General features: G+C 47.5%; 7 protein-coding genes; 3 read left to right on the plus strand and 4 right to left on the minus strand.

Moving 5' to 3' along the window:
- Positions 1-4,477: 4,477 nt before the first annotated feature.
- On the plus strand, positions 4,478-6,056 carry GSTUM_00006610001 (uncharacterized protein; the record flags this gene model as incomplete). Its single annotated transcript, XM_002838817.1, has 3 exons — positions 4,478-4,573; positions 4,666-4,822; positions 4,936-6,056. 3 exons carry the CDS (start codon positions 4,478-4,480, stop codon positions 6,054-6,056), a joined length of 1,374 nt encoding a protein of 457 aa, XP_002838863.1.
- A 2,426-nt stretch (positions 6,057-8,482) lies between these two features.
- On the plus strand, positions 8,483-9,787 carry GSTUM_00006611001 (uncharacterized protein). XM_002838818.2 has 5 exons: positions 8,483-9,126; positions 9,186-9,241; positions 9,312-9,478; positions 9,544-9,660; positions 9,748-9,787. Exons 1-5 carry the CDS (start codon positions 8,782-8,784, stop codon positions 9,762-9,764), a joined length of 702 nt encoding a protein of 233 aa, XP_002838864.1. The 5' UTR covers positions 8,483-8,781; the 3' UTR covers positions 9,765-9,787.
- Positions 9,788-10,915: 1,128 nt separating this feature from the next.
- Positions 10,916-13,738, minus strand: GSTUM_00006613001 (uncharacterized protein; the record flags this gene model as incomplete). The annotated part of the gene is made up of 1 exon (XM_002838819.1): positions 10,916-13,738. One exon carries the CDS (start codon positions 13,736-13,738, stop codon positions 10,916-10,918), a length of 2,823 nt encoding a protein of 940 aa, XP_002838865.1.
- Positions 13,739-16,465: 2,727 nt separating this feature from the next.
- Positions 16,466-17,245, plus strand: GSTUM_00006616001 (uncharacterized protein; the record flags this gene model as incomplete). XM_002838820.2 has 2 exons in its annotated part: positions 16,466-16,537; positions 16,659-17,245. The coding sequence occupies 2 exons, from the start codon at positions 16,466-16,468 to the stop codon at positions 16,827-16,829; spliced, it is 243 nt and encodes an 80-aa protein (XP_002838866.1). The 3' UTR covers positions 16,830-17,245.
- Positions 17,246-48,175: 30,930 nt separating this feature from the next.
- Positions 48,176-49,276, minus strand: GSTUM_00006618001 (uncharacterized protein; the record flags this gene model as incomplete). XM_002838821.2 has 4 exons in its annotated part: positions 48,176-48,543; positions 48,633-48,898; positions 48,983-49,086; positions 49,176-49,276. 2 exons carry the CDS (start codon positions 49,274-49,276, stop codon positions 48,984-48,986), a joined length of 204 nt encoding a protein of 67 aa, XP_002838867.1. The 3' UTR covers positions 48,176-48,543; positions 48,633-48,898; position 48,983.
- A 4,569-nt stretch (positions 49,277-53,845) lies between these two features.
- On the minus strand, positions 53,846-54,545 carry GSTUM_00006619001 (uncharacterized protein). XM_002838822.2 has 2 exons: positions 54,415-54,545; positions 53,846-54,351 (listed from the first exon to the last, which is right to left on the minus strand). Exons 1-2 carry the CDS (start codon positions 54,439-54,441, stop codon positions 54,082-54,084), a joined length of 297 nt encoding a protein of 98 aa, XP_002838868.1. The 5' UTR covers positions 54,442-54,545; the 3' UTR covers positions 53,846-54,081.
- Positions 54,546-59,154: 4,609 nt separating this feature from the next.
- Positions 59,155-59,968, minus strand: GSTUM_00006620001 (uncharacterized protein). XM_052355773.1 has 2 exons: positions 59,899-59,968; positions 59,155-59,821 (listed from the first exon to the last, which is right to left on the minus strand). Exon 2 carries the CDS (start codon positions 59,470-59,472, stop codon positions 59,236-59,238), a length of 237 nt encoding a protein of 78 aa, XP_052211740.1. The 5' UTR covers positions 59,473-59,821; positions 59,899-59,968; the 3' UTR covers positions 59,155-59,235.
- Positions 59,969-70,889: the final 10,921 nt, after the last annotated feature.

Genomic DNA, 70,889 nt, shown 5'->3' on the forward strand with positions numbered 1-70,889 from the left:
CACACGCCAGATAATATTTCGATGGCCGGAGCATTGTACATCACTGGTATATTCTGTCTACCCTCGATTGGCCGTACCACTCTGAATATCTTTGGGTCCTTGACCATGGCTAGCTGGCTCTTCAAGTGTCCATATCTTCTTTTTAACAATTCTGTCCGGTACACCTTCCTTGCCAGGTTCCAGTCTTCCCTTCTTTGGCCCTTCCTTCTTCCAAGGTCCCTCACATCCCTTGCCATTCTTGCTAGATTTTCTGTGTATCACTCGCATCACCTTTTCCCCCTTCTCTATCTCTTTTGCTCCCCCACTATGTTCTTCATCCCTTCCCAACCTCTTTCCACACTCCCTTTCATGATCTCATCAATCCTGTTCCCCAACTCTTCCCAATTTACTCTTTTCCATGCCACTCTAGCTTCTTCCATGTCATCAGGCATTCCCACTTTCACATCCATGATAAGAGCATCGCGTTCCACACCTGCCTTCCCATCCGGCCGGATTTTCAGCCCCACCCTTCTGTACGCTACCTTGTCAATAGTTGACTTCTCTCTGAACATATTTCTTGTTGGTTCCCACATCTCATAGCCATTCCTGTCGATCCACTGTCCGATGTGTTTCCTATAAGTATTCAACTTTCCATCCCCTGAACGGTTCCCCCACCTTGGGTTCCTAGCGTTCTAGTCCCCTCCTATCATGTCCATCCCTTCCAGACCCTCCATCAATCTTGTTACCTCCTCTATCCTCCTTCCTGGTCTCAAATAAACTCCTCCCACCGTTATCGTCTCCAGTCCCATCATCAATATACCCTATAGACACCCATCCTTCCCTGTGTCCTTTCAACACAAAACATCCAACTAACTCCCCTCGTATATACACCTCCATTCTGCTCCCTTTAACAAAAGAAAACAAACTATATACAGTCCCTTCAATCTCAATTCTTCTCACATCCTTCTCAACCGGTGGATCCACAAATATAAACACATCCACATAACTGTACGAGTCCATCACCATCATCCTATTCCCAAGCGACGCCCCCACGTTAATTATGCAGATTTTCACCCTCATAATAATCCAAGAGTGACACCCATCCCCTCTATTTCCTTGCCTTTCCCTTTGTATCGTGCTTTGATGTGTTCTTCCTTTCCACAGTCAAGACAATAAACCCTCTTCTTTCGGTCGTCTCCCACAATCTTCCTTTCTGCCTTGTTTTTGACATCTTCCAAAGTTTCTACGTCCTTGCCCTTGTTGATTGGTACCACCTCTTCACCCTTTACCTTTGCCTCCAACACCACATCAGCCACAGGTGTCCTCCTCACCCTCCGCTCGGCATTCTTCAGTCTGTTCCTCGACTTGTCGGTGATCCCGGTTACCGTGGTTTCATCTGCCACCACTTCTGTTAATGGTCCCATCAGTTCTTGGGTGGACATTCTTCTCAGTCCAACACAATCCGGGTGTCCCGCATAGTGCCTGGTGTCTCCATACAAGTAACATTTCCTCTTTGTGTGTTCATACGCCCTGTTCACTGCTGTGCATGCGACTACTCGGCATTCATGTGCTGCCGACGTATGTTCCCCATGGCACCACCGGCACTTTCTGGGTGCTCGGCAGAACGTTTCTCGGTGTCCGACTGTCAAGCATGCGTTGCATAGACTCGGGGTTCTCCCTTCCTCAAACAGTCTGATGTCCCGTGGTTCCCCTTTTACAATCAATCAGGGACGTCCAGATTTCAACAGTCGGTTCAACTCCTCCAATCTGTCCTAAACCATTACCAGTCCACCGGTCCGGGCCCCTCTCGTCTTCATTGCCTCCATCCTTCCCGCCCATGAAGGTCTAGCCGCCACTGCTATCCCCTCGTTACTCCTCTCGATGTCCCCTGCCACCCTTTCCAATCCTCCCTTACCGAACTCGTCTTCAAATGGTACCCTCAGTGCGATTATTTTCACCTTGGGGATGTCCAGTCTCATGTCCCATCCATTCATTCTGATCTTCCTCATCCTCTCCCGTAAGGCTGGGGAGTAAGGGATCATGTCCTTCGCCTTTGCAGTCGCCAACGTGAGGTCGATATCCCCGTACTTGGTTCCGACCGCCTTGGTGCAAAACAACTTCGGTGCGTTCATGTCCGACAGGGCGCCGTTAATGCAGTGTCGCACCTTTTCCCTCGTCAATCCTTCGGGTAGTTCGTATACCTCGTCTCTCTTCCTCGGGGCCAACAGTTTAACCCGTCGTTCTCTCTCCGGTATCATCCCACCTCCCGGACTTAGGGTCCCCTGCTTTCTCCTTCTATCCACCTTGATGAATCCGTCACCAGGTTTTACTTCGTTCGCTTTCTGTGTCACTTTTGCAAATGACAACCTTTCCTCCGCCTTCTTCTTATATGACGGTACCATTTCCGATACCGGCGTTATCTTCGGAATCGCCGGTTTCTGTTCCGGCTTGGTAATTTCCCTCCTAGGTTCCGTTTTTCCTTGGTCCCCCTTCGGTCCGGCCTTCTTCACCTGTACTACCTTGGGTGCTTCGGGACCATCCCCCTCGGGACTACCCCTCTACTCGGGACTACCGTCGTATTCCCTCGGCACTTCCCACATCCCTTTTCTTCGATATCCTCCGAATGATCCTTCATTTGGTCGTTTTCGTCCCGTAATCCTGAAATCAATCCCTCCAGTCTCAGTATTCGGTCGTGATCCGACAATACCGATTCCATCCGTTCCTCCTCTTCACCTATCTCCTCTACCACCACCCCCTCCATTCTCTCGTCCTCCACTGCCGGCACTATCTGTCCCGCCTCAAAATCGTTGAGGGCTTCCAGCATCATTTGGGTTGCCCCCTCCGAATACGGCACAGTGTGCGGGATCGAAACCTGTGTCTCCGGCACCGGCGTGTCCTCCACTCTCTCCGGCACCGTGTTTGTCTTCCTCCAAACTCCCAACTTTTCCCTTATATCCTTCATAGGCGTACGTGGCACCAGTGCCTGACAGTTGTTCGTGTTTTCCACGGCGTGTCGGCTATCCCCCAGTCCGTTCCCCTCACTCGTCTTGTTGCCTCCCAGGTCCATTGCTTCGTCCAGTACGTAATCCTCGTCCGACGTGCAGTCCTCCTTGAAATTCCGGTATAACTCCCGATGCCCTGATGATAGGCTCCCTATCACGTCAATATCAGACTGGGGCCACTCACTGCTCCCCACTGTCCCTCCGGTCATCTCCGTTTCCATCGTCTCCCCACTATTCATGGGGGTCATCGTCTCACTACTCGGTACGTATTCCGAGTCCTGCGAATGGTCAAACAACACACCCGCCGAGGTCCCCTTGTCGATGCCACAACTTGCCGCATCTCGCCATCCTCATCACCGCCCGTATAACCACCTTGAGTTCCGAAATGGATCTCGCTCCCGCCTCTTCGATATGGGCTCTTAGTCCCTTGTCACTCACCAGCCCCTCGCACAACTCCTCGTGCACGAATTCCAAATGTAACCCTCTCGGCGCCACATGCGCGGTGACCAGCATTCTCGTAATCAAATCCCCCCTCCCCTCCCCTCCACGTCTGTACCTCTTCTAAACATCCCCTTAGACTCCCGGTTCCAAAAATGAAGCCTCACGGAATCCCACGATAGTTAGCGTTAACCAATAAGAATTTTTCACTCACCAATCAAAATGTGCCACAACAGGACTCCGGTCCAAATCAAAAATTTTCAAAAGAGTCGCGAATTTGTTGTTTTTTGGCAATTTAGCGAGGTATGTCTAATCATAGGTGCAGTTACCTTGCATCTCCATACAAAATCCAGCCTATTAGCATGAGTTCGACCGATTTATGCTCACACCCTAAGTACGATGGTTTAAGGCTTTCATTATGGCCACTGCCTGGCATAGCACACTTGCATCCCCGAATTAATCCCCCTTTTCCCCTACTCGAGTATTTCCACCCCTCCCAAATACCGTATTATGTTAAATGACCGACCGTGTGATGCTCCCTAATAATCAACAGTAGGATCGCCACGGCTGGCCAGCGCGGTTGGAAGCAGACCAAAAATTTATCCTGGGGACATATTGGGTTAACCGGGCGTGCCTTATTTTATTAAGCGCCCAACTCTAGCGTACTTGTATTGTACGAGTACTGGGCACGGTGCCCCGCCGCATAGCCGGCGGCTTAGGTTACCGATAGCTACAGTAGAGTGGTTTCAGAGGAGGCAGGATACAACAATACGATAGGGCTCCCCTCCACCCACTTTAATTCAACATTCCTAAACCCTTGGCCATGCTAGGCCTAACATATCTTACTCTCCTCCTACTAGGTCATGTCGATGGCCAGCAATTTGACCAAGGGTTTCTCCTAAATCAATCGATAATGATATAAAGATGCGTTGATTTTCTTAGCAACCATTTCCATCCTTATCCTTCACGGTTCTGCCTATCTTGACGATTATCTGCAATTCCCTTACTTTCTCCATCCAGAACCAAAGGCGCTTGCTCATTCAGTCTCTTTCTGAATGATGGTTAAATTCTCTTCCTTGATCGGCTTTTTCGGGCTGGTTACTTTGGCGCTAGCCGCTGACAGCGAAGCCTGGAAAACGAGGTCTATATATTTTGTAAGTATTCCTCTTTTTGCAAATGCCACAGTTGCAGAAAATCGGGAGCTTTGCCGTATTTTTTAACCGGCTGGGCTGTGGGTGGCAACTAGGTTCTCACCGATCGATTCGCGAGGACAGATGACAGCACTAACGCCTGTCCAAACTTGGGCGATTACTGCGGCGGGACATGGAAGGGGATGCAAAACCAGCTGGACTATATCCAGGGACTCGGGTTCGATGCAATCTGGATCACCCCAATCGTGAGCAGTAAGCACCGGTTCCCTCCGTGGTGGAAATTAAATAAAAACCCAGACAAAATTGAATAATCTCGGAAATTCTGGTTGGGTATTCACAACTAATAACAACCCCTGTTATCGCAGACACCCCCGGCGGTTACCACGGTTATTGGGCAAAAGACATCTATTCCGTCAACTCCAATTACGGTTCCGCAGACGACCTCAAATCCCTCATCAATGCGGCCCATGCAAAGAGTATGTACGTAATGGTGGACATCGTTGTCAATCACATGGGTGCCGGGGACATCACAACCTTCAACCCCTTCAACTCAAGCTCGTACTATCACAGCAGCTGCAGCATCGACGACTACAACGACCAAAGGAAGGTCGAGCAATGCCAGATCGCTGGGCTCCCGGACCTCAAGACCGAGGACAACACAGTGCGCAGCCTGCTCCACGGCTGGATCAGGAACCTGGTGTCGGAGTACTCCATTGACGGACTGCGCCTAGACACGGTGAAGCACGTGGAGAAGGACTTCTGGCCCGGATTCACCAGTGCTGCGGGTGTGCACTCTATGGGAGAGGTGTTCAACGGCGACCCGGCTTACGTCGGGCCTTACCAGAATTACATGCCCGCGCTTGTCAACTTTCCCATGTACTACTCCATCAGCGACTGCTACGCGCGCAAATATGGATTCCCGAACCTCGTCAGTCAGCACGACAAGGTCAGCTCTGTGTTCTCCCGTCCGGAGCTCCTGGGAACATTTCTGGACAACCATGACGTTCAGCGCTTCCTGAGCATCAACAACGACTGGACTCTCCTCAAGAACGCTCTCTCATACACCATGCTCGCCCGTGGTATTCCCATCCTGTACGGTGGTACAGAGCAGGCGTACGGTGGCGGAAACGATCCCGCTAACAGAGAGGATCTCTGGAGGAGCGGGTATGATATCAGTGGCGACCTCTACACATTCATACAAAAGCTCATGAAGGTGAAGATGGCTTCCGGTGGACTGGGTGAAAATGATCATGTTCACTTGTACACCACCGATAACTGCTATGCTTTCAGCAGGGCTAGTGGCCGCGTTGTTGTCGTCACTACTAATGGGGGAAGTGGTAGCAGCGGAACTTACTGCTTTAACACGCCAAAGCCGCAGGGGACTGTGTACACCAGTGGTCTCGGGTCAGCTGCTTACACTGCTGGTCCTAATGGCAAGATCTGTGTGCCCATTTCGAATGGGCAGCCAGAGGTTCTTGTGTCTTAATGTTTGTCCTTCCCGCCATATATACTGTATAGCATCGCGTATAGGAATACTAACCGCCTCAGAACACGCTCAAAATGATCACCCGATAAATGGGCAAGATATCCTCCCTATCTCAACTCGTTTTTTATTTTATTTAAACGTACCAGTTATGGCATATGCTCGGATTTTCGCTACAAATGGAGCTTGAATTGTCCAGGGCGGAAAGGGATCAATTCGGGTATTTAAAAGTAGAAGCTTAGAATAACATACAAGAACTGGTATACAGTTAATATACCAAACTAGGCTCACCCCGTCCCCTTTTAGGCTTAAATGCGAGAACCGGCGGATTTAGGCTTGCGAAATAAAAATATACCGTAAACTACAGCTATAAGGGAGGGGCACGGAGGAAAGGGCCTCTCGCACTATAAAAGTTTTACGCCGGATCAAGGTATATTTTTCCCATAGGGATTCATCCCGCAGAAAGCGCCGATAAATTAAGATCGGCAATACCGAGGGCTTATCATGTAACTTAAAACCCCAAACTGGGTCCTCCTTTTCTCGTCTGGTGGGTTTCCGGCCGGATACAGTAGCCGAGTATTGTATTTATTGTATTGTACTGTGCCATAAACGATGTAAGTTCACAAGAGGAAACCAACGAGTGACAATACGTGACTACAGATCTGTGCGGGGCAGAAAGGTAACGAGAGACCAACAGGAGCGAGCCAAAACCGTAAGGGTATGATACCGGATGCAGCTATATTCGCGAGAGCTCACTCACCTCTCCTAGAATTAGCGCCCAGTGTTCCAACGGACATTGCTCACTTGGACCATCTTGCCCGTCACTCAAGAGTAAGGGTCTAGTTCTGTCACTCAACTTTAAGAGCTAGGCTGCGTGCACTGCTTGTAGCGAAATGTGGCCTTCCAGAGTTTGCATTCCGGCCCAGCAAAAACAAAAAAACCACGAAGAAATGGACGACGATCAACACGGGCGAAGGATGCACCATGATTGAGTGCTAGAACGGCGAATGGCGTACGCGAGGACTGGATGATGAAACGGTTACAGCGAAAGAGCGCGCATAGACCCAGGTAATAATGGCTTAATACCCGGAGGTGAGAGTCATCCGCGCAGGCTACCCTCAGCCAAGGGATATAGTCCGCCGAACTATCGGAAAATTGTCGGGAACGTCCAGGAGGTCATCCGTTATCCAGGGCCGCTACCGAAGTGACTGGTATAATATCTCCCATCCAAGGTTCAGCTTAACCTTCATCGTAGGTAGCAAAGTACAGTACCAGTTCACATCGTTCCGCGAAATACTGGATACTCTTTAACCACATTGAATTTATTCCCCGTACAGAGCGTAGCGAGCCTTTGCGAAGCCTCCTTCAGTTGCTATGATTTGGAGGATTCTTTCGGGTCATGGTAGGCTCCCCAAACTCGCAAAACTCTGGTTAAGAAGCCTTGGAGGTGGCAATTCTCTTCAGGCGCAAGTGGGAAGCAAAGCTTGCTTCTTGGGATTAGACAAACGGCTCAGTTTGAGCGGCCAGTGTAACCTCGGTAATAAAGTAGAGGGCAGGTTTCGGCAGGGACACATTGAATGTAAGGGTCCCGGAATTAGAAACCACTTGTATCATAACCTGGAACAACGGTTGGTCCCCCGAACGGGAGACTCGGGTCACTTTCGGATCTTTTTTTGCCGCACCATGGCGCAGGTTCACAAGTTATCAATTTACAGGATTTATACTTCGGGTGTAAAAAAAAGTGGTTGTTCTCACGGCTCCTACAGCTACCTGAATAATTCTTACCCTGGCAGTGTCGAGCTGCGTGTCTCTCCCAAAAACTGGATTGATGTGAAATAATCGAGTGCGCGAGTCTTCCGCCAGCCAACTGCAAGGTAGCGAAAAACATTTCTCTGGTATTTTTAAAGTGGTTACGACGATACCGGAGTATGGTCACTGCCCATTAGGGGGGCTTTATGGATAATCATTTAGAATGGCTGCCATCGCTGTAACCGCCTTTTTGGCTGTGATAAGAAGTGGATCGGAAGAAGTGGGATGCCGTAGATGTGGCGGTTTCCGTCTTCTTGTATGATACAGTACCGGTATTACTGGTACGATATGGCGTAATAATTCTTGGCATGCGGCTCCTCAAAAGTTATGATACTCAATCATGTCTACAAAAGCAAAGACGAGGCATCACCCCACTATCGGTATTCCACAAGTACGAGTACAGTACCGGTATTATATGATATGGCACTGTGCGGTACGCCACTCGCACCAGCGCTCCCAAAATGACATCGCGCTCCCTTCCCTCTCCCAGATGATGTGTTTCCCCGGTCCGCAAGTTACCCACGACAAACCAACCAACCGGAGGTGCCACAGTTAATCATCCGTTCCTGACAAAAGGTCTCATCCTCGCAATAGTCAGACCATGCCTTCTCACACCATCCCATCGTTCCACGCTTTGTCACAGAAATCCCGACCGCCTCTCCATCCCCGTGGAAAATTCTTCCGCACTGGGCGGGATGACTAATCTTCGCGGGCCAATTGGGTTTGTTCCGATTGTTCTGCGATGGCGGCGGGGAGCGACAGCCGGGTACCCGTATCGTGGGTGGTCGAGTAGGGATATAAAATGGGGGGAATCCGCGACATATTTTGCTGACAGCATGATATTGCTGGTATTTGATTTCCTCTTTTCATAAAAAACCTTTACCCCACACCACTTCACGATATACTGCAGCAAGCAGAGATGCAGTCCATAGATCCAAAATCCCTCTCAACCCTCCAAGCCCGCGTCGCCTACTTGAAATCCTTCATAGGCTTCACCCAAGCCGATGCCGCGGCCCTCCACGGTGCGAGACCCGTCGTGGAAGCGCTCATCCCCACAATCGTCGATGCGGTCTACAAGAAACTCCTGAGCTTCGACATCACCGCGAAAGCATTCGTGCCCAGACAGACCGGCTACGATGGCGTCGCGCCGACAAAGGTGGAGGAATTGAATCTGGAGCACCCGATGGTCAAGTTCCGGATGGGCTTTCTGAAGGGATATTTGAAGAAGTTGGTTGTGGTCGATTACGACGATTTGGGGACTTGGGTATGTGGTAATTTTTTTAAAGAGTATTATTTGGGGGAGGGGGCTAACTTGCTTCGCAGGAGTACTTTGATAAAGTCGGGATTATGCACACTGGTGTTGCGGGGTTCGCTCACAGGTACGATGATTCCATTCCGCGCTTTTATGATACCCTAATCTTTCACGCTAACCGGTACGGCACTTCACAGGGCAAAGAAACCCGGCCTCCGCGTCGAGTACATCCACATGGGGCTTCTCCTCGGCTACGTCGTCGACCTGGTGATTGCGGCGGTCCTGGCTCGCCCGGACCTGGATAACGAGACGAGGAGCGCCGTTTTGACGGCGTTGAATAAAGTGATTTGGATACAGAATGACCGTTTGTTGCCCTTCGAGATTTTATCTTTTTAGTTTTTAGCGGGATAGGAACTGATGAGGTTATAGTGTTTGCGAGACATTACGTTGTGGATCTGGATACCCCTAATTCAATCGCTTTTCCGAAGAACGGGCTGTTGCATGGGTGGGTGGGGCAGATTGTGGTCGGAGTCGTGATCACGGTTGGTGTGTTGGGGGTCCAGACAATCCTTCGGGGGTCGTCGTAAAGTATAAGCTAATGTCTTGAGGTTGACGATGTTAATGAGGATACAGTGTTTATTAAATTGTAAGATTTCCTATAGTATTTCCCTTACGGCGCATCATGTTTTGCCTCGTACTGTTGTACTCTTGTTCTCGGAATCTCTCTACTCTTGGGTATTAGCGGGCTTGTACAGGATGTTGGATTGAGATGATTCTCGGAAGAGGATATACTATATCACACCTCGAACCTGTTTTCAATAGTCACCTAGAGCTTGCGCTTATCGCGCAATATATTTTCACACAAATTCCCACATCTCAATCGATTCACGACAACGACCGTGTTGATAAAGAACTTATCATATCGCAATTCACCCACTCAATCCGCCCATCGGAGCATCCGAGAGGCAACAGTGCACGAAAAACACATAACCAACCCACACCCGACACCAAAACCATGAGTATAACACAGTAACCCACCAAGCACCGAGCAACCACCGGGGTCCAAAGTCTCTGGAGGAGGGCGACCGCGAATCCCCTCTCCATCCTCCATCCTCCACCCCCCACCCTCCATCCTCCTCTTGATACCTGCTGACTTGCGCGGTGACGCACGTCCAGCGAATACTACCCGCCCACTTGATGTCCGCCCTTGACGCCCCAGTTTTCCCGACGGCGGCGCTTTTCTTGCGATCTTTGTTATTGGGATGTCGACTGTGTTTCATCGTGATTTGACTATTCACGGTCAGCACAGTTCGTGGGCTGAATGGACTCCAAGGGTGGATAGGGGGAGGATTGTTCAAATTGGGTGTACCCACTTGTTGAAGGTATGATACTGTGTATCATTGCATGGATATTGGTACTGTACCGCACACATGGGCAATGCATTGCCTCGCGCCTCTATCCTCAATTTCCCGGTGTCTACCCGAGTACCTTCCCGTGATTTCCATGGATAGCAGATGTATTGGTAAGCACGCTAAAGATTCCTACTCCGGAATTCCCTGAAACCGAACATACCTTATCTCACTCAGAGGTTTCGCATAGACCAAAGGGAAGAAAAAATCCAACCAATTCATTATTATTAACTGGGGTAAAAGTACTATACCACAGCCCGCCCCTCAATTCTCCCGAGAGTAAAAGCACAGCTTCCCGCAATCTCATAAGTCCAATAATTCTATCCGGAATCTTACCAAATACTGACTCTACCCCACCACACCAAACAAAACCAAAGGCAAGGAAAGAAACTCTAAACCCTCCAGGGCCCAAAGTCCGTCTCCCTGACATCCCTGAGCGTAACCAGACTCTTTCCCCCACCACTGTTACCATTCCCATTCCCATTAGAGTTGGCAGAAAACCTCACCCGCCCGATACCCCCCCAACCGCCGGAACCATACTTCCTAACCTTCATGTCCCTCCAAATTTTCTGCGCCTCGTCCATGCCCTCCTCAGCCTCGCCCTCGCCATCCGCATCTGATTCCTCCAAGCCGAGCCTAACGAGCGGCGCTTCATCTGGGAGTGACAAGAATGGAGAAGAGAATGATTCACCGTCGCGCCAGTAGGTAATTTCATCTGTGGCGTCACTCGAGAAGCTCGAGAGTCTCTTACCGCTTCGGCCCGTTGGCACACGTTCCACACACCTATCGCTGGCAGAAGTGGTGGTGGACTGCGAAAACCTCTTTTCCATTCTCGCCCTGTACGACAATTCCCTGGAAATATCATGTAAATCAACCCTCGCCTCAGCTCTCCGCACGCTAGCACAAATGGCCTGAATTTCGGAAAGGGCGCGGTCGGAGTTGGAGTACATGCTCGCGGCCTTCTGGCAGCGGATCCTGTACACGTATTCCTCATTGGTGATCAACTGCTTCGGCGAATTCTCGGGGGAGGCAAAGAGCTGCGTTTTCAGCGCGGGGGAGGAGTGCCAGTGGGAGTGCTCGTTGTAGCGGTGCACTTTTGCCGTTTTGGCGATAGAGAGTGTGGTGTTTGGAGGGTGGTTGCTGTGCTGGTATGCGAGTTTTACGGTCAGGAGGGGAGTTTCATACACGCCGAGATCGGCTTGGATTGAGTTAATCCGTTGCTCAACAAAGGACCACTCATCGGTTGCGTTGCTGGCATCGCCGTGGGATGTAGTAAGGTTTATTGGGTCCCCTGGATCGACTTTGATGAGGAGGCTCCGTTTTTCTCCCGGGGCCAGGCGGGGGTATTCGGTGTCGCCGATCACCTCCAGGATTTGCGAATATCCTGCACATCGTAGATGAACGACAACGTTCTGCGCTTCGCCAGGGTCCACAGCAGTTCTCAGTGCCGATATAATCTCTTCTACAGTAACACACTTTTGCTCGCCGTGGCCATCTTTGCTACCAGGCCTTGGGCCCATAGTGCTCAATGGAACACACCACCCAGAGGATCCCATCTCGTTTCTGGGCCAGAAAACGGGTCCAATACCGAGTATGTGAATTTGCACCTGTCCCATGAACACCTCCGGGAGTAAGTCTATAGCTCCGTCATCTAGTTGCGAAGTCAACAAGAATAAATGAACGCTTCTATCTGCTCGTGAATATCTCGTCCCGTCCGAAGGCATTGCCTTCAATTTCCTAACCGCGGCCATTACCGCTTCCTGGACGTTGCGAGAGGACGGCGGGATGCTAGTCTGCGGGAGAGAAAGGGACATGATATCTTTCAGTAGTTGCTGCCTTGCTACACTCCCAGAGGCATTGAGAGTGTATACGCTATTTGGTGTGGCGCATGGAAAGGTCATTACCGCGACCCTATCCCTTGCACTCTCCATTGACTCCACGATTCGTTTCGCCTTCGATCTCATACTTGAAAAAGATGTGCGAGAGGTATACGGACTGCCTTCGTCAGCAATAGCATAACAAATGGAAAGTAGAACTGACGATAAATCCAGCAAAACACCAACATCCATACCAACACCTTGTGGCTGCCCGGAATATCCAGCGCTACTACTGACTTTGCCCTCAATCTCAACCGATATCCAAAACCCATTCGGCTCCCCGGACCGACCACTGTGCGTAGGAAGGGTATCCCGTTCGGGAGTAACCGCCAAGTCAACTACTAGCATTGGTGGCTTCCACTGTCCACACTTTTGTGGTCTAGTTCCATCTCCCCCACCGATCTTGCCATCAAGTATTGCCAGAACACTGGCATTGCGGACACCACCCCCCGGCAGAATGCTCCTCCCGTCGTGTGAAGAGTGTCCTGATCCATCCGGGCCGCCCAACTTCCGCATGCTGCCCGGTGCGGTATTCCCCGGGAGACTCCCACCGACTCGCTTTTCCACATCGCCAGTGGTGTCTGGTTCGATGGGAGAGACCTCAGGTGGTGTGGCGAATGTGAGAACGGATTTTGTGGAAGATATGCTATTGCTCCTATCACTTTTTCTGGAATCCGCCCGCTTGACGAGAGCTTGACTGGAATTGCCATTATTGCTTTGGAATAAATCCATGGCCATCTGTCTCCATCCCCTTGGTGGGGACTTGGGCCGGACAGTCTCCCCGAGGACCCGATTAACTGTCCCCGATCTTCTCTGCTCAAGTCTCTGCCTCGCCGTCTTATCATATTTCGCACCTGTACTTGATGCTCGTCGCAAGAATGCATTCTTCCTATGCTTGTCGTTCGCGAGTCGATCGCTAGAGTAAGGAAGGAGGCAGGCATACTCCCCAGCACGACTTAGAGGATCGTGCGACTCGCATCCTTCTGGATGATTGAGTTCCATCGAGGGGAAATTTTCACGATGATAGGAATCGGCTGCCTCGCCGTGGTTGGGGATACTCGCCATTTGTCTTGTGGTAGGTCGCTGCAGCCAGATTATCTTCGCCGCACTAGAGCTTGATCCCGGGCCTTTTCCCCCGGCGGGGTTATCGGCGTCGTTAAGATCTCCATCTCTGCCAGGTTTACCTTTACCCTTACCCAGACCCAACACACCAGCAGAAGAACTGCGAGCCCTAGGACTTGGTGGAAAGTTCATCCCAAGAAACCCTCTCTTCGATTCATATTCCTTTTCCTTTTCCTTTCCCTCTTGCCTGCCTCCGCCTTTCTTGCGGAAGGGCATTGGGGGCGATTTTTTAACCTTCCTGATGCGTAGGGGTCGGGGTGTGATGTCGCTGTCATCTTCGATAGGCTGGCGGCGCGTGGGGGTTGTCGTGTCCGAACGTCGGATGTCTGAGGGCGTGGGAATGATTGGGAGGGAGGTGAGGTGACGGAGGGGAGAGATCGGGGGCGTAGGGTCGTAGCTGTACATTTTTATAAAAGCTATGTAGAAAACTGGGGTAGGCAGTCCGGGATTCCGTGAGGGTTTTCGCCAGGTGAGTGGGATAATGGGCAGCACCTCGACGGATCATGGAAGCGCAAGAAAGAGGGTTACGAAGTTGAAAAAAGGGAACTTCACAAACGACGAGGCAATTGCGCAGAGCTGTGACGCTGCTTTCGCGGCCTCGCGCGACCCAACGGACTAGATGTTATCCTAAAAAAGTATCGCAGGAACGGGAACCCAGTGAAGGAATCCATCTCGCCCCTTAAGACAACCGTACCCCGATTATGGCGATAGGTTGAGAGAGTAAGGAGGGCAAAAAATAAATAAAAAGGAAAAACAGTATGGTAGTAGGATGGCACAAATGGGGACAGACGCCTAATTAGCCCTTAGCTCTCGAAACAACAAGGCCAGGAAGCCTGAATGAGCAAATGAGAGGAGGTAGAACGCGGTATCTCATAAGAAAGGAACTCGCTCTACATTCTTGAACGCTGGGCAAAGCTCTAGAAAACAATAATCCTCTCGATAGCTTCAGTCAAGGTAGTGTCGTGCCCTCCCCACTCATGAGACCCTTAACCCCTCTCTGTACAGGCTCGTCCAACACGACAAAACGAATCTAGAGCACACCCATTAGCACTCTTCGCAGTATTACCCTGACAAAAGGATCGGGACTCACCACCCCATCCCCCTTCTCGGCATGACTCGCCTGAACAACCCTCCTGACTCTCTCATCACAACCAGCCTTCCACCCCCCAACCTCCTTCACGACAACAGCCTCATCGTCAAAGCAGCTCTTGACAAACTCCAGCACCTCCACAGTGCCCCGTCCCTCCCGTCGCGTCCACCAACTCCCCCACTGGAACAGGCCGTGCTTGAGCATGGGGTGCCAGATATCCGACGTGAACTCGATCCGCGGCGGACCGTCGGGATACCGCTCGGGGAACTCGATTGTGAAGGGGAGAACGGCGGATGCGTAGGGTCCCCGGCGGGGGAAGAGTACGCAGTGCCAGGTAGTGTGCGATGTCGACGAGAGCGAGGCATATACACCCTGGGGAGATGTGTGTTTTAGGCTTGCACTGTGAAGGTTAGTGAGGTCGTATCGAGGGAGAGGGAGCGCAGGGGAGGGGAACAATTCTACGAGGAGGTTTTGCTTCCGCGCGGTGGAAACCTGGGAGAAGGTTTGGCGGGGCATCTTGGTGATAGGATGGATGAGTGGCCGCCTTGTTGCATTGAGGCTCGCTAGATAATACTAATAGTTGGTTGGGTTAAGCTTTGTGCACGGACGTTGTGGATGCTTGGCGAAAGGGATGGCGCAGGGATTATCCTGTCCCGGACCGGTATGCATGATTCCTGGTACGAGATTCCCCTGGCGCACGGCGATGAGAATCGATACTTGTAGATTTAGATTAAAGGTGGGATAAGTATAAGCATTTTGTGAGAGGATTCTGTAAGCTCTCGATTCCGCTCAGTACTGGTGCTTTACAAGTATGATACTAAACTGCGCAAGTACCGTACTGCAACAGCAGCCTATCATGCTCTAGGTTTGAAAATAATTGCGGGTGGGTGGAAGAATCGGGAATGTCGGCGGGACGGGATACCGTAGGGTATAGGCCAAAGGGAGAACCTATAATACTGTCACTGTCATTCGTGGAGCTGGGAATGGCTCCGGTCCGGGGGATGTGGGAAATCTCTGGGCTTCCGCTGACACTAGGACATTGGTGTCTCATTCCTCACTCCTCACCAGGCGAAACAATAAGCAACACGTTTCGGGTAGAGTGCTCGAACCCCCATCCCATCATCCCTCGACGTTTATTAAAGCCACCCATATGGGAAATAAACCACCTGCATGGGGAATAAATAAGTGATATCTCCTGCGCTGCTGGAACCCTGGAAAATTCTGTAACGCCCTTGCTAGTCTCCGGGGCATAGGTTAATAGAGGGATCCAGCAGCCAGAGTTAATCCTGGAGAGATATGTCAATAATGCATGTGAGGGGCAGGGGCAACGGGGAGAGAATTATGAGTTCCAGCAGCTAAGACTTAAGCCAAGGAAATGTAGTTCCAAAGTAGTTCATTTCTGTTAACACGGGAGTGTATATAGTACTGGGGCTAACCTCATAGTCATTAGTTACGAGTTGGAAAGACGTGACAAGCGGTGGCTTGGCACATACATGTATTTCGCCTTAGGTAGCAGTGGTGGCGTAGCTAGGAAATACAAGAAGCAAGTTCCTTCCTCTCCACACATCGGTGCCTACAGGTTATGAGCCTTCCGCGTTAACTACGCACAGAACTACGAAAAAGCATGTTGGATAAACGGCCGTCAGCGTCGTGCGGATTTCAAACCTTTTTCTCCTGTTTGTCACTGTCACCTATTCCTACAGAGATTGTTTGCTTCTCGATCCACACATACAAACCTTTTTTTTTGTTTCTCTTCTCTTCTTCCTTCTTTTACCTACATATCAGAATCTACGGGATTGACTGCCGTTGCCATCTGCACTGTGTTTTGTTTTGTAGGGGAAGGGAGGAGCATCATGATTTGTCACTCAGGATTGTTGGCTGTTTGCCCGTTGTGGAGGGGTAGGGAGTTGGGGGGTAGCGCTTTGGTGAGAATTTTCGTCGCACCATTCAGGATAACGTTGTCACGGTTTCCCGCGATTCGCTTGGGGAAGACAATGGACTATTCACTGTTCGCCAAATGACCTCTAACGCAAGGTGACCGAGCAGATTGGGCAGGGGTTTTCAATCACGTTTTCATGTCAAGCCTTCTCGCGGTTTCGCCATTCCATCCTAGGAAGCAGACATATTTCCTCTAACAATCGTCGTACGTATCATATTATTATAAGTTCGAATTACAACCTCTTGCCCTCCCGCCTCCCTCTCACGAAACCCGCCTAACCGCCCGATTTTCGGTGTGTATCATAGTACGATACGTGAATAGACAAGCAAGAAACAACTACCGCACTCCCTCTTACCGATTCGGAACACCGCCAACCCCACCCTAAGCTATTCCAATCCCTATGACTGTCGGATCAACCCCTAATCCCTGGACACCTGCCTAAACTGGCACCCCAAATCCCTTCTTCCGCAAGTCATACCGCAGACAAATTCCCTCTCGGTAACCGCCTCTACCGGCGGTGTGAAATCCGTCCACTCAATGGCAAAGCTCATGCAAGTGGGATGGGCAATGAAGGGCGAGTTCGTGGATTGGGGGCAGGTGTAATTGCGTATATAAGTTGCGTGATTGCAGGCGTAGACTATTGCGGTTAGCTTGCACATTTTGTTTTTTTTGTTTTGGCAGTGTTGGATGGATAGAGTATGTGTCAACTTTGTGGTTGGGTGGGTGTGGTGGGGTAGAGGGTTGATAGACGGGGGGTTACTGGGATTCTTGGTGGGGATTATATAGGGGAGTTGACGCCTTGGGTTTGTCGGACAAGTCCTTGAAAAAGACGCTGTATGCATATACTATTCAACGTCTTCGTTGGGGTATTACTTGAAAATGATGGGTTAACTTAGTGGAATTGTATGAGACATTGTCACGAGGCTATGAATAGTATGATAATTTTCAAGAAGGCACGGTATACATCACGAGGAGTTAGAATACGACATTAGCCCTAACTTCCCGAAGAATATGTTTCAATTTTGGGGGCTTTCATTGGTCTAAGCCTCCAGTTTCAAGCTGCACCAGTGGGAACGGACTCATCACTTGCAGTGCAAGGTTTGCCATAGTGATCTAAACTAAACCGGGGATTCAAAGCACAAGTCCTAGAGTAAACCCGGGTTTACGTATCTTTCTCTCTCACGATTACAGGCACCCAAGCTCTCAGCTCACTGGATACCAAACTTTCATCTCAGCTCAATTTTTGAATCTGTATTCTGGCAGTCTGGGCGACGCCATGGCCGATCATTCGGCTGCTCCTCCTGCTATCGCTCGAAACATTCTGTTTGGAACACAGGGGGCACGAAACTCGATACCTGGGAATCGGGGGGGATCCCGGACGAGCACACCCCCACAACCCGGTCGACTCACAATCAAGATTCAAGCCTGTCTTGGCGTATAAAAGCACCCTTTGTGAGCCACCCGCCGATCGGTTCCCTTAGGTTTTTTTTGATGCGACGACACCTTAAGCCGGGAGTAATAGTGCAAGCAACACTAAATGTCCGCCCCACAATGCCCCACAGATACTGGACCCTCCAGACCACCCAATACCCCAGCTCGTGCAACTAACGAGGATACCGAATCCCAGATCGCAAACATCCTCACTGTAGCCGGTTCGACAATGACCAAAATCCGCCGTAGGGCCGACCGCTGGTCCCAGAGCCCCCGCAATCCAGAGCACAACCTCGCTCGTGCTAGGGATTACGAAACGCAGGCTTTCGCACAATTCAATTACATGGCCTCGTGTATTCAAGATTACTGGTCTTCACATAACGAACTTGGCACCAAGGAGTTCATTCGGGATATTGGCGAGGCCAAGGATAATTTGCTGACGATCTTTGGAGATCTAGTTTTTGAGATTGGGAATACCGGCTGGACGAAGCTTGCAAGTATCCAGGAGGTGAGAGAGGAAGAGGAGAAAGAGCACTGTTCGAGCGTGGCGGGGGAGGTGGGGTCCCCGAGTTTTTATGAACCGGGGGTGGGACCTGATGAAGAAGACAACAGTTTGGAGATTGCGATGTCGGCAGTAGAAGAGTCTACTGCCAGGCTTGTTGACGCAATTCGGTTTCCAGAAGGTGTGAGTAGTTCTGGGCGTGCTAGAAAAACGCTTCGGGAAAGGATATCTCTCAGCGGATTAGATTTCAAACCTTCGCAAAACGGAGTACCGCGTGGGACAGCACCGGTTGTTGAGAATAGGCCGGAGAGAAAGAGGGACAAATTCAAAAGGGTACTGCAGCGGAGACTTAGTTTCAAAGGGAATAGTAGCCCAACATCTTTCTCTCCCAGGTGCCTTCCCTGAGCGAGGAATACTTTTTAGATTTTCGCCTAGTTGCGACCTGCGCTGCGGTTACGAACAGAAACGGAACGCCACCTGATGGTCGTATGAGATCTGGAGTTTGTAAAAGGAGTGATGAGCGCAGGATATAAGTAGGATTATCGGAATATAAGATTGTAAGATTTAAAGAGATATTCAGTAATGTGTGTATAAATTTAATAACCGGAATTTTGCCGTCTTGTCATTAGATCTCTCCGTAGGAGTGGAATTTCGTCGTTCGGTTTTATTATTGACAAGATGGGAAGGAAATAAGGAGTGTAACCGGTACGGGTACTCGGTTATTAGTTTTGTTTTATGTTTTGTTTTAAGTATCGCTTTGATACTTGGTTTGTTTTAAGTATCGTTTGATACTTAGTTTTGTTTTTATGTATTGTTTTAAGTATCATTTTGATACTTAGGTAGTTTTACCAAAGAGTATCACTTGATACCTTTGATTAGCTTCGTTCATGCTAGACATGAACAGGAATTGTGTATTTAAAAGACTGCCTGATTCCACGATGGAAAAGGCAGACTTCGACAGATAGTATTTCAATATACTTGGTTGAATGGTTACTTCTTTGCTTCCCAGTACACCCTCGAAGCCTCCTTTAGTTCTCAGCTCTCGCCTCCTCTCTGGAAGAGCAGGCCACCTGCCAACTATTGTATCTTTTACCGATAACGTGATTAGCACCTTGCGAACACGTTACAAGGAGGTTAAAGGGTGAAGTAGGTGAGAAATGGATGTCAAGACAAGTACTCTAGAACTGGCAAGGCCACTAGTAGAGTAGAGCCAAAGTGGCATGGTAGGATCGTCGTTTTTCCTCAGGTTCGGATGGTATCGGGGGGGAACAAGGCAGGTCCCAGGGGATTCTCTGGAATAGGGTGGAGGTGACAGATCAGATTGGGAAAACTAGTGCCCTGAAGAGTGCGGATGCCCCACGTGAGGCGATTGAGGGTTTCTATGAACCAGAAAAAGTCACTTGCCACTCCTCGTTCATCAGGGACGATAATATCTCTGGACAGCCGTCAAGAGCGATGAGGAGTAGGAGTGGGACGGCCGATTCTGGGAAGGGACCTTTAGGTAAGACAGGGAAACATGAAAGAAGGTATGATATGAGTGGTCTTTCGTGGGCTTTGTTCGGGCGAGGAACGAACAGGACACCACAAGTCAAATTTCCTCCATGATGCGTAAAATCTCTAGGGTTAATTGAGAATGAATACGCATCTTTCCCAGGTGCAACCCCGGATTCTGTATGCTGCATCATGAAATACCAGTACCGGTGTAACATGATGGACCTGTCACTGGTCTTGTCTTGGCTCCTTCACCGGAAAACTTGTTAATCGGTATCTAGAAGGTGGTTGGGGAAGAGGTGTTGATTACAGTCGAGGGGAAGTGTAGAAAAACACCAGCGATCACTCCTTAACTGGATTCACCCCCTGGGTGGTAGTGGCTTTCATTTCTTGTTATTCCTTAGCTACTAGTCTCCCTTGTCAGTAATGATCAAGCAAGGAGAAATGGGTATCCCTGGTGGATACTCTACGTGAGAATTTGTGTGAGAAAAGGGGACCGATAAGAGAGGAGGAAATTTTGTAATTTGATAAATAGAGTGAGATTCAGATTCTGGGCTATTCAAGAAGGCAGAAGATTGATTGTCCAGGTTCCCATATTTTTCTAACTACATGATCAGGTCCTTCTTAATAGGACCTGTTTCCTCCAGTATCAGGTCCATGTGGGTGAAAATTTTCACTCAAGAAAGGGAGAGAAATATTTTCTCCCGCTAAAAGAAAAGATTTTTTACCGGTAAGGGGCAGAGAGTTTCAAAGGAATGAAATGAAGCAATAGATTGGAGATAACCTGATCTCCTAACTTCGCAATAATGAAACAATCAAGGAGACTACTCAACTGTTTGAAAAGATAACTGAGGTGACGGGGACCAAGAATTCAACAATTTGCGTAGATAGCCGAAAGTAATCTGCTAAGAAGCGGAAGCGTGGACTAGAGAAGTACATGCAATGGAGCGCGAAACTCCTTTGTCGTAAGAAATCCCAGGCCCGATATCAAGCCTCGCAATTGGGCCGACCCGGGTCCTTAATCGGGTTGTTTGGGTTCTGCCGCTGGTGGCACGGAATCCACCCCATTGGATCAGTGAATATACCGAAGCAACTCGACGAAGTGGGTGGATTCCGTGCCACCAGCGGCAGAACCCAAACAACCCGATCAACAGCCCGGGCCTACCCAATTGCGAGGCTTGCCTGATACCCGTACTCTCCGATATTCAGAAGGTTCTTTATGCTTCCTATATAAACTCTTTGTTTTGTCGTAGATAGAACGATAAGCCCAAAAAGATACAGAGTTCTCGGTATCTAAACTATTTCCTTAACGTCTTTATTCCTCCTATTCCTTAGTCTGGGTCACTTCAAACCTCTGCTTATAGCAGTAGCCTTTGCATACATGGATAAGTAAACCTTTCGCTCAATCTCTCTTTGAGTGTGCCATGGCTTCCCTTAACTATCCCAAACATGCTCCTTCCACCTCTTTGCTTCTCATCCTTTCTGTTTCATTCCATCCCATGATATCTCTTCTCTTCCTATCACTATTGGTCTCATCGCTTCTCTCAGCCCGTGACATCGCTACTACTCACCCCTCAACTCCAAGGTCGCTTTTAACCTACTATACATCCTTCTACCAGAAGAGCTTTGATGCTCTTCCCCATCAAGCACAAGATAGAACAGCTAACATCCAGAAATAGGTTCGTTGCTCTTGATGTACTGGGGTGATGGCATCGCGTGCCATAACGCCCAGAAGGTGAGGCCCCTCCATTCCGGTATTGAAAATTACAGGCACTTAGTTGTATCAACTTATAATGGAGCCTATCGCCAGCCCTGGGCTTTCTGCCAAAAACCCGGGGAAACGTCAGCAGCTGTCCTCCACCCGATCTTGCACGGCTCTTCTTCAAGGGCCCCTGTTAATGCAAACGATCCCCTACAATCGGGAGGACCTCCTGCTAGTGTGCATAAATGTTGGTGTTTTCGGATATGGGGACAACACGGCTAGACTCCTGGGAGAGCCCAATCAACAAGCATAAATATAAGGGCAATATTTTGTATATGCGGTAGACTCTGTAGTAGGCCTTGACCAACTAAGTGTGGGAAGTAGGGGATGTTGGAAATTATGGATGCTGCTCGGCATGCACATGATTCTGTTCTCTTGTCGGCCGGCATATCCGTCCGTCGGCATCTCTACCCGTCCGTCGGCATCACTATCCGTTCGTCCACCCGCAATTGGTTCTTTTGTGTCCATCCGCCCGCCCCTCTGCATATTCGCAGTACGTTCCTGGGGCCGTCATTTTGTTCATTCCCGCCTGTTCGCTCCCCTTCCTCCACTTGTTTGTTGGCGCATTTGCTTTGTTGGAGCGGAGGTTCTCGTTGTTCGCTTTGGAAAAGCGCTCCCGACGGAGGGGGATATGAACGTAAATGGGAGCTCGGAAGGCAATTGGAGCACGGCAGGGAAATTGGAGAGTCTTTGAGGAGTCTATCGCTTGTACTCTCTTTTGTTAGCATGATTAATAGCATGGGAGCGCACGGTGGAAACGGGGATGTTGTGTGGGAGGGGTTAGAGATACCGGTATGCGGTGATGCCAGGAAGGATAGGATAGGTGACTTTTGTCGTTTATTTATACTCCTGTCTTTCCCTGTCAGTTAGTTTAGTTAGCCATGGCGTCCTAGAGCTGTGAAGTTGTGGAGCGAGAGAAAAAGTTGTTGAATTGAGCAAGTTGCGGAGCGACCTTGGTGAACTTCCACGCTTTTGGTTGTGCAGACGCATTTAGTCATTGCCGTTTCGTTTCACTATCATCGTTCGGTATTGTCCTGGCTCCGGTTAGCCCATTGATTTCTAACAGAGGTTACCATGAAGGAACTCAGGACAGCCATGTATTGTCCAATGTGAAGTAGACCTTTATGGAGCTTCCATCCAGATAGTCAGAATTCTATCATACCTATATTACCAGCTTTCTATTGGATGTCTATGGGCTGTCGGTGATCATTTGGTTCGTGGTATGAGAGATTTTCGCTGTCACAGTAATTGATATTCTTGAGCACCGAGTGATATACTATGACCACGGTTTTGACCCTGAATTCAAGGGTAATGAAGGAAGGTTTCTCAACTGCTTGAGATTGCCACTGCGAGACGATGGCGACTTTAGTGGATGCACCGCTATAACCCTTGAGCGATGAATAAGGGCATTTAACCGGATGAGAGCAGAATTCCTCAAAGTTGGGTCAAAAAGCAATAACTGATACTAAATCATATCTGTCACGGTCCGATTTTCGTCTAGCTTGCATTGGAGGCCGTATTATACGCCGGTGGGTACTACGGCCTGGTTGGCAATTGGCTTTCGACCAGAATAGAGTTCCGTGAATTTAGCCGTCGGAGGTGTGCGCACATGGTGGGGGTGCCTGGGCTGTATTGCATAAGGAGTAACGCGGACAAGGGGTGTAAGAGTTGCTGTCTTTTACTGTATTGTTAGCCCAGTAGGTTCGACACTCTATACAGTGCTCCCTTCTCTACATTTGCCTTTATATCGTCTCTGGACCTTTAGCGGCTCTGGTGGGGCCTATTCGACTTGCTAAGCTGGGAAATGACCGGCATTTATCGTGAAATCTCCACCACCTTTCTCTCCATATCCGTCACTTTCTCTCGACATTTGTAGTGCGTCTACTCGCATAACTACTGGTTTATCAGACCCGCTGCAATTCCACGGAAGATTATCAAGTCGCTCCCGGTGACTGCTAGCACAGTTACACAACTCTGGCAAAAAACACCCCCCCTCATCAGTTCCTGTGGGGTAACAACCAGGCTCTAACTTTCTAACCAAAAAAAAGGGCCCTCTTCTCACAAGGCTCACTATTTCTTGGTCTGGACCCCCCCTGACGAGGAAGGGTCGGGGAAACATATTCCAACCTAACCGGGGGTGGTAGGTTGGGATACTGCAAATGCTAAACAGCAAACCGTCCCATGCGATGATCCTTATTGGAGCGGCAGTACGACCAAGATAGAAGCCTAATGATTGTCTAATGGCTATGGGCCGCCCACTACAGTTGTTTCTCCCGCCCCATAATCCTTCTGCTCGCCGCCCTCCTTTATAAAGGAAAGGATTGGATGGAGAACGCATGTTACTTCCAGTAAATTTTCCCAAAGTTTAATCTACCAGAGCCAGCTTTGAATCTTGTTTTGATCTGGGAGGTCGAGGAGATGGACCATGCAATATTTGTACTGGTGCCATCCTGTCTGCTCGGCCTCGGGGATGAGCAACAGTTCCAGCCCTTCTGTACTGCTACACAGCTAACACCGAAAGCCAACACTTACATGTATGTAAGGTCTTTGGTAGTATAGTGGTTAGTATTTCCGCCTGTCAGTTAACTCTGAGCGCGGACGACCGGGGTTCAATTCCCCGCCAAAGAGTTCTTTTTTTTTTTTTTTTCATTGGTCTTCCAGCTGCGTTCGGATTACTTTCCGAGAGGGGCCTATCTTGCAGCACTTGTGAAGTCACACCACTAGGACAAACGCGTTTTCTCTAGACCTACATTCACATCGCGATTTCACAGGTGAACGGCAATAATGGCTATGGACGGCGCACACGGTGTTGCGGAGTACACATCCGTGGGGGACAAGTTGGGGTTATGCGCGCTGGGGTAGTCGATACAGTGAAGGCGGGGACTGGGGTACTGTACAGGGTTGTATAAGGCTTTGGAGGATCGGTGATACGGGCTAGATTGGATGGGGGATTTTTCGTTTTTTTCCCAGGATGTGGGAGGAGGGACACCGGGAGATTCTTTCAATATTATAGTCTACTCGAGTAATTTATTACCCTCGTTGCGCCAACCAGCACACAACTGATATCGGAAGGCCCTTGAGCCCACCGCTTGCGATCTCTCTCTTTTTCCTCTCTGCGGGTACTGGGGGGATAGCTAAATAAATTATCATATTGAAGTCAAAATATCGTGGATTGGAGGAAGTTTGATGACGCGCCGCCACACGGGAGTGAGGGGGTGGCGGTTTGGTGTGGCTACGGATATTGTGGCGTCGCCAGCTGTGACTCCTCTGTGTGGTTAAGTTACATTAAAGCCGCCGGAGTTCTCAGACGGGCTTGTAGTAGGCGGGGATGATCGCGAGGTAGTCTAACTTACCGTAAGAACTCGAATAATTGGACCCGGTCTCATGTCGTTGGGCTTTCCTCTCTCAGTAAGGTCAAGAAATATTTGTTTTTTTTTTTCTGTCTCGGAGGAGGGAAAGGGGCTACATTTTCGCAGTGTTTTTTACCCCCTTTCCTTACAAGGAAATTTCGGACGACATGAAACCGGGTCCAATTATTCGAGTTCCTACAGTAGTCCCTGCACGTCCTAAATTGTATTACAGAAATGGGAGCCGACTTGATAGCCCCTTGTCATACAAAATACAGTCACACCTTGGTATAGTGGATCTCTTTATATGGGAAACCTCGATATTACGAATTCGCACCCTGTTCCCACTTACTCGCATACAAATCGTTCTCTATAAGGAATTCCTGCCAAAACCTCGCGATAACGAACCAATTATCCGCAACCCTTGGCATTCATTATAACACAGCGCAGCTGTTAAACCAAGGGGTCAGACTATAAGGCCCTGTTCGGCACATCACAATAAAAATATATCACAATAAAAGTTGGAAATAGCATATATTCTAAAATAAATTTATAGTATATTTCGGAAATATAGGTGTTCGTTCGGACAAATTATATAAAATAAATATAGATGCCGAGACAATGCAAACCCTATTATTGTTGTAAAAGTAGGGTTAAAAACAGTATTTCTGTAATGATCCCTCCTTGGATAGTTAGTTCTTGGCGAAGGGGAACGATACTTCTCTTCTTCTTCAGTTTCTTTCCTTAGTCTTATGATACCACTAGGCCTCTGCCTATGTTACCGATAGTTCAAGACCTTTGTCTTCTATCAGGAATGCCTATCATAAGCTTTCTCTAACTCTTCTTTGTGAAGAGCTTTCCTCCGTCTAATGATAACTGTTGCAATAAAGATAAAATCGTAAAGGTTTTTTATATTTGTTAAAGTAATAAATAGAAAAAGTACTTAGAACAAAACATGAAGAGCCTATCCTCCTCGGCCGTACCGGCCTCCTTATATAGTACTCTTCCCGCTCTAACTTATGTGACCTAAAGTGGTCACATGCGCAAAACCCATGACCTCATAACGAGGTTATGTGCAAAACAAAAAATCATATGTGCAAGGCATACCTGCAAGGCACACTCACAAGGCACACTTGCTAGGTGCACGTCCTATGACTCATATTTGAGCCATTTGCGAAATATAATAAATCATAACATAATAAATCATATGACCTAAATGAGTCATTTGAAAACCTTTTCCGTGCCAAGCCATGTTCGTGACAATTTCAAAATAAAAACGCCTCATGTTACTATCTCAGTAGGACATTATACTTCATGAACAAGCAATATAAAGTAGTACAAACAACATAAATACCCTTCAGCAATTATGGACAATGTGTAACCGGTACGGGTACTCGGTTATTGGTTTTGTTTTATGTTTTGTTTTAAGTATCGCTTTGATACTTGGTTTGTTTTAAGTATCGTTTGATACTTGGTTTTGTTTTATGTTTTGTTTTAAGTATTGCTTTGATACTTGGTTTTGTTTTATGTTTTGTTTTAAGTATCGTTTTGATACTTAAGGAGTTTTACCAAAGAGTATCAATTGATACCTTTGATTAGTTTCATTCATGCTAGACATGAACAGATTTGTGTATTTAAAGACCGCCTGTTTCTACGATAGAAAAGGCAGACTTCGACAGACAGTATTTCAATATACTTGGTTGAACGGTTACTTCTTTGTTCCTCAGTACACCCTCGAAGCCTCCTTTAGTTCTCAGCTCTCGCCTCCACTCCGGAAGAGCAGGCCACCTGCCAACTATCGTATCAATTACTGATAACGTGAATAGCACCTTGCGAACACGTTACATTTTTTTAACCTCAGCAAGTGGTTAAGAATCTGTCCCCGGATTTAGGCCTGATCAACCTATCTATATCCATCTCAGAACGCTAGCGGAGAGAAGCGGCAGAATCACAGCACATTCGGCTTCATCTCAAACCCAAGATATAGTCTTTGATGACCAGGAGGGGGAAGCAAATCCCACGGCAAGACCTTACAAGAAAGAAACAACCCCGGTGCTCTGCTAAAGAGCGTGGGCGATCTTGCAAACACGGAATATACACAACCTCCAGGAGAATTCCCTTGTACTCCAGCAAAGAAGCCTTCCTTTGAACCTCCTATCGACCCCGAAGCCAGCAGCGAATCAGACATGGCTAGCACAGGAGGAGGGCCTTCTGGAAGAGGAAAATCTTGGGCTAGGCCTGAAGAAGAGGAGGTTCCCGCAGCATTTGAACCCCCTAAATTTAAACTCCACCTCCCAGCAAAGTTCACAGGAGAAGGAAAAGACCTCAAACCTGAAGCCTTTGAACGATGGGCGATGGAACTCTCACACTTCCTACTCTTACAGGGAAAAGATGTGGAAGATCCTACAACCGGACTTATCATTGGATCATTTTGTGAAGGAAAGGCAACCGACGCATACTACCAATGCTATAAGGATTTCGGCGGAAATGTAAGATTAAGAGGAACTACAGTTCTCGATTACCTGAAAGGACGATTCCAATCCTCTATAACCAATGACCTCCTATACAACAAATTCAACCAGCTCCAGCAAGTTAACGGAATGTACGTTAAGCGAATCACCGATGTGGCTACGGACCTGATGATGTACAAGGACTGAATGGAGAGAGGAGGTATCTCCAAATACATCCTGAAGCGACGATTCTACGACACTATGCACCCTACCCTCCGGCGAGAAGTAGAACCACTCGAGGAAGACGGCGATGATATTGCAGTAATAATTGCAAGAGCAGAACGAAATGACGCCATTCTCCATGAAACCAAGGCCTACAAAACACAGACGTCCTCTAGTAGGAATAGCCAGCCACGGCACAAAGCCTCCAGCAACTCTGAATACGATACCCCACCAGTTTTCAAGAAGAAAAAAAAAGTACTCCAAAGAATCAAGACGGCAGAAAGGAGAGTGTTTTGAATGTGGAAAAACAGGACACATGGCAAAGAACTGTCCAACGAAGAAAGGGAAAGGAAAGGCAATTAATCAAGAGGTATCGGCCAACAATATTGAAAGCGATAATACCCAATCCAGCAAATATGAAGAAATTCATATCGGATATATTGATGTAGAATGCAACAGTGTTGGACCCCTGGCTACATTCAAAGCACACACAGCTCTGAAAGGTAATATTCTGATCAATGGTAAAAAGGCTCGAGTCCTATTTGACACTGGCGCAATCGGAAGAGATATGATCAGTAATACCTTTGTCTCTGTCCATGGACTCCCAACTCGAGACCTTAACCAACCCATACAAGTCAATATGGCAGTAAAGGGATCACGATCCACAAGCCATAAAACCTGTAGTGCGACTATTCGACTTGGTTCTGCAGTCCTACCCCCCCAGGAAATGCTGGTTGGAAATTTAGCCAAATACGATGCCCTAATAGGTATGCCATTCCTGAACCTCCACAAAGCTATAATCAGGTCTGGGGAATCAACCATCGATTTCCCAGAGCAGAAGGTCAGAGTCTCATGCAAGCCAACAAGCGGAGAGTACCGAGCCGCAGTCTGTGAAACAACTGTCCAACGACTATTGGATGATTACTCTGATGTTTTCCCTGATCAAATACCCAAAGAACTACTGCCTATGAGAGAGGTGAACTACCACATTCGCCTCTGAGACCCTTCTAATCTCAAGAACCAACCCATCTACTCAATTTCTGACACATACAAAGGTCCACTGTGTGATTGGATCAACCAACAACAAAGAAGAGGAGTCATCTACTGGGCAGAAGCCCCAGGTGCCGCTCCTATGTTTCTTCAACCCAAAGCAGATGGCAAAAGAATCCGCCCCTTGGTTGACCTTAAGGTACGGAACGAAAATACAGTTATGGACAGCTCCGCTATCCCAAACCAAACCCAGATTCTAAATGCAGTTGGACGGGCTAGATTCCGAAGTAAGATTGACCTAAGCGATGCCTACTTCCAAACAAGGTTAGATCCAGAAAGCGAACGCTACAACAGTTTCAAAACACCCTTCGGAAGTTTCATTAGCTGAGTTATGTTACAAGGTAATATGAATGCGCCCGCCACCGTTATGCGAATTATGGAAAACCTCCTAAGCGAATACCTCCACCATTTTGTTTGGGTCTACATTGATGATATTCTCATCTTCTCGAATAGCGAAATAGAACATGCCTACCATATAGGTTTGGTTTGTACCAAACTACGGGAAGCTAAATTCTACACTAGCAGAAACAAATCAATCCTGTTTTCCGATAAACTCGATATACTATGACATGTTATAGATGATGAAGGAATACATGCAGCCCCTGGAAAAATAGCTTGTTTAACGGAATGGTCGACACCCCGGAATCAAAAGGAACTCATGCAATTCCTAGGACTAGTCAACTATATTGCCCAGTTCTTCCCATACCACGCCACTGTGACAGTGCTGCTTGCAGACCTTACTGGCAATGCAGAATTTGTCTGGACTCACACTCATGACCAAGCCTTTACCAACATCAAGGAGTTGATTAAAAACGCCAACATTATTCAACATATCGACTATAGTAAACCAGAACCGATATGGCTTATTACTGATGCATCGGATGTTGGAGTTGGAGCATGGGTTGGGCAAGGGGCCTCCCATGAAACGGCAAGACCGGCGGCATTACACAGCAGGAAGTTCATTAACTCACAGATGAACTATGCAACAACAGACAAGGAAGCCTTTGCTGTGATTGATGCTCTCACCACTTTCAACCACATCCTGATGGGCAATACCTTCACTATTGTTACCCACCACCAACCTCTCACTAATCTTAAAACAGAAAGAATACCTGGAAGAAGAAGAACAAGATGGATAGGTGAAATCAGCAAATACGATGCAAAAATCATCTATACCCCTGGACGAACAAACTATTTAGCTGATGCTCTCTCCCGCCTATATGAGAATCAAGACCTCACAGATCCTCCTCTTGTTTATGATCACACAAGACAAAGCGAAGACAGCCCTGACGACACCTCCTATGAACAAGAACCATCGATGGCTACCGCCAGCTCTGCCACTCCCTCCAATCCTTTCTCTTACACCATCTACGGCGCTCCTGGAACGGAACGTGGAAAGGACATTGACGAAGAATGGAAACACAATTGCACGCTCCGCAGCACACCTCCTCACCAACTTGAACAAAGCAGACTCCACTGGTCCTACTGTTACCACGACACCTGCCCTTTTCACCAGACTGAGATTAAGTTTAGAAACAGATACCAGCGACTGTACTATATGCCTGCTGATGATTCCAAAGACACCAACTTCGACACCGCAGAAGGAGCAGAAAAGATGATCGATGAAAATGAGTCAACCCAATCTCCTCATATCCTTAATCCTGCTCCAATACGATACCAAGGTCTTGAAGAACTCGAACAAGCAGCAGCCTACGTGGATGCAATATCCTATTTACACCCTCCACAGTCAGCCCCGCCATCCTCTCCTCCCATAATCGATTCACGACCACTATATAGTGGACCCTTATGAGTATACAACAATGAAACCATTGTCTCAGTCATACCTCCTACAATTCCCGAGCATCGTCGTCAACTCTATGAAATCTTTAAGGAAGAGGAAGGCCCTATCGAACCAACAAGAGGATCCCTAATCGAGGATGAACGAGATGTTAGATCAACCACAGAAGAATTAACCTCCTCTTTCTGAAGCCAAATGATAGCAGGATACCGCCATGACCCAATTTACTTCAAAGCCATGGATAGCTCCAGGCATGGAGACCTTGCCCCTTACAACATATCAAACGGAATGGTCTATACCAGCACCCGTTATGGTGAACATTGCCTATACATACCAAAAGGCCATATGTTCAATGGAATGACTATTAGAGAATATGTCATATCCGAGATTCACAACAAAGGACACCACAGTGCGGACAGCAACCTTTAATATGCTTCAGAATATGTTTACTAGCCTGAGATGCGCAAGGATTTCCGCGATTTCGTCAAACAATGTGAACTTTGCCAGGCAAACAAGGAGTGAACACAACTACCTGAAGGAAAAGCACAGACCCTCCAACTACCAAGTGAAATATTCGAATCATATGCCATTGATTTCGCAGGACCATTCAATAAATCCGCTGGATATGACACCATCTTGGTAGCTGTGGATTGATTCTCTGGATACACATGGCTCATACCAATGAAGCTTACCGATTCCTCCAAAGACACCTGAAATAACCTCCAACGATACCTGTTTACCCCCCATGGGTACCCCTTATCTATTGTCAGTGATGCTGATCCCCGCTTTACTGCCAGATTCTGGAAGCAAACTTTGACCTCTCTCGGAATAAACTACATATTGTGTAACGTGTTCGCAAGGTGCTAATCACGTTATCGGTAATAGATACGATAGTTGGCAGGTGGCCTGCTCTTCCCGAGAGGAGGTGAGAGCTGAGAACAAAAGGAGGCTTCGAGGGTGTCCTGAGGAACAAAGAAGTAACGGTTCAACCAAGTAAATTGAAATACTGTCAGTCGAACTCTGCCCTTTCTATCGTAGAAACAGGTGGTCTTTAAATACACAAATCTGTTCATGTCTCAACATGAACGAAACTAATCAAAGGTATCAATCGATACACTTTGGTAAAACTCCTTAAGTATCAAAGCGATACTTAAAATAAAACATAAAACAAAACCAAGTATCAAACGATACTTAAAACTAACCAAGTATCAAAGCGATACTTAAAACAAAACATAAAACAGAACCAAGTATCAAACAATACTTAAAACTAACCAAGTATCAAAGCGATACTTAAAACAAAACATAAAGCAAAACCAAGTATCAAAGCGATACTTAAAACAAAACATCAAACAAAACCAAGTATCAAACGATACTTAAAACTAACCAAGTATCAAAGCGATACTTAAAACAAAACATAAAACAAAACCAAGTATCAAACGATACTTAAAACTAACCAAGTATCAAAGCGATACTTAAAACAAAACATAAAACAAAACCAAGTATCAAAGCGATACTTAAAACAAAACATAAAACAAAACCAATAACCAAGTACCCGTACCGGTTACATTCCCCAAAACAAAACAACTGTTTAAACAAACAAAACCTAATAATCATCAAAAGCGGAGTCTGAGAAACTAAAGGCTTCAGGTTCTGCTAAAAACTCTTCATCGTAAGTGTCACACCAGGGACAAGAGGAAACTCTAAGGAAACACTTAGACTCGAAGAAATCTAAATCACAGTAGTCACGAATACCAGATTCGTGCTGTACATCAACCCAAGCATGATCGCAATCAGGACAGTAGTCTATCCAGAGGATTTCGAAGTAGTCTTCAAGTTGGATAACATCGCGGTTCAATAACAGTCCAACAATCTGTTGTCGCAGCCTCACATTGAGCTCCACATAGTTTGACATCATTATGGTATTCAGATGGTGATTGGTGACTAGATAAAGTCGTTGAGGGCCTGCTCCATAGCTTGATTCTCCTCATCGCTGCTCTCGAATTCCGACTCAAAGTATGGTGCCCAAAATCCATCTCTAGTTTAGCATTCTGTATGCCATCGCTCAGTTTCTGGCATCATGGGTGTCCAGCATATAGTGATGTAGTTTATAGTTGGGGGAAGGGATCCATTTGGCATATTGTCTTTCCACCATTCATTCACCATATCCATAGCGTACTCTAGTCCTTCCAGTGGTTCCCAACTGTTTTCGCTCGTGGGGTATCCTTTCCATTTGACTAAGAACTGATCATTTCCATGCCAAAGGCGGTGGTCTCGGATTTTTTCAACTTCCCATTCATCTTTCTTCTCAATGATGATAGGTGCGGGTCGAGAGTGGGTTCTTCCAGGGAACTTAGAGTCGTCATTTGGGTGGAATCGTTTGACAGCTGAGGCGTGGAATACTGCAGTATTGCGGCGGTACATGCATCCATCCATCTGGACAGTGTAGTTCTCTGTATGTTCGTCAAAGGATAAGACCTTGAAAGGTCCTCACCATCAGGGTTGCAGTTTCTTGCTGCGTCCAACATTGGTGATGAACATGTTTCCATGTACCATGAGCATATCACCTGGTAAAATAGGGACATGTTTGCGTCGTCGCTTCTGAGCAGTAGTGGTGCTTCGGAATCGAGCAGCCTTAACAGCTTGGAAAGCGTCATTCCGAATCGCTTGATGGTGGTTTAAGTGGTCATCGGAGGCAGGGACTGAGGAGTTCCTGAATAGAGTTGTAGGTAGGAGAGGGTATTGGCGGCCAAAGACTGCCTTGTATGGCGACATCCCCAAGGTTTCTGAAAATCCGGCATTGATATATGCAGCGAGTTCGACAAGGGCTGGTTCCCAGTTGGTTTGTCGTTCATTGATCATGTTTCTAATTCCGGTCTTAACTTCGCGGATTTTTCGTTCTTCTTGGCCATTAGTCTCATGGTGTCCTGGGGCAGCCATAATGTGGTTTATTCCGAGGGAGGTCAAGGTTTGCTTCCAGAATCTGGCGGTAAAGCGGGGATCAGCATCACTGACAATAGATAAGGGGTACCCGTGGGGGGTAAACAAGTATCGTTGGAGGTTATTCCAGGCGTCTTTGGAGGAATCGGTAACCTTCATTGGTATTAATCAGGTGTATCCGGAAAATCAATCCACAGCTACCAGGATGGTGTCATATCCGGCGGACTTGTTGAATGGTCCTGCGAAATCGATGGCATAGGATTCAAATATTTCACATGGTAGTTGGAGGGTCTGACCTTTTTCTTCAGGAAGTTGTGTTCGCTCCTTGTTTGCCTGACAGAGTTTGCATTGCTTGACAAAATCGCGGAAGTCCTTTCGCATTTCAGGCTAGTAAACATATTCTGAGGCATATTGGAGGTTGCGATCCGCACTATGGTGTCCTTTGTTGTGGATTTCGGTAATAACATATTCTCTAATAGTCATTCCATTGAACATATGGCCTTTCGGGATGTATAGGCAATGTTTACCATAATGGGTGCTAGTGTAGACCATACCATTGGATATGTTGTAGGGGGCGAGGTCTCCATGCCTGGAGCTAGCCATGGCTTTGAAGTAAATCGGGTCATGGCAGTATCCTGTTATCATTTGGCATCGGAAGGAGGAGGTTAATTCTTCTGCAGTTGATCTAACATCTGGTTCATCCTCGATTAGGGATCCTCTTGTCGGTTCGATAGGGGTTTCCTCTTCCTCAATGGTTTCATAGAGTTGTCGACGGTGTTCGGGAATAGTAGGGGGTATGACCGAGACAATGGTTTCATTGTTGTATACTCGTAAGGGTCCACTATACAGTGGTCGTGAATCAATTATGGGGGGAGAGGATGGCGGGGCTGACTGTGGGGGATATAGATAGGATATTGCATCCACGTAGGCTGCTGCTTGTTCGAGTTCTTCAAGACCTTGGTATCGTGTTGGAACAGGATTAAGGGTATGAGGAGGTTCGGTCGATTCATCTTCATCGATCATCTCTTCTACTCCTTCTACGGTGTCGAAGCTGGTGTTATTGGAATCGTCAACAGGCATATAGTAGAGTCGCTGGTATCTGTTGCCGAACTTGATCTCAGTCTGGTGAAAAGGACTGGTGTCATGATAACAGTGGGACCAGTGGAGTCTGCTTTGTTCAAGTTCGTGTAGAGGTGTGCTGCGGAGCGTGCAATTGTCTTTCCATTCTTCATCAATGTCCTTTCCTCATTCTGTTCCGGCAGCACTGTACATGGTGTAAGAGAAAGGGTTGGAGGCAGTGGCACAGCTGGTGGTAGCCATTGATGGTTCTTGTTCATAGGAGGTGTCGTCAGGGCTGTCCTCGCTTTGTCTTGTGGGTCGTGAACAAGAGGAGGGATTGCGAGGTCTTGATTCTCATATAGGCGGGAGAGCGCATCAGCTAAATAGTTTGTTCTTCCAGGGGTATAGATGATTTTTGCATCGCATTTGCTGATTTCACCTATCCATCTTGTTCTTCTTCTTCCAGGTATTCTTTCTGTTTTAAGATTAGTGAGAGGTTGGTGGTCGGTAACAATAGTGAAGGTATTGCCCATGAGGATGTGGTTGAAAGCGGCGAGGGCATCAATCACAGCAAGGGCTTCTTTGTCTGTTGTTCCATAGTTCATCTCTGAATTAGTGAACTTTCTGCTGTGTAAAGCGGCCGGTCTTGCCGTTTCATGGGAGGCTCCTTGTCCAACCCATGCTCCAACTCCCACATCCGATGCATCAGTAATCAGCCATATTGGTTCTGGTCTGCTGTAGTCGATAGGTTGTATAACGTTGGCGTTTTTTATCAATTCCTTGATGTTGGTAAAGGCTTGGTCATGGGTGTGGGTCCAGACAAATTCTGCATTGCCGGTAAGGTCTGTGAGTGGCGCTGTCACAGTGGCATGGTGTGGTAGGAACTGGGCAATATAGTTGACTAGTCCTAGGAATCGCATGAGTTCCTTTTGATTCCGGGGTGTCGACCATTCCGTTAAACAGGCTATTTTTCCTGGGGCTGCATGTATTCCTTCATCATCTATAACATGTCCTAGAATATCGAGTCTGTCGGCAAACAGGATTGATTTGTTTCTGCTAGCGTAGAATTTAGCTTCCCTAAGTTTGGTACAAACCAAACCTATGTGGTAGGCGTGTTCTGTTGCGGTATTCGAGAAGATGAGAATATCATCAATGTAGACCCAAACAAAATGGTGGAGGTATTCGCTCAGGAGATTTTCCATAATTTGCATAAAGGTGGCGGGCGCATTCATATTACCTTGTAACATAACTCGGCTAATGAAACTTCCGAAGGGTATTTTGAAACTGTTGTATCGTTCGCTTTCTGGATCTAACCTTGTTTGGAAGTATGCATCGCTTAGGTCAATCTTACTTCAGAATCTAGCCCGTCCAACTGCATTTAGAATCTGGGTTTGGTTTGGGATAGCGGAGCTGTCCATGACTTTGTTTTCGTTCCGTAGTTTAAGGTCAACCAAGGGGCGGATTCTTTTGCCATCTGCTTTGGGTTGAACAAATATGGGAGCGGCACCTGGGGCTTCTGCCTGGTAGATGACTCCTCTTCTTTGTTGTTGGTTTATCCAATCACAAAGTGGGCTTTTGTATGCGTCCGGAATAGAGTAAGTAGGTTGGTTCTTGAGATTGGAGGGGTCTCGGAGGCGAATGTGGTAGTTCACTTCTCTCATAGGCGGTAGTTCTTCGGGTATTTGATCAGGGAAAATATCAGAGTATTCATCCAATAGTTTTTGGGTAGTTGCTTCACAGACTGCGGCTCGGTATTCTCCGCTTGTTGGCTTGCATGAGACTCTGACCTTCTGATCTGGGAAATCGATGGTTGATTCCCCAAACCTGATTATAGCTTTGTGGCGGTTCAAGAATGCCATGCCTATTAGGGCATCGTATTTGGCTAAGTTTCCAACCAGCATTGCCTGGGGGGGTAGGACTGCAGAGCCAAGTCGAATGGTCGCACTACAGGTTTTATGGCTTGTGGATCGTGATCCTTTTACTGCATTATTGACTGGTATGGGTTGGTTAAGGTCTCGAGTTGGGACTCCATGGACAGAGACAAAGGCATTACTGATCATATCTCGTCCGATTGCGCCAGTGTCGAATAGGACTCGAGCCCTTTTGTCATTGATCAGGATAATACCTTCCAGGGCGGTGTGTGCTTTGAATGTAGCCGGAGGTCGAACACTGTTGCATTCCACATCGATATACCCGATATGGATCTCTTCATATTCCCTGGATTGGGTATTATCGCTTTCCACATTGTTGGTTGATGCCTCTTGCTTAATTTCCTTTCCTTTCCCTTTCTTCGTTGGACAGTTCTTTGCCATGTGTCCTGTTTTTCCACATTCAAAACACTCTCCTTTCTGCCGTCTTGATTCTTTGGAGTATTTTGTTTTCCTTTTGAAAACCTGTGGGGTATCTTCTTCAGAGTTGTTGTAGGCTTTGTGTCGTGGCTGGCTATTCCTACTAGAGGATGTCTGTGTTTTGTAGGCCTTGGTTTCATGGAGAACGGCGTCATTTCGTTCTGCTCTTGCAATTATTACTGCAATATCATCGCCATCTTCCTCGAGTGGTTCTACTTCTCTCCGGAGTGTAGGGTGCATAGCGTCGTAGAATCGTCGCTTCAGGATGTATTTGGAGATACTTCCTCTCTCCATTCGGTCCTTGTACATCATCAGGTCCGTAGCCACATCGGTGATTCGCTTAACGTGCATTCCGTTAACTTGCTGGAGCTGGTTGAATTTGTTGTAAAGGAGGTCGTTGGTTATAGAGGATTGGAATCGTCCTTTCAGGTAATCGAGAACTGTAGTTCCTCTTAATCTTACATTTCCGCCGAAATCCTTATAGCATTGGTAGTATGCGTCGGTTGCCTTTCCTTCGCAAAATGATCCAATGATAAGTCCGGTTGTAGCATCTTCCACATCTTTTCCTTGTAAGAGTAGGAAGTGTGAGAGTTCCATCGCCCATCGTTCAAAGGCTTCAGGTTTGAGGTCTTTTCCTTCTCCTGTGAACTTTGCTGGGAGGTGGAGTTTAAATTTAGGGGGTTCAAATGCTGCGGGAACCTCCTCTTCTGCAGGCCTAGCCCGAGATTTTCCTCCTCCAGAAGGCCCTCCTCCTGTGCTAGCCATGTCTGATTCGCTGCTGGCTTCGGGGTCGATTGGAGGTTCAAAGGAAGGCTTTGTTGCTGGAGTAGAAGGGAATTCTCCTGGAGGTTGTGTGTCTTCCGTGTTTGCAGGATTGCCGGGCTCTTTAGCAGAGCGCCGGGGTTGTTTCTGTTTTGTAAGGTCTTGCCGTGGGATTTGCTTCCCACTCCTGGTCGTCAAAGACTCTATCTTGGGTTTGAGACGAAGCCGAACGTGCCGTGATTCTGCCACTTCTCTCTGCTAGCGTTCTGGTGGATATCGATAGGTTGATCAGGCCTAAATCCGGGGACAGGTTCTTAACCACTTGCTGAGATTAAAGAAATGTTACGTGTTCGCAAGGTGCTAATCACATTATCGGTAATAGATACAATAGTTGGCAGGTGGCCTGCTCTTCCAGAGAGGAGGCGAGAGCTGAGAACAAAAGGAGGCTTCGAGGGTGTCCTGAGGAACAAAGAAGTAACCGTTCAACCAAGTATATTGAAATACTGTCGGTCGAAGTCTGCCCTTTCTATCGTAGAAACAGGCGGTCTTTAAATACACAAATCTGTTCATGTCTCAACATGAACGAAACTAATCAAAGGTATCAATCGATACACTTTGGTAAAACTCCTTAAGTATCAAAGCGATACTTAAAATAAAACATAAAACAAAACCAAGTATCAAACGATACTTAAAACTAACCAAGTATCAAAGCGATACTTAAAACAAAACATAAAACAAAACCAAGTATCAAACGATACTTAAAACTAACCAAGTATCAAAGCGATACTTAAAACAAAACATAAAACAAAACCAAGTATCAAACGATACTTAAAACTAACCAAGTATCAAAGCGATACTTAAAACAAAACATAAAACAAAACCAAGTATTAAATGATACTTAAAACTAACCAAGTATCAAAGCGATACTTAAAACAAAACATAAAACAAAACCAAGTATCAAAGCGATACTTAAAACAAAACATAAAACAAAACCAATAACCAAGTACCCGTACCGGTTACATATTGGCTGCCCCTGGACACCATGTGACTAATGGTCAAGCAGAACAAAAAATCCGCCAAGTTAATACCGGAATTAGGAACCTAATCAATGAACGACAAACCAACTGGGAACCAGCCCTTGTTGAACTGGCCGCATATATCAATGCCGGATTTTCAGATACCTTGGGAATGTCACCATACAAGTCAGTCTTTAGCCGTCAATACCCCCTCCTACCTACAACACTATTTAAGCACTCCTCAGTCTCTGCCTCTGATGACCATCTAAACCGCCACCAAGCAATTCGGAACGATGCCTTCCAAGCTGTTAAGGCTGCCCGATTCCGAAGCACCACTACTACCCAGAAACGACGACGCAAACATGTCTCCATCTCACCAGGAGACATGCTCATGGTACATGGTAACATGTTCATTACCAATGTCGGACGCAGCAAGAAATTGCAACCCCGGTGGCGAGGACCTGTCAAAGTCATATCCTTTAACGAGCATTCAGAAAACTACACTGTTCAGATGGATGGACGCATGTCCTGTTGCAATACTGCAGTTTTCCATGCCTCTGCTGTCAAACGATTCCACCCAAATGACGGGTCCAAGTTCCCTGGAAGAACCCACTCTCGACCCGCACCTATCATCATTGAGAAGAAAGATGAATGGGAAGTTGAAGAAATCCGAGACCACCGCCTTTGGCATGGAAATGATCAGTTCCTAGTCAAATGGAAAGGATATCCGACGAGTGAGAACAGCTGGGAACCACTAGAAGGACTAGAGCACGCCATGGATATGGTAAACGAATGGTGGAAAAACAACATGCCAAACGAATCCCTCCCCCCAACGATCAATTATATCACCATGTGCTGGACACCTACAATGCCAGAAACTGAGCAATAGCATGCAGAACTCGAAGCTAGAGATGGATTTTGGGCACCATACTTTGAGTCGGAATTCGAAAGCAGTGATGAGGAGAATCAAGCTATGGAGCAGGCTCTCGACAACTTTATCTAGTCACCAATCACCATCCGAATACCATAACGATGTCAAACTATGTGGAGCTCAATGTGAGGCTGCGACAACAGATTGTTGGACTGTTGTTGAACCGCGATGCTATCCAACTTGAAGACTATTTTGAAATCCTCTGGATAGATTACTGTCCTGATTGCGATCACGCTTGGGTTGATGTACAACACGAATCTGGTATTCGTGACTACTGTGATTTACATTTCTTTGAGTCTAAGTGTTTCCTTAGGGTTTCTTCCTGCCCCTGGTGTGATACTTATGATGAAGAATTTCTTGCAGAAACTGAAGCCATGAGTTTCTCGGAATCCGCTTTTGATGATTATTAGGTTTTGTTTGTTTAAACAGTTGTTTTGTTTTGGGGAATGTAACTGGTACGGGTACTCGGTTATTGGTTTTGTTTTATGTTTTGTTTTAAGTATCGCTTTGATACTTGGTTTGTTTTAAGTATCGTTTGATACTTGGTTTTGTTTTATGTTTTGTTTTATGTATCGCTTTGATACTTGATTTTGTTTTATTTTTTGTTTTAAGTATCGCTTTGATACTTGGTTTGTTTTAAGTATCGTTTGATACTTGGTTTTGTTTTATGTTTTGTTTTAAGTATCGCTTTGATACTTGATTTTGTTTTATGTTTTGTTTTAAGTATCGCTTTGATACTTGGTTTGTTTTAAGTATTGTTTGATACTTGGTTTTGTTTTATGTTTTGTTTTAAGTATCATTTTGATACTTAAGGAGTTTTACCAAAGAGTATCAATTGATACCTTTGATTAGTTTCCTTCATGCTAGACATGAACAGATTTGTGTATTTAAAGACCGCCTGTTTCTACGATAGAAAAGGCAGACTTCAACAGACAGTATTTCAATATACTTGGTTGAACGGTTACTTCTTTGTTCCTCAGTACACCCTCGAAGCCTCCTTTAGTTCTCAGCTCTCGCCTCCTCTCTGGAAGAGCAGGCCACCTGCCAACTATCGTATCAATTACCGATAACGTGAATAGCACCTTGCGAACACGTTACACAATGGTCTATGGGCCGAGAACTGTGAGGAATTTCAGGTTAAAGTTGAATTGATTATTTATTACAATAATATTATTATATAAATAATTCCTTACATATCTATTTTATCATATAATAATATTGTCTCTTGACTCTTATTTCTAGCCCTTAACTTATATACTATATTCTCATATTTATGCTATAAAAATATACATTGAAATAAAAATATATCATAATATTTTTGGATATGCCGAACACACCCCTATATAAAAAGTTTTAATTGCCAAAATTTATACTATAAAAGTCACTTTTATGCTATAAAAATGGCACGCCGAACAGGGCCTAAAAAATAAAAAAAAATAAAAAAAACAGGAAAAAGCAAAACTCTAAGCTCAATCCCACCTCCCAGTTACGAGTAGTGAGAGTCAAAGCTCATCTAGGAGTAGCGGAGGGCGGGCCCCTTGCCCCCGGGGGCTCATCGGGGGGGGCGGTAACCCTTGGTTTGAGCAGGCAAGAAATGCATGATCCCAACTCACCCCAAACTCATAGATTCGCAACTCTATTTATTTGCATTTTGTAGAAGGAAAATACCCATCCTCTCCTCCCCATATCACCCGTTGCTACCCCACCCTACAGCGCGTTAGCCGTACAACCAGAAATACTCCCCTCACCGCGTTACACAGAACAGCCTCGGTCTAGCGCCCGGTGCGGCTATTGGTGCAAATTCTTATGACACGTGCGGTCAGGCGTGCACGACGGCCACAAGGGCCTTTGTTCCTTCCTTCGTCGAATCAGAGTTGTGTTGGAGTGGCTTTTACTCGACGAGGTTAGGGATGGGATTCTCGGCGGACCTGATAGGAATCAGTGTGAAATTTGTTGCGCTAATTTTCAGTACCATTTTGTAAAGGTCAAAGGCTACATTTGGAGGAGGTTGACAAGCACCCCTTCCGTGTTGTGGGTTTCCCCGGCTCTCTTTGTCCATTCTAGCGATTCCATACTCTTTCGTTGTGGGGAGAGATCTCCGGTGCAGCCTCGCCACTCCTTGTCCATAAACGAAAGAGTTTTCCCCCAGAGCCAATGACCCGCAGTTGGGAACAGAGGTGGGAGCTCCCACAAGGTATATGAACGCCGCACACAGGGTGATCTGGAAGATAAAAGCCCGTATCTTCTGGATCCGCGCCTACCCAGAGCCACTGACGGAGGTGCCCGGGATTTAGCGGTGTGGCGGGGTTGATAAATGCCAGAACCATTGTCCGAGCTCGCAAGAGTCTGAAGAAATGTTAGTTGGGAATGGTGGGTTTCCGGCTGTATGATGTTCTCCAGCCTAGGTGTCGGATCTCATTCTCCAGGTTTGTTTTGTAGTCACGGTCACAAACGCTCACTCGAACCCGGTTGCCAGCGCTCGGAAAGACATTCTGACCGGCAGCAATTTGACATGCTTGATCGTGGGGGGTGCGAGAGGTGGCACACGGAATACCAATCGTCGCTGCATGACCATGGTAATTATTCCGAGAGATGTATCCTATCCTTAATATGCATGCTAAGCGATCGAACCGATGATTTGTACTGGTTATGGATTCAATCACTCCCTGCCCGACAAACCCGTAAACCAGAAGACTATCTGCATTACCGCCAGAATAAGGGCTCTCGGCAGGATCGAAATTATCATACTCGAGTAGGAAAGCTGTCCCAGAATATTTCCCAACACCAAACCAAAGTCTGGAGAACCATCCTCCAAATTCTCAATATGCAACACTCTTCCTCGGGTCCTCCTGTGCCCACACTCAAGAATGGGGGAAATGGATAAGTGTCAACTAGATTTGGAGGCGCGCAACGCGCTGTAACCTACCTAATACTAGTACGAAGTAGCATAAGGCAGAACAAAAGTACGGCTTTTCTAGGCTATACAATACATTGCTGCACACTCTGGGATCTAGTGGATAGTTGTCCGATCTCGCCTCTTACTCGAGGATAATATTGGCAGTGAAGCATTTTTGTCAGCATCCCCCCCACAGATCTAATATCTGCTTACGATAACCTAGAAGGCCGATAACTAACGACTGATCGCTTGATACGGGATTGAACTGTCACCTATTTCCAGTATGTGGTTTCCCGGGAAAATATAGTTTGGCTGCAGCGATCACAGTCTAGATATTGACACACCGGGAGGGGGTGGTGTTCTAGGGTTCTGTTCCAAACCCCGATAATTTCTAAATTCTACTTCATCTATAAACATTTTCTGCAGCCCCAAGGCCCCCAAGAGTAAGGTACATGAAAGGAAAAATCCCATCATAATACCCAAAACGCCTAGAATACATGCTTGCGTTGTCATCAGACACGGAAGAGTGCTCTAAGCCAGCGCTTTAACGGTAGCGCTAAACACGATAGCCCTTCCCGCAGCCGCAACTATCCTTCTTCTCCTTCTTCTCCTTCTTCTCCTCGCATTTCTCACACTGCTTGTCCTGGTCGCACTTCTCGCACTCCTCACACTTCTCGACTTTCTCTTTGTCCTCGCATTTCTTGTAATCATCCTCCTCCTTGCAAAGGCTGTAGTCCTTTGCGGCCGCCTTCTTGTCCTTCTTGTGCTCGTCCTCGTGGTACTTCTTGTTTAGGTCGCGGCAGTAGCCGTAGCATTTGTCGTACTTGCACCCCTTATCGAATCCTATCCGCCCATCCACACATCAGCCAACGCTAAATCAACCGAGAGGGGGGAATAAGGAAATACCGTATCCCTCCTCATAGCAGCATTCCTCATCATGGACCTTTTCATCCTTAGACTCATCGCACTCATTGCACTCCTTGCATTCCTCCTTCTTATCCTTCTCCTTCTCCTTCTTGTAGAGCTCGTCGTCCTTCTCCTCATACTTTTTGGCATAACTGTCATTCTTTTGCTTATGCTTGTCGCTCTCGTACTTCTTGTGTTCCTCGCCCTCGCCCTTGCCGTAACCACCCCCGCCGTAGCCGTAGCCCTTGCCGTAGCCACCGCCGCCACCCTTGCCTTTGCCGTAATCGTCGTCGTCGTGCCCATAGCCCTTTCCGTACGAGACGTCCTTGTCGTGGTGGCAGCTCTTGTCGTCCCAGTGGTCCGGGTGGTAGTAGTGATGGGCCTCCTTGTCATGGTGGCCGTAGCTCTCAACATGGCCGCCTTTTTCAGGAGCTGGGGCGGGCGCAGCGCTCGCAGTGAGAGCGCTCAAGGCGATGAGAAGGAGAGCTGAAGCGTGCATTTTGGAACGAATGGGGCTGTTGTAATGAGCGGGTGTGATGGTGATAAAGAAGGTAGTGTATGATATCGGAATGGGAAGTGAACTTGAGCGGCGAGGATGGGGTTTTATAGGAGGTTGTATCAAACTGTATGTCGTTTGATACCTCAGCAAGTGGGTGATGGAAGGCCCACCGCTTGGTACCCTCCGCCTTCAATCGCTATTCCTCGAACCATCCATTGGTAGTCTCTGCCCTATGCTGAGCACATCTCCATCAGCTTTACAACAAACTCCACAGCCAAGCCTACAACCGGACCACAGTCCCAGCCATCGTGTATTCCTCCTCCGCCGGCCCCTCCAACCCGACTGGCAGCCGCAACCCATCCATCCTTTAGCGAGTGATGGCTAGCTATTATCTCATTCTTGAGAAAAATATCTGCTCAACAATTCCGGGGAATGACAAGGGGCGCGGTAACAGGGTCTTCTCAAGAGTGAAAGGGAATTGTTCGGGAGGATTTGATTCGCCCTCATGTGGTATGAGAGATGTTCATCGACATTTATACCCGGTTGTGACATAACCTCTGCCATTGCTACAGAATTAGCCGATCCCGAAGGTGGAGACTAGGTTCTAGCAGCGGGCACCTTTATCTCTGTTAGGTTCGAAGTCCGTTCAGGCTTTACTCCGGCTATGTTACGGGTACGATTCGGCGTGACTGACGCCTCCGAGACGGATACCTAGCTTAAGTTAGTCTTTGACGGGGAGGTGAAATTTCTCGGTCTTATTACCTCGCTAGAAATATTGGAAACCTATCCCGATCCTAACGGTGCCTTAGTGCGAATAGAGTATAGCTCAGGAAACGCACAAACGGATAGCTTAAATAGCGAAGCCAAGCGCTAGGCCCAACATCCGTGCGTGGGAAAGAAATCCGGGGTATCTTGTCCTACCGAGTCTGGAACCCACTTTCCTTCCCGGGTGCCGTACTCGAGTAGAAAATGGTAGGATGGAAAACGCTTGATGGCCGGATGAGGGAGCGAATCAATGATCGACTCGCACGAAAGGAACAAGATGCGCAACGGAGGACGCCATTAAAGAGCGCTGTTGCACTATCTGATAGTTTGTGTGAATTTTATTAAGAATCTGATGATATAAGACCCAAATAAGGCTAGGGGAGAGGAAATGGGGATTTCTGGGGTGAAACCTTTAAGGGGCTCCTGCTTGGATACATGTGGGTGGGGATGGGATATGTAGCGATGGGCTCCAACTCTTTCCCCAGGGGGAGGACTTTTCCAGCGGCGCAACCTGTCTCCCAACTACCCCACATTATCTTGCAGATCCTTCCTCCTGCACTTCGTCTAGTAATCGAGAAAAGCCCTAGTTCGCCTCGGGGAATCGCGTCTCTATAGAACGGAACTTGTGGGAGATGGCCACGGAATGCGAGGGCAGCAGCTGTGGGGTGCGAGTGAAGACAAAAACGCTTCCTAATACCTCATGAATACCGATTAGCGGTAGGATACAGCAACATCTTTTTTGGTAACTGTTTCCCGATATGCCTGTATGGAGATTGTAAACCATTGTCGCGAATTGCTTCTCTGAAAAGCGAGAAAGAGGGCGTAAGTGCAGCGTTCTCAAGGCCCAGTAATACTTGGAAGGGTGTGGAAACTTTACCGGTGTGGCTGCACGGTGCCGCACACGACGGTGCTTGACGGAGAAACAGCTAAGTGATTCAGAATAAGCATGTATAAGTGGTCCCCCTAAAACCAAGCCAAACTCAACCCACGCGTCCTGAAGAAAGCCATAGTCGTATTATAGGTCCTCCCAATCAAAAACCATGGCTTATATGGGTATCCCGATGCGGTAGGGTGGGTACTGGAGTAAATATAGATCTTGCGGGGATTGAGGAATATGCAATATCTACAACCCGAGTAGTTAGCTGAAAGGTTGCCCGTGCCGGGTCCCGATAATGCATGCACTATATCATAGACCAGTGTGGGGCAGTGTGGGGTATGATAGCTTCTCCGCCGGAGAAGAACACGGTTTTGTGCCCCCGAGAAGATGGTAGCCTCCACGCTCCTGGACCCCCTGCCTCCGCCATTCTCCCTCAAAGAACCCATTCGATCCCGCTGTCGATAAAACAAAACCTATAATTCAATTCAACGATCGATCGATAAGGTGGGAAATCTACTCTCAAGCGCCGCTCTTCAGGTCTCGCTCTTCAGGTCTCTCTCTCATCGCAACGGTACGCTCCTGTAGTATCGCTTGTGTTTGTTTACTCTTCTATCTACTAATGCCATTTGCTATAGTTCTATTCCCGGTCGGACACCATGGTCTGGGAGAATACAGTATAGCGGCACAGGTCATTCTAATAATAACTACAACCACGGCAACACCATCAATAGCAGTTCCCATTACAATGAGGGGGGGACGGACTCGTGTGGGCACTTCACGGAAAATTTTCATTCCCCATACTCGTACACAACTGCGTATGAGGAGCACTAGGGCTGGATTTTGGAGAGAGCCGAGGAAACGTGTACTTGCGTTACCGAACATCCAGAGTATTATGGCTGGTTAGAAAAGAACAGGTCTGGTATCCTCTGGTTATCGGCAGATCCGGGTTGCCGTAGATCCGCCATCGCTTCCTCCCCCGCAACTCATCTTAAAGTCTGAGTGGATGCCATTTTTTCCAATTTATTCATTAATAGCGACGGCGAGGAAGATTGAAGCAAAACATTTGCGCTTTGCGCAATACCCCATCAACCTTTTGTGGAGAAAAGCTCCCTTTGCAGATACGCCAAGCAAGCCTCTAAGGTTAAAGGCAAACGGTTTACTACTGAGGTGGATGCACTATGGGATATTTTGATTATGATGGTAGCGAAGATTGAACCTTGTCCACAGGAAACGACGATCCGATTGAAAGGTGAGGCCGGAGTTAACCCGATTACTGCTGATGTTATCCGGTTCACAGGTGCTCACCAAGAGGTTTGAATTAGCCTGGGTAAACTATGGAGGTCTGGAATATTCGCTCGATCGCCCCGTATCGTCTCCAGATAGGACACTACCCCAGGTTTCTCCCGTCCTTGACATCTTGAAGAATAGTGCGCCCGGCTCCAGACCGCAATTCATTCTCATCCCCCCCTACCGTGCAAGTTTAGCTTGACGGACTTCTACCCTTTGATTTGGAAGGACGCTGAAAGGTTTGTGCGAACTTTTTGTTTGTATTAGTGGTTTTGGGATCGACCCGGTTCACCAAACCACGAGGGAGTTCCTGATTAAAGGGACATTGGCCCGTCAGAGGGATTACCAGAATACCCCACGTTCCCAGATTTCCGCTTCACGATAGCCGACATTTTCTTCTCCCGCCCTCCCCTAGTAAACTCGAAAAAGACCAGACAGTCATTGATACATCCGGGGCTGTTGTACTGGAGGCGATCAGCAGTTATTCTGAGATGCTCTATGCAGTTCCCAATTATGCCGTCCCCCATTGTGCAGACCGCTTTAGAGGTTCACAGGATCATCAGATAGAGCAATTAGAGCTTCCGCTGTAATATGGAAAAGTGTATTAAAAGATTTCTAACAGAAGTTTCGTTCATCTGACGGTAGTTGAGGGGCTATTGGTGTAAGGCGGGGATGTCAATACCGGACCCAAATATTGTAGTACTCCCTTGAATATAAGTTTTTGAAGGAACAGAGAGGATACAGCAATGATCCAGAGGAACATCAATCCCTATATAGGTGGGATGAGGTATAACACTGACCTCATTCTAGCATTCCCCGAGAGGCAGCAAGGGGTTACAGATTGCCACATCCTATCCGGCTAGAAAACCCATCGGAGGTCTGTACAAGCCCGGTTAGCCGACCTTGTCCGTCCAGGACCCAGCACTCTTGTCCTAGATAGCCAATTGGCGAATCAGAGTGTATGATATACCAACATTCGCAGTCAACACTCAAATATACAGCTAGCACAGAAATAGATTAAATATCTCTAGTGGCTGGTGGGGTCGGTTCTGGTCGGCCCATTACATTTGTGAGCTCGAGGCAATAGTGATTTTTGGTATTCATGTGCCCTTCTCTTCCTCATGACGGTTTTCCTCAGAAATGGGTATTAGGATGCAAGAAGTCGGGGGAGTTGACTCTCGGTGGTTTTTTGACATTTCTGTTAGCCCTGTATGATATATTCATTATTAGACCTGCTAACTGCATTTTCCTGTGAGACTCAGGAATGAACTAACAATTTCGCTGGAGCGTCACCATGCCCCCTGACAGGGTAGCAAGCAAAGTTACAAGTTGGCGACCCTGGGCAAAGATATATGGAGATAGGCTCTGCGGCCCTGACCATCTCTGCCCTCGCTATGCTGCCTGAGCATCCATGTCATCCAGTGGTGACTGGTGGGGGGGGGGGCGGGACCAGAAGCGTTGGATATTATCCTCCGCCGGAGATGCTGGATTCCGGCCGACATGCTCAGGTTATTGATTTGCTTGGTCGGGTAAGGGTTTCCGAGATGCACCTCGGAATAGCACATCCACGTAGGGAAAACAAGTATCCACCGGAAGAAAATCATGTTCCTAGAGGGCCTAGCGGGTGACCATCAAAGGGATGGAACGGGGACTATGCTGATGCGAAAAACAGTGGATTTCTTTAGCTTGTACTCCTTTTGTTAGGAAGGGAGAACGCAAAGAAGGGGGTATGTGTGGTAACGAACGGATAAGTGTGGTGCGCCACAATAGGGTAGAAGAATGACTTCGTTTTGACCTAGATGCCCCTGACTTTACCATTTAGTTTATGGATAGTTATTTGTGTTGGGCGACACTTTGGAGAGAAAGTTGCATGACAAGAAAAGGAGCAAACCCCCCTGCTCCCTGCAAAATTGTTTCCCGGGGGTCACAGTTTTTCCGTCGTGTTACCAATCCTCCTCTCATTTCGTTAGGGCAGTTTCGCCATTTTCGTCGTTCTCCTTTTAAAAAGTCCCTGTTTAAAGTTCCCAGGCCTGGTTTATCATCCGTACCCTAGCAACCACAAACCCCTCTATCAACCCCGTGAATATTCTCGAACCTTAAGATCCTTGGTTTGCCCCTCGTGATCCTGCTCTCCCTCCCCCCGTCATGTGCCGACAATCCCGGCACAATCGAGAAATCTCAGGTAGCCAGGAAGCGATTCTGTCCTTTTGTTCTGAGCCGGGGCCCTTACAGCTGGTAAACATTCTTATTCTTGTGGAAAAGCTGAGGTTTTCGGGGGAGGCACCTACCCATATCCAGAGTGTTCTGCGGGAGTTCGCTGTGCTCCGTCGCAATACCCTCTCGCGCTCCACCAATACCGTTCCACTGAATTCCAGGTGAGATATAACATAAAAAGAGAAAAAATGTATCCAGCACCAGAAAAGCTGAGTGTAGGGTGGTGAGCTCTTGTTTAAAAGGATTCCGTGTAGCCGGAAGTGCTGATTAATGAGCTTCCGCATATGTTCACAAGCGGGATCCCGTGACTGACTTCTAGGGGTCCGGGGGGTGGTTGGACAGGTATCCCAAACATGGAGCTCTAGTATGATAGCATACGGGGAGGATTATGTGTAGGAGGTTGTTGTTGAGGAGTAACCACGAGGGGTCTTGGATATCCTTCATGGAAATGCCGTGCGACGGCCGCACAATCACAAATAGAGGTTGGAGGCTTTCTATGGAGGAATTCACAATTTGGAAAATCACCTCATCTCTCCTCAATTAAGATTTGGAGTCTCCTTCGTACCTGCCCACTTGACGACATCTCGTAAATTGACAGTAAGTCCCGGTTCCCGCAACCAGTGGCTCATTACGCAGGACCGAGTGACATCTCATGTCGGCATTAGCTTTAGTTGTGTAAATGGAAAGACTAGTTGGCATGGCAACTGTATATTCCGCTATGCATTGAGATACTCTAAATTGGCTCATAACTGCTTGACGACAATGAAAAACCCCGGGGATCATTATTGCGGGGGGAGTGGGGGCTGGACGGAGTGGGGCTGGATTCTAGTTACCTGACTAGCAAGAAATTTCCCTGTCGATCATGATTCAAGAATATTCTACAGTGGGAGTTTCACGGTGCACGGCTGTGTCGTTTCGACGAATTTTGTTAACTGTCGGCACTATATTGACAACTTTCGAGGAAGACGCGGACTCAATATCCAGTGGATATTGACGACGCACTTGAGTGAGAACAGAGAGAGCGGAAGGTAAAAATTGAAGGCTGACGTGATAGACTTAAAAAAAACCGTAAAGTGTAGGTGCATAAACATGGGTAAAACATTAAAACCTTCCAAAACCCAGATTACATGACGGCACGCATAATCCTTGATCATTGTGATGAAGGTTAACGGGATAGCATATGGCAAAGCATAGACGTACCCATTCGCATTTAGCTGCGCGCCCTGCGTGAGTTTACCGGCAGAGCAGGATCACTGCCGTCCATTTGAGAGCAAGAGAGCGAGCTATCATACGACAGTTTGAAATGCTTGTTCTGTGTCAGTGGCTAGGTGTCTAGGGACTGATTCGAATCACATGAGACGCTGAATTCCTCCAGTATTTATCAAATGCCAACCACCTCCACTCGGCCCCAAATAACATTATAAAAAGTAGAATTGGTACACCATATTCTCTGGTAAAAGTGAGTGTTTGTTTAACACGAACCGGAGTACAATAAAACTAACTTTGTATGAAATTGAAACTGCGGATATATTTTGTCCAGTACCGCACACCCCATCCGTGATCAACTATGAGGTTATTTCTGCCCATTTAACAACACCTTGGGACAAATATTAAAGTAAACAATAAAACAAATATAAAATGCAAACATCATGGGTCAAAATCCAATGCCCATTGCCCCTTAACTTAGGCTATGCATCAGCCCATACAAACATATAACAAGTCCAATAATCAAATAATTTGCACCGTTGCTAAGAGGTTAAAGTTCTCACTCATATATACAGGGTATATGATATCATACTTTCAAAACTTGCCTCTTGGGTCACTTTAAAAAATTGGAACAGAGTAAAATAGTTAAACCGTACAAATGAAGAAAACTTCAGTACCACAATCCCCGTATCAAGTCTCCATATTCTTACACCCACCAGTCGTGTATGGGCATGCAATATAAATAAAGAGAGACTGGTAGCAAGAAAATGAACAATTCGCTGAATGAGTGCGCAGCATTTATCACAACACTCTGAAAGCAGAGTAAGCGGCATAATGGGTTTGATTGGCAGGAGTATGGATCGTATCAGAAGGTAAAAATTTGGAAGAATTTCTTGTGTTTACTTTGAGAGAATTACCATTTTTGAAGGGTAAAGTTAAATGCAATGACTTGGAATATATCATGGTTAGGAACTGCTTACTTTTACATGGCGCAATTTGTCAATTTTGGATAAAGGTGGAAGACCGGTCGCTCAGCAGGTGATAGTAGAGACTGTAGAATCGGAGGATTTGCTTGGAACCTATGGGGCGTGAGGGTGAATGTGTGAGGTATGTTAAACAGGGTCGTTCTATTCGTTCACCATATTCCTCCCCAAACAAACCTAACGGTAAAGACATGTGTATAAATAAAACATTATCGCAGCATCCTGATCCTTTTATAGATTAAAAAACACTCCCATTCGTGGAACCAGTTGGAGCTTTTTGAATTCCTTACTGGAGGGGTCTGTTTCCTCCGTGCCCCAAGTTCCCCTTAGAGATTTGTGAAATTATGCTCCCGAGTGACTAAAACTGTGAAAACAGATTTTTCAATAAATGCTCTTGTTCCTTTGAATCCCAAGATCCCAACCATTGTGTTAGGGTTGCCATTCTCGCCAAATTTAACGGACGCGCTTTCAGCCCCCTCTTCATAGCACCAGGGAAGGTGAATGGTAATCAGTGGTCACGGGCGGCCAGTCCGGCCGTGGCCCTGGAGAGCCTGTAAATTACCGATGCTGTCATGGTTTGTATTGTGAGTAGCTGCCACAAAGGCTGGCGGTGGCCACGAAACGGCCAGATTTAACCCCTAAGAAATCCAAGACTGACAAAAGAGCGAGTATAGGTTGACATGATCTAACGAACAAGGTAGCGGATATGTATGAAAATAATCAACGGAAAACAAAGACAGCGTACCATGCGGGATCTTCTATCGAGTTGAGAGTCAGCGAAAAGGTCAAAGAAAGGATGAGAGAGAAGAAATAATATGCTGAAGAAAAAAACGAGCTTCACCACAATCCCTAATATTCAAATACGACTAATATAATAATATTATTATATAAATCCAATATCATACATAACCAGTGTCTACTACCAACCGTTCCATCTCCAACAACAAGTGTGTTTGTTTGCAGTATCCAAATCCAGCTGGCATGCAGTTATTTTCTCCAAACACAAAAGCATGGTGATGAGGATGCTGAGACACGAGGTCCAGCCATTGTATGTTTTAACGTGAGGGATTCCTACGAGTCTTTGCCGAAGTAAAAACCAGGGGTTATGATACGCCTAGTCATTCAAGCCCCTCCCCAGCCAATCGCCAGCGATTCATTGACAGAAATTTCCTAATAGACACCGATTCTGTGAGGAGCTATCGCCAATGAATGAACACACACCGTAGACTCTGCGGACGGGCATCATCGGCTCTTTCCAGGGGGGCGTAAGTGTCCCATGGAGGGTGTCCGTGCCAACATTTCAAGCAGTCAACAATTCAGTTCAGTTCGAACAGAGACAGTTCAACATCCCAGCAATCAGGTGTCTCCTCCTCTCCCTCTCTCTATCTCTATCTTTGCAGGCTCATCTCCAACCACTCATCTCGGCCATAGTTCTTCAATATAACATGACAAATACCGGTACCCTGCCATTCACACATACACCCGATCTCGTCTCGCGGAGGGCATGCTCGACCAGCCCGCTCGATCAATCCGGAATACTAGAAAAATCCGGCACCTTGGGGCCGTGGCTCATTCTTTTGGCTTAGCATCACTGCCATTTTCCAATCTTATACTCGTCGACGTTCAAAGCTCTTGAACACGGTACCGAGAGCCAAATTGAGGAATCGCTACTCCAAAGAAAAAAGAGGAAAAAAGATCCACAGACATTTCAATGAGAGAAGACTCGCCTCTCGGAGACGGAAGGAGGTCAATTATTCCTAAGCTATATTCCTTCCCGCTAAACGTCGAAAAGTGGTAATTTTAATCTTCCCCAACCAATTATTTCAAATTGTCTTTCTACAAATAACTTTAGTACTGTACAGTACATTACCGGGATTGAATCTTCACCTCTTTTTATAAAATGAAATGAAAATAAAATAATATAAAAACCGCTCAGATACCATCGACGTCAGACGACTCAATCCCCGGACAGGGGGCCCCGACATGGGAAGCGGCTTCTCACCCGCTCTCTCCCCGCGGGTGGTTTGACCCCCCCCCCCGACCTTTCTCCCTTTACACACGCTCGAGCAGACTACCGTATCCCATGTCTCGAGAATCCACACATCACCCCAGCTCGGCCGCCGTGGCGGGTCTGGGGCAATTACTTTGTTCGCTGCCTCTTCGGCTCATGGGGTGCTGAGCGCACTCCTCGGACAAATATTAGCGGTGAACTAGCAAGTTAATGCCAATCCCGTCCAACGTCCAACAAAACACAGGGAGCACAGCTTTCTGGGCAAAGCCAGCTCGCGCCACGCTGTCTCAGGCTACAACAACAATGGCGGCAGCATCACGAAACTTTAGTAAAAAGAAGACAATCTAATACTATTCAACGTCGCAGGAACGGAGCTTATTACATGTGTGAGCCGGGAAATTACTACGATAGAAATTCCTGTTGCTAGGGAGAGACGAGTTGGGCTGGATGGCTTTCCCATGAGCCGAGACAATTGCCTTCGCTACGAACATGACCTAGGCAGTGTTGAAAAGAAACATACGGGAGGTAATGGCGGGGAGGAAGATGTAGAGAAAGGTGAAGTTAAATATCAGGCGAATGACATTAGAAATACTATAAAGGAGATAAACGAGAAAGTAGCAGTCGCAAGGTACCGGTACACTCCCACGAAGCGAAAAATGACCCACCATTCGCCCCGTGCTCCCATCCGTGACACCCCGTCCGTGAAAAACAAGGTCAAGAGCAGCAGAAAAAAGAAAGAGACGAGAGAAAAAGGAAAATTCACCCCTATTTTCACCCCTTCTAAAAAATACAATCCAAGCAGCAACAACAGGCCATCGCAGCGCAGAGACCGGCCAAGATTCCACCCGTCGCGGTTCCTCCGGAGCTAACCTTTCCATTGCCCGGTGGCATCTGGTAGACCATGGGCTGCTGTGGCGGGGGATACGGCTGGTTGTACTGTTGTGGTGGTGGTGGTTGTTGATTGTAAGCACCCTGCGGCGGTGGGTAGTATTCTTGATTAGGTGGGGGGGGTTGGAAGGTTGGTTGGGGGTATTGGGGGGGTGGAGAAGTCTGGAGAGAGAGAGAGGTTAGCTGCGCGCGCGTGGAGGAGGGTTAACGGGAGGGGGGGGGTACGCTTTTGGTGTCGATGCCGTGAGTCATGATTGGAAATCTCTGTTAAGGATGGACTAGGAGTAAGGGTACCGATAGATTTTTTGCAGATACCGTAGGATGCGATGGAGGGTGTAGGAGGGACGGAGGAGGTGAGGCGGGGGGAGATGATGGTGGAGAGAAGATATACCCTTACCGAGACCGAGTCTAGTCCGCAAGCACAGACCCGGGGGAGACGTAATCTTCGGCGCGAACCGGGATGAAGTTAGCCCAGGACTTAGTGCAGGCCGTCCAAGGCAGGAACGATGCAAGCCGTGTGAGACAATTGCGCCCGGGCAGCGGGGGATTGCTCTTTCTGCGGAGGAGCTGTTATTTTTATCTTTACTCGAGTACTCGTACAGTACTCGTACAGGTAAAGTAATTCCTGGGATAGCGAGTTAGGGCGCCGGTAGCGATTCTCTCTCACCACCAACAGTTTCACAGGATTGGGGATGTTTTGGAATGCTCCGTTCGCTACGCGTGGGTCATTTTGGTTGGGAGTGTTTGGCATCGGGTCGGGCCATTCCACTACATTAGCGCTGACGCTGGCACTCGAGTTAAAGACCCGCGCGGCTGAAACGATACTCGTATAAGAGCCCGAAGCTGAGCTTCCCGGAGGTTTGGATGAGGGGTTGTGCTATGCGGGGGCAGTATACGGAGGATTCTTTGCTTGCTGGCAAACACCATACCGCTGTTGCATATTAAATTTACGCCGCCCAGACCCGAGCAGAAAGGTCAAAATCTGGCGCTATAATACGCAATGGCGGTCATGCTCACAAACGTCAAGCCTTACTCGAGTACTGTACAGTACTGTACAGTACAGTACACTCCAGGTAATTAGTTATCGAGATGATAGTGAGTGGATTGGCCAGGATGATTCTACGCGAAGGAACCGTCATGGCACGGTAAGATACAAATAGTTGTAGAGTGATATCACAGGGATGACACGGGGAGATATCAGTCCAAGTACTCGTACCGGCAGTGGTTCTCGCCCTTTGGTGCATTCCGGCCATGGAAACATGAACCGAAGCTAAAAAAGTTATTCCGAGAAGAGTATCATAACTCTCAGATAGTCCTTCCAGAACCTTGATTGCAATTACAAAGTCACACTATTAGTAAGCCATGGTCTGCGAAATGAGTGGAACTAGCGAAAAAAATGACCCTACCCATTTGGGTGCATAGAGATACTGACTACTCTGGTCTCCTGTCCCTTACTCCATCGGTGTGAATACTCGTCCCCATTCATTGGAACCTGCATACCACCACAAGAAAGAAAGCATGCTGATATCCAGCACTCCCCACATTCGAGACACCGGACCCACCCTTGAAACGGCAAGCAACCAATATTCTCACTATCCTGATCTCTCAATATCCTACCACTTCTATCCCATCACCCGCCACCGGTATAAAATATGGGGCCATATCTTTTTTCATCATGAGTTCTTGGTTCCCGATCGGGGGACGCCCTTTCAGTTCGAAACGGAATAGAGAGCACTTCATAGCCATCAACAGCTCCGTCTAGGCAAGGAGTTGAACGGAGACTTTCTCGGCCAAGGCCGGCATCACCATCCAGTTCCGTAGCGACCCTTGTGCCACGGCACCTGAACCGACTCCCAATACCTCGCTACCGGCCATGCGAGGAATGGCAATGGCAACGATTGTGTGAGGAATGAATCCCATTTATTGTTTCCTCTCTATCGCTTGGAGATTCCAACTGCCGCAAGCTAGCCTTGCTCCAGGAAGAATTCCATCCGGTCCGGTAGCTGTTGATAGTCCACTCCGTAAGCGATTGAAGGGTACAATTACTGAGGATTCCCGGACTCCATGAAGGTTTCATCTTCGCCGGTACCGTACTCAGCATCTACTGCGTCGGCCGCTGGGTTGTTCCTGGCCCAATCGAATCGCCAACCAACCAACCCCACACCTCCGTAGCCGGTGTGTCGCAGTGTTCTCAGCGTGGCAGTCCGTACGTCCTGGGGGCGGCGGGCGACACTATGCCATCCCGCTTGGCCTTTACCTGAACATGCCGGACAACCTGACAAATAAATATAACCCTGATGTCCCCCCAGCTGAATTGTTGCGAATCACCGGCCCTCAATTATCTCATTCAGCGGCATATCCGAGAAGCCCGGAGAACCAGAGAGAGCGCGGTCAGAGCCGTCAAGGGGAAAGCGGTGACGAGAGAGGAGGGAGAAGGAACCTGAGAGTTTTCTTATTCATGCATACAGGGCGACCTGTTTTTCCGCGGGGTTGAAAAGTGACGATGAATATAGATCAAGACATCCTCCTCCCGTGAGAGGGTTTCTGGCGCGTGTAAAAAGTTCCGAACGAAATCACATCGGCACCATTCCGGTTGGGTATCTTTCCCCATACTCGGAATCTCATGAGAATAAGCATAATAGAGAAAGAGTTTTATGCGGTAGAACGAATTATGATGGAAAAACCGAGAAACAGGTTAATTGTTCGATAAGACAAACAATAGAAGCAATAATTTGGCCTGCTTGAGAAAGAGCTACAAATATATGATATGTGTTGAGGGAAGCTCTGCCGAAAGATAGAAGATTGTGCATAAGGCGCATGGCCGTGTTATGGTGCAAAAGAAACCTCCGAAAGTGTGGAGGGACATTGTTCAGGAGGACAGGCAGCTAGCCATAGGATAGGTGGATGTATTCGTGCAGAGGTCAACTAAAGCCAAAGGAAGGATAGAGAGAGGGAGAGAGCGAGTGATAGCTGGCGAGCATGTATCAAAGGATATACGCCTTTCCGGTTAGGGGAATAGTTCAGGCACAAGGTGTGGTGGTATCGTAGCAACTCGAGCTGGCGGTCGGTCCCGGCTTGTCGAGCCCCGGGCTCTTAGGGCCATTAGCAGGGTGGTAGAGGTGGGTGGTATAGGCTGTCTTGGAGATCCCGGGCTGTATAGCATGTCCATGTTAGCCGTGAGATTTAGAGGGGGTGCGCTTCGTATTTTAAATTGGTTGTTGATGGGGTGCGTGAATACAGTAAATGGTCTCAATGAATATGTTCTAACGGCTGTCTTAGCCCCTCTGTCGGGAAGTTGGGGGTGTTGTGTTAGCGACTTCTTGGATTTCTGGAGCTTATCATGGTAGATTATCTAAATTATGACCGTCTATCGATTATGAATGAAACTATCGGGGGACATTTCCAAATGGCTCTTTATGGCGGGAATCATGGAATCTCACCCGGCCAATCAAAAGGGGACTTGATAGCTATATGCAGGTATTCAGTCATTTGTGCCATCGTGATTAAGCTGTTCTTTACCCGCTTTGTCCCTCCCGGGGAGCTCGGAGTATGCACATTCGGAGAGACAGCGTGCACAAGGTGGTAATGCCAGTAGCAGTGTCAGAAGTCTCGCAGGTTGATGCTCTGTCAGAGGCTCATATGGAGTTCCACCAACAATGCTTTGGGAAGCGCATTATATCACGAATTACGAAACGACGGAGAGATGCGCTTGCACCACCACCGCGTATGAGAATTTTGTATCTGGTGTAGGTCGTTGTGGGTCCCCGACCGTGGCTTCCCCCACAGGAAGGTCGTGAACCGGTTCGGGACAAAACGCGCGAATGCGTGCGCTATCGAGGAGCGGCAATGTTGTCTCGGTGACGGTAATACACGGCGGGATGTTCCTCGAGATCCCATTTCGGCAATCTTACCTGCATAGGGAGGGTGGAGAAAAATGTGGCGATGGAATGGGTAAAGGCAGAGAGAAAGATAGCATGATACGGCTTCTCCCAGGAACCCGCGCACCGAGAAAGCTGGAAATGGAATGATATGGCAACCGACCATATTCTCTTTCATTCCGGCGCCAACTAAAAACCACTAGTCAAGAAAAACATGTGAATAAACAAGGAACGCTGCAGAACTCCATGAATGGAAAGAATTGTGTTGAAAGTAATATTTCCTTCAGCCAGATATAGTTGCAAAAGATATAGCTGCAAAGGTTAAAAAAATGTGGATTGAGCAGAAAAAAACAAAATATGGATAAATCATTTTCTAAAACTAAAAATGATCAAGTTGAGAGGAGCACCCATTAGAGCCCTCATGTGTGATACCTATCCAGATCAAACTGTTACCCGCTCGAACACAACCGCAGTCGCTGTGAGACCGTGTTCCCATGTACTCGTACAGTACAGTACATGTATGGCACAGTTATTGTGGAGAGTTCGGGCAAAACGGAAACGCACCAGGGATTCTCGCTATAGGCTGAGGTTAGTGGATGTCTTTGCCCAGCAAGAAACCCGATCAATAGGAGCCACCTATAGACCCTTTCACCCGACATCTCAGGAACATCATCTAAGACGAAGGTATACATATTCGCAGATTCCGCCATGATATTTTTCATCCCCCTGGTCCTATGACCCGCCCAGCTGTTGCATTTCAAATTAATACTTGTGCAGGGATTTATGCGACCGAGTTCACGGCGGAGGAAAGTGGGCTGTGACCCGATGTGGATGTTGCGGGAATATTCTGGTGTCCTTCCATATCCGGAGTTATTGGGATTTGGGAAGAAAGCTCTCCGGACATTTTCTTTGTCAACATGAAGTGTGTGGACTGATGAGAAATATGCGTGGAATAGGGATGGTGATCCTCGAAGCGATCGGGATGCTTTCATACAATATGTCACGATATCATTGATTCAATCAAATTTAGTAACCTTGCATCGGGTTCTCCGGGGTCCATATATGACTACCGGTGCCATGCCTAATGTCATCCCAGTTGTGCTGCGACTATGATGAATAAATTATATTGAAGGTTATGATATAGCTCTCGGAGTATACTGATGTAATGTTACAGGGCCTGCCAACTGTATTCAATCACCTTACCGGTATTGGCCACGCAGAGAGGTTTCTCAGGCATACAGCAGCCGAAAGACCGCGTGCACCTCGAAGGCGGCGCCCAAACCCTGCCCGCAATTCGTCCCGACCCCAAATTATAACCCTCCTGTCCACGAGGGAACACTTCCGTAAATGTGGCGGCGACTTCGGTCCCGCGGGGGGAGAACGTGACTAAGGATCTTGAAACCATAGTTACCTCATATTACACCGCCTGGAGTGATGGGCGTGGGGGATAAGAATAGAAACACCGACTCCTACGAATGCCTTCAATTTCAAACGCGAATTCGTTCGTTGTCGACTCTCGGCCTTAGGTGCGGCAGGCCAGCATTGGGGCGGGGGTCTCGACAGGTGCTTCGGAGTGTGTAGATTTCAGGGGTTGAGAATTGTCAGGTTCGGCTGATTCGGAATTGAGTAAAGTTAAACCGGGTTTCCCAGACTTGTTATATTATATACCAAGGGGATACTTGCGATATGAAGTTACGAGCTTTCCCAGAATGCATTTTGAGGGCGATCCTTTGACGTGCAGGTAGCGAGGGAGACTGGAAAAGCGAGGTGAGCACACTTCAATTGCAGCACCACGAAAACCTCTGGGTGATGAATATGCATTCTTTGTTACCCTGCTCTGAGGATTTCACCCCAGTCTTATCACGTGACTGTGCTTGTATTGTTCGCTTTCTGCCCGTGGTTGGTTGGCAAGAGGTGATTGGAGATACAGTCCCCACCAAGTTCGGGTTATGGACGTTTTCTTGGCAAAGACTAGTGAGTACTTACTGTGGACCTGAACTATTTAGTCCCCCACTTCTGGCGACCCCGCAAAAGGTCGACAACAATATAGAACAAGGCTGTCGCTTCTTCAACACTCGTGGTTTGATCGTTAAACTATGCTCAACATTTCCCCGGGTCTTCGCCTCAACTCCCAACTTTACAACCATGCCTTGCCATCCCTCGATCTCTTTATTCTTTATTCTTCTCCGCGTTTTCTATGCGACGTCGGTATTGGATTTCCTTGAGTACCTTTCTCTGTCCCCCCAACCCTGGTGCCCCCCACCCTCGCCCCCGACCAGAGGACATATGGAGCCCACTCCTTTGCATAGAATAAGCAATCTGACTTTTCAGTTCTTGTCTTTTCTTTTTCAACTGCGCACGAGAATACTTGAGTAGTCCCCTTTTGGAAATTGGGAGGGGGAGCTAATGTGTTCTAGGCGCAATTAATACGGTACCGGCGCCGAATGGCAACGAGTACGATACTCGAGTATGGGTGAGGACCGCTCAGGACTAAGTCCACCTTTTTCTCTAATGGCAATTATGGAGTATACAGAACATGATGCCATCATTTCCCTCCTTCTATCGATCCCCACACTTATCGTCTCTCCTCTATGCATGTCCACTTTCTCGTGCTCTCCCGCAGGTTAACAAAAGAGAAACGAACTTTCTCAATAACTTCCAAATAACAAGAAAAGCAAAATCCAAAGCAAAAAATGGCTGACTCCCTAGAGGCTTCCAGCGATACTTCCCAAATGCCGGATCATCTTCGGCCATCTTTCCTATCTTCCATGGCGCTCAATTTGGCCTCCCTGCACGCCTGAGTCATAACTGGTGTTAAGATTCGTTCGGTTACTATGAGACTCGCTAGGACGAGAATGCAGTCTTTATTGGGTAACTAAACGAGATGAAGAAAGGAAAAGAATAATGTATAAGACAAAGACGAGTAAAAGAAAGGATAATTCGGTTGCTGAAGTACTATCCCCGCCGGCAGATCAGTCTTGTGCTTAGGTGTGTACGTCATCTATCCCACAAACACAGAACTTTACGCATGTACATAGTATCGACCATCGCAGTGGTCTCATATCTCCGGTGCCTTTAGTTCTCGCTAGTGGTATTTCCCAACAACTGGAATTCGATACTTTTGTCAAAACAATGAAAATATCGCAAGTGCATACCGAGAAGCACCTACCGGTTTCCAACAGTGGGTGCTAAACTCGATATGAGCTTCGTAAAGCAAGGTACTCCCGCCGCGAATTTGAAACATCATACTGGCAAGAGAGGTGTGCGGCGGTTGTTACTTGAGCTTTTTTATCCCGAGCCTCCTTGTCCTGAGTTGTATGGTAGAGGGTCAAGTAGGTACTGTACAGTACACGAGCCCTTGCAAATTTGCGGACGCCCATGCGCAGTGGGTGATTGGGCGTTAATGTACTCGGATGCCGCGCTTGGGTCTGCATGCGCTGTATTTGCTCGTGTCTGAAGCTAAGGGCGAGTGATTGGTTGCGGGTATGCATACTGTACCTATCAAGTGAGAGGAGGAGAAAGATTTATCTTGGTGTCGGGATCGTAAAAAATATATATTAAAAATTCACCGGAATCGACGAAACCCACGAGAGTATTCTCATCCTCCACCTCGTGCGAAGTGTTATGAACATTCTTAACTTCTGGAACCTCCACACTGTTATTTGTACCAGTTGTTCGGCGGTTAAAATGCTTATGGCAGTTTAACTCTTGACTGGCTGCCGGGGACAGTGCGTTGGCAGCACTTTTCTGAGGTACTGGTACATGTACAGTACTAGTACTAGTACCAAGATCGGTGAAGGGGAATTACGAGCCCCAATGTGGCTCCGTTCAGGACATACAAATTCTCATAAATTTTACTATACAGCTCTCTCAATTCTGGGGGGGATGGGTGCTGCGTTTTCAGCTGTCTTTTCTTCTTTATCAGAATATCATGATCCCGCCGAGTGAGCCGGATATTGTGAGGTAGAATCGACCCCCCTCCACTACCCCACTCCACCACTCCCGAAACCCACCCTGACCTCAACATAGCGATCCTTGGTACTGTACGATAATAGTGTGTACGAGTATTTAGCCAGCCAATTTTACCAAAGAACTCTTAAACCCGGTCTTTACAAGCTGTCTCTCCGTCGCACCAACCTGAACTCTCGGGGATAGCAATTCTGTGCTCCTCGTTACACAAATCCCTCTCCCTGACTTGATATCAAAACTCGGCTTAAGGCCTTGCGGCTGAAGTTTGGATATGTCGCTTTTTCAGTATGTCATTTACGCTGAACCATGTGCCAAATCCATTGTCCTATTAATAGGAATATTTCTTCTTCGCTGCATAGTGAGTTTGGTGTGTTACTGGAGCATATTTTACCACATTTGAGTATTACTGTACGGTGTTATCAAACAATTATGACTCTGTGCGGCTGCTAAGAGATCAGAAGTTGGAGGTGCGAAGCGAACCTGCCCTTACGGGTGTGCTGTGTCTGTGTGAGTAATCAATAGCTCTGATACCGGTATGTTTTGAAGCCAGTGCGTCTCGAGTGTTTGTGAAAACTCATGATTAATTTGGCCTTCTTGGCGAGATAACCTATATTTGTAGTATGATAGTATCACGGATAACCGCGTGCAAGTAACGGTTTGTTATTCCATTAACCCCTTTACCTCGCCCGAAAGGTAATATTTTTTTCTGAACCCATGGTTGAATGTCTCCACTAATCCATCACTTCTGACAGGAGTCAAATCCCCGTACTTATCCCACTCACAAGGAGTGTTATCCTCACATGGCAAAGACTGAGTCGGCAGACACTGTCGAGTCCCATTAGCTGGTTTTCCCAATCCTGTCAGCTTGACGAACTCAACCTATCGGGGGTGTATTCCGTAGTTCGCGCTGGTAATTTGATAGCTGATCGGATGGGGATAAAAGGTAACACCTGCCAGCACCTAACCCTCCAGTACTCTGGAAAAAGCAAACTGATGTGGTATTTTTCAGTTGGGTTTTTCCTAGTCGCACCGATCAGGGTTTGGTGATTGGTGAGTGAAAATTATGACTTGCGGGGGTGTGAAATTATGACCACTTATAGAAATGTATCTATTGGTGGGTTTTGAGGATCCACGGTATATTCCGATAACGTGAAAGGCTACCTACCCGTGGCCTTGTTGTCAAGGCACCGGCGTGGGAGCGGCTGATGTGACAGTAATGGTTGGGTAGCGGGGTAGCTGTAGCGCGCAGTTCCGCGCCCACTGTTAAGTAATGTACTGTACTCGAGTCCATTACCTTGAGGATTGGGTATGTATTCTCCGTGCTCTCCGACCCTTCGACTTTCATAACTTTTCGCTTGGTCGAAAATTTTCTTTGCGCGCATCAGGAAAACAAGATTCGAGCTTCCTCAACACCCAACCTCACGCAACTTCGGAAAACTTAAACATCTATCGATAGCATGGATAATCAACAATCGAACAGCCATTCTGAGGACCATTCCTTGGTCCAACGGTATGCTCTTGAAATATTGATTGTGTTCACTTTGCCCCCATAATCGCTAATATCCGTAGCAGTGTCTCTAGCACTGCGGCTGGTAACAATATTCACGGTGATTATAGCGGCAACTCCCGTTCTAACAATCACATCAACTCCGGTAACGTCAGCCATAATTACATCAACAATTACCAGAACTGCTTGGCTACGAGCTCGCCCCAGGAATGCGCCGAGGTTATGCTGTACCTATACACGTCTGAATACGAGTCGCACCGGCGTCGGGTCCGGGACCCGGTAGAGGGAACTTGTACTTGGGTCACCGAGCACTCAAAGTACAAAGCCTGGTTCGAAAACGGAGAGTCAGGCCTCCTCTGGTTATCCGCAGACCCGGGCTGTGGAAAGTCCGTAATCGCATCGTTTCTCGTAGCCCATCTGAAAATCCAAAGGGACACAATCGTTTGCTATTTCTTCTTTAAAGATGACAACGACGAACAGAGGAGCGCAACATTTGCCCTCTGCGCCATCCTACATCAACTTTTTGTCCAGAGAAAGTCCCTCTGTAGGTATGCCGAGGAAGTGTTTAGAGCTAAAGGCAAGAAATTTACCGAGGAGGTCGACACGTTGTGGGAAATTTTGGTCAAGGCGGTAGCCGACGCGGGGACCGGCGACGTAATCTGTGTGCTTGACGGCTTGGACGAGTGCGAAGGAAAGACACTATCTCGGCTCCTCCATCATTTAACACACCTCGCGGAATCAAGTGGTTCCAATACAACTTTGAAATTCTTGGTTACAGGTCGCCCCTACCACGATATCTCGAAAGAACTTGACGCACGCGCAACAACCATCCGACTGAGGGGGGAGGACGAGGTTGACGCCATTACCACTGATGTTAATCGCGTTATAGATAATGGTATAAGGGAGCTCGAGTTAGTCTGGGAAAACCCCGGAAAACTGGAATATTTACGCGAACTCCTCAAATCGTCCGCTGACCGGACATTCCTTTGGGTTTCCCTTGTTCTTGAGATCTTGAAGGATTGTGAAGGGGGCTCACGGAAGGAGTTTACTAACATTGTCTCTGCTGCCCCGGGTAATCTCGCGGATTTTTACACCAAGATTCTGGATAAAAGCCCACAGCCCGACCGGGCCCGGCGAATCCTGCATATAGTGGTAGGCGCTGCAAGGCCTCTTACGTTGGCAGAAATGAACATTGCATTTACTATCAGTCGGCATCACAAGACGATGGGAGATATCGAAGGGGATCTTTATTCTGCCATTGAAAAAACGGTGAAAAATTTGTGTGGACTTTTCGTACGGATTATCGATTCCAAGGTTTACCTCGTTCACCAAACTGCCAGGGAGTTCTTGATCAAGGGGTCATCGCATGGTCGTGGGAAGTGGCAGTATACCCTGCGTTCCACGGATTCTAGCTTTCTAATGGCTAATATTTGTATCTATTACCTCGCGCTGCAAGACTTCGAAAAGGACCCATTACCAATGGATGCTTTGGATACCCCTAGAAGTGCGAGGAGAGAGGCGGTCGATAATTATGTCAAAAAATATGCTTTTCTCTGTTACGCAGCGAATCATTGGGCTGGTCACTTCCGCGATTCTCAGCGCCGGCAGATGAGGTTATTCGAGTTGACTCGACTGATATGCAAGGGTGGATCTAATAGATTTCTGACATGGCTTAAGGTCTACTGGGAGAATAGTGTCCCTTATTATCCATTCCCCAATGATTTTAAACATCTAATGATAGCATCGTGGCTTGGGCAGTGGGCGGTAGTTAGCCGATTATTAAAGGAAGAGCGGGATATCAATGCACATTGCAAACAATATGGCACTATATTGAACATAGCAGCCCTCCGGAAGGACAAGTATATAACTAAGATGTTACTGGAGAGGAATGTCAATGCCTACTTACAGGGCAGAGAGTATAACATTTTGCGCGTGAGGGGCTCCCTCAGTATATAATATTATGAAATTGCTTGTGCATAACTGACAGACAATAAATTGACCTTTTTTTGCAGACGGTATGTGAACCTCGCTTATCCGAGGAGTGGGAGCTGATGAAGGGTATATTTTGCGTCACAGAAGGTAAGTCGAAACTTATGAGCGCTTATGAGCACCTCTTCGCAGTGTCATGTCACTAATGCTGTTGGTTGTGGAACAACAGATAGTAAGGGAACCAGATTGTGGATGTTGACAACCATTACGACTGACATACGGTAAACTGGTGTGCGTAGAGTGTAAGTAGGACTCTTCAATACCAGGGAATAACGGAATGAAGTCTGCTGATTGGAGGCGTGGTGTAGGAGGTAGGTCCCTCGATTGACAGTTCACCCGACGCAAGCCGAGGCTGATGAGACCTTCTGGGTGCTGTAGCTGGTACGTAAATTGATCAAGGAATTTTTGCGCGTTGGTCACCTGCTGATCAAGGCCCGATGGGTGATGTAGCCGGTAAGCTAAGAGGATAACCTCCGCTTTTTGAACGAGGCAATTGCTGACAGCTGGCGTTGTGAATGGTTAGACGGTAAGTGAACAAGATCAACTACAGCGGTACAGGCAATTTCTGACCTCACACTCATTGGGCTTTGTAGATTGTAAGTTTATTAAATCGAGTGTAGTTCTCGAGCGAAACAGTTGCTGATTTTCGGGCGGCTGGATGTCTTAGATTGTAAGTAAATAAGGCCAACCACGGTTCTAGGAGGGGGCAATTGCTGACCTCAGTCTGGCGGAGGGCTTTCAGATCGTAAGTGGGCAGGATCGAAACCAATTGATGAGAACAACAATTGATGTCCTTTGTATCGCTGCATGTAGGAAGTGAGTGAACGGGTACAACAATGGTTCTGGGAAGAGACTCCAACTGACCTCTGGTGTCTCATAGGAAGTGAGTGAACAGGGACAACAACGTGCCTGGGGCAGAGGCCATCGCTGACGCTAGGACCGCTGAGAATTCTAGCGGGTAAGCGATTGGGATCAACCAGAGATCTGTGATCTGAAGGTTGCTGACCACGGACCTGGTGCCTTCTGTAGTCGGTATGTCAACACGATCAACAATAGCTCTGGAATGAAACAATTTCTGACATTGGGATCGGTGGTGAGTGTTGTAGTCTGTAAGTGGATGGGATAAAATAAAATTTCGAGACGAGGTATCTACTGACGCGGGGCTCATTGTGGGTTGTAGGAGGTAAGTGAATCTGGTAGGTGACTGTGCTCGGATGAAGTAGTTGCTCACCACTAGCTTGATCGATGTTATAGCCGGTGAGTGAGCAGGATCAGTCCTGGTCCTTGGACGAGATCATTATTAACTTCCGGCTCGTTGAACCTTGCAGCCGGTAAGTAAATAGGATCAACAACATTTTCTGGCGAAGGTTATTGCTGACCAATTTCTCTCGGTTATAGCCTGTACGTGAGCAGAAGCAATCACTATTTGGGGAGATGAGTACTGACCTCTGGCTCCCTGAGTGTGGAAGTCGGTAAGTCAACAAAATTAACTACGGCTTTGTGACGAGACAATCGCTGACTACTGACTTGCTACGTGCTATAGCCGGTGAGTGACCATACTGAGCCGCAGATATTGGAAGAGGTAACTACTGACGGCGGTCTTGCTGAGTGCTGTAGCCTGTAAGTGAATCCACCAACTATGGCTCTAATATTAGGCACTTTCTAACCTCCGACTCGCTGAGTCCTTTAGCCGGTATGGGAACAGGATCAACCACCACTCTGGAGCGAGAAAATTGCTGACATCTGGCCCGCTGCGTTCGATAGAGGGTGAGCGAACAAGAGCAACTACGTTTGTATAACGAAGGAATTGCTAACTTGCGTCCGGCTAAATATTTTAGATTGTAAGTGAACAGGGTGGACCATTGCTTTGTGGGGCGGGAGTTGCTAATAGCTTGCTCCCTGAGAATTGAAGTCGGTAAGTTAACAGGCCCGACAACGATTTTCGGATGACCAAATGCCTAATCTCAGGCTCACTGAGCTTGGTAGCAAGTAAGTGAACATGATCAATAAGGGTTTTTTGGATCATACATGTTCTTACCTTTAACTGGGCGAATGTTATAGCCGGTAAGTGAACACAATCAAGTAGGTTTCCGGCTCAAGACAATCGATTACTCACCCGTCGTTTGCTGCGGATAATAGGTTGTAAGTGAATAAAGAAAGCACTGCTCTAGGTTGTGGCGGTTGCTGATGCCTGCACGGAATGTTTTAGCCGGTAAGTGCTCAGGATAAGTTATGGTTCTGGAATGGGACAGTTACTGACCACTAGCTCTGGGAGTTGTAGAGTGTAAGTGAACAGTATCTATCGGGACTCTGATACAAGGCGATTATTAACCTCTAGATACACATTGTAGGATGTAAGCGATGGGATAAACCACTGTTCGGGGAGGACGCGAATACTGACCTGTGGCTTGCTCACTCTTGCAGATTGTAAGTGGACACTACCAACCATTGTTCGAGGGCGAGGTAATTACTGACCCCTAGCTCGCGGAGTGTGGTAGATTGTAGGTCAACAAGTTCAATTACGTTTCTGGGGCAAGACTATTCCTGACTTTAGGCTCGCTCTGCCTTGCAGCCCGTAAGTCAACATGATCATCTTGGATTCTGTGGACCGGATAACTGTAACCTCAGGGTGATTTTGCGTTTTAGTGGGTAAGTCAGCGGGATCAACCAGAGATCTGGGACGTGATAATAGCAAATCTCTGACTCGATCACTGGGTTAGGAGGTACGTGATCTGGGTGAGCTGTAGTTTGGGACAGAGAGCTGCTGATCTCCAGTTTCATTTGTGCTGTAGTTGGTAAGTGAGCAGGGTCAACTACGTTCCAGGTGGGGCAGGTTGTTGCTGACCGCTGGCTCGCTGTTCGCCGTAGCCGGTAAGTGAGTTGGGGCGATTCGGGTTCTAGTGTGAGAGAATATCTGACCTCAAGCTCGTGGAGTGTTGTAGATTGTGAGTGTGCAAGATCAGCTACGGATCTCGTGCTTGCCAATTTCTGACGTTTTGCTCTCGGAGCGCTGTAGCCAGTAAGTGAGCTGGATTAATCACGGTTCTTGCTCGGTAATTGCTGACTCTAGGCTTACTGGATGCTGTAGATTGTAGGTGAACAAGATCGACCGTAACGTAGGGAAGAAGAGTCGCTGATCTCTGGCACGCTACGTGTTGTAGATTGTACGTGAGCGATCTTACCTGCGGTTCTAGGATGGGAGGGTCACTGACCTTGGACTCACTGACTGTTGTAGATTGTAAGTGAACAGGTCCAGCCTCTGTTCTAGCAAGGGATGATTGCTTACCTATCGTATGCGGGGTTTTAAAGATTGTAAGTGAATAGGATTGAGAGTGGTTTTGTAACGCAACAGTGGCTGACAGTTTTTTTATCCCATACTGTAGCCCGTGAGTGGAGGTGATCTGCTAGCATTGTGGTTCCAGCCTTTATTGACATCTGGATCGGTGTGTATTGTAGGCCGTAAGTGAACATCATCGACTAAGGTTCCGGGAGAGACAGGTGCTGACTACCCATTCGCGGAGCACTATAGGTAGTATGTTAAGATGATCGGCCAAGACCCCAGGACGAGGCAATTGCTGACACCTCACCCACTGGATGATTTAGGAAGTAAGTAAGCCGGATCAACCGTGGTTCCTAGAAGAAACAATTGCTGACCTCACGCTCACTGCATAATGAAGGGGGTAAGTGAGAAATATCAATTACGGTAATGAGGCAAGGCATTTGCTGAGATCTGTTTCCTTGAGTCATGTAGGAAGTAAGTGACCGGCTCCACAACATTTCGACAACACCACAACCGCTGACAGCGGGCTGGATGAGTGTCGTAGCGTGTATGTTACCGCTATCAACCACGGTTCTGGGTCAAGACAAACGCTGAACTCTGCTTCGCTGGGTGTTGTAGGAAGTAAGTGAACAGCATCAAGCGTGGTTTCGGGGTGGGGAAAGGCTGACTTATGGCTCGTTGTGTGTTGTAGCGGGTAGGTCAACAGAATTAATTGCAGTTGTGAAATAAGGCTATTTCTCACCCGTTCCTGGTTTGGTGGCGTAGGTTGTATGTGGACGTGATCGACCGTGGTTCTAGAAGCTGACAATTGCTGACCGCGGGCTTTCTGAGTATTATAGATTGTGAGTGAACCTGGCCAACGACGTTTCTAGAACGGGAAAACCTTCGCTTGACTGAGTATTGTAGACTGTAAGTGAATGGGATCTGGCACTGGTTTATGATGAGAGAATTGCTGACCACTGTATTATTGTGCCTTGTAGCAGGTTACCCAACCGGAGCGACCTCGGTTCTGAGTCAAGACTTTGCTGACCTCAGGCTCGCTGAGTGTGGTAGTCGGTAAGCAAATTGGATTAGCTACCATTTAGGGACAAGAGTATTACTGACCTCTGAGTCGCTATGTAATGTAGCGTGTAAGTCAACAGGATTGCCAACTGCTCTGGTCAGGGTCACTGCTGACCTCTGAGTCGCTCTTTTTGTAGGTGGTGGGTGAACCGGGTGGTCTGAGTTCTGCGACGAGATAGTTTCTGACTACGGGTTCGCTGAATGGTATAGCGTGTAAGTTAACAAGTCCGACCACTGCGCTGGGAGGAGAATATCACTGACATCTAGTCTGTCGAGTCTTGCAGCGGGTATGTGAAGAGGTTCAACCCCTGTTCTGGGGTAGGGAAATTGCTAACCCCTGGGTGGCTGCATGCGGTAGTCGGTAAGTGAGCATGATTAACCGCCATTATTGGACGAGAGAATTGCTGACCTGAGGTTTGCTGAGCGTTGCAGTCGGTTAGTGTCAAGTACAGTTCCGTACCCAGGCAGTTGCTGACATTCTCCTCGCTGAATGTTGTAGCAAGTAAGTTGGCGGGATCAAGTAAAGTCTTGTTATTAGAGAGTTGCTGAGCGTGCGCTTGCTGAGTGTGTAGATTGTAAGTGAACATGGCTACCCGCAGTCTTGAGACGAGGTAGTTGCTGACCTCTTGCTCGCTGAGTATTGTAGGAGGTAAGCGAGCATTTTTAACCGCGGCTCTAGTGCAAGGCAACTGTTGACCTGCGGTTTGTCGAGTGTTGTAGTGGGTATGTGAACAGGATCAACTGCGTTCTGGGGCGTCGTGGCTGCTGACGTCTGTCTTACTGAGTATTCTAGGCAGTAAGTGAATACCATCAGCTTCGGATGGGGCAGGGGATTGCTGATCACCGGCTCGCCGCGTGTTGTAGATTGTAGGTGGACAATTACTGTTCTCTGGCGAAATAATTGCTGACATTGGGCTGCCTGGTGATGTAGCGGGTAAGCCCCCAAGGGTGGCCAAGTGTGGGACGAGACAATCGCTGACCTCGCGCTCGTTTTGTGTTGTAGGATGTAAGTTAA

This window comes from Tuber melanosporum (assembly GCF_000151645.1).
Source record: "Tuber melanosporum whole genome shotgun sequence assembly, scaffold_29, strain Mel28".
In the NCBI taxonomy this organism is placed as follows: Eukaryota; Fungi; Ascomycota; class Pezizomycetes; order Pezizales; family Tuberaceae; genus Tuber; species Tuber melanosporum.

What these genes read in the sequence shown, in the direction of transcription:
- GSTUM_00006619001 (XM_002838822.2), bottom strand. Translation starts at nt 54,441, where the DNA reads ATGACTCACGGCATCGACACCAAAAGC. An exon ending in ACGGCATCGACACCAAAAGC is followed by an intron (nt 54,352 to 54,414) that starts GTACCCCCCCCC and finishes CTCTCTCTCCAG; the next exon opens with ACTTCTCCACCCCCCCAATA.
- GSTUM_00006611001 (XM_002838818.2), top strand. Translation starts at nt 8,782, where the DNA reads ATGCAGTCCATAGATCCAAAATCCCTCTCAACCCTCCAAGCCCGCGTC. An exon ending in GTTGCGGGGTTCGCTCACAG is followed by an intron (nt 9,242 to 9,311) that starts GTACGATGATTC and finishes GGCACTTCACAG; the next exon opens with GGCAAAGAAACCCGGCCTCC. An exon ending in GATTTGGATACAGAATGACC is followed by an intron (nt 9,479 to 9,543) that starts GTTTGTTGCCCT and finishes ATGAGGTTATAG; the next exon opens with TGTTTGCGAGACATTACGTT.
- GSTUM_00006620001 (XM_052355773.1), bottom strand. Translation starts at nt 59,472, where the DNA reads ATGGTTTCAAGATCCTTAGTCACGTTCTCCCCCCGCGGGACCGAAGTC.